Source organism: Crinia signifera, chromosome 4, assembly GCF_055691185.1.
Source record: "Crinia signifera chromosome 4, ASM5569118v1, whole genome shotgun sequence".
Taxonomy (NCBI): Eukaryota; Metazoa; Chordata; class Amphibia; order Anura; family Myobatrachidae; genus Crinia; species Crinia signifera.
The window spans coordinates 163,640,549-163,712,637 of NC_139220.1; positions in this window are offsets into that span (position 1 = coordinate 163,640,549).

Here is a 72,089-nt window from a genome sequence, read left to right on the forward strand (position 1 = left end):
CTTAGACAATTACTAACACTAATTGAATACTTGCAAGTTCATTGTTCCATTCCTTAGGTGTGAACATCTCCACCAAGCTTTATTCATCTTCCCCTTCTTACTCTCATCCTTCTCCTCTCCTCCTGATGTCTCTCCTCCTGATGTCCCTCTGCTGACTGACTTCTACCCATAAGCTTGCTCCTTTTATCCCATATTTTGCCCATTCAAACTGGCCTATTCCCATTGTGCCCAGTGTGTGAGATAATTATAGGGTTTGCCAGATTCCACAGTGTCATAAACCATGCCCTGCTCATTCTGCCCCAAGTTAGTGAGCATGTAGGGTATTTATGATCTCAAGATCATAAAACATAGTATTTCTTTAATCTTCAGAGGCTTCCCTTTGGTTGTGTTGATGTGTCAATGATCTGTTTTGCCTAGGGTATTGGCGTGGACAATTATAACCTGTTGGGAGTAGTTTGTTATCATGTTGTCATTGCCTCTGGCCTGCCCCATAACTGGACAGTACAGTAGGTCAGCTGGCTTCTACACTTCTTAAGGTATGCAGATCTTTGATTGTGATCTGTAACGTTGTATCTAAACATCCACCTGCACATACCAGGATCTGTTTACATATTATGTGGCCTAACAACCAGATGACCTGTTGACTTTATTCTACCAGGTTCTAATTATTTATTTGCTGTAAACCAGGCATACAGTAGACATATACCTACATAAAAATCCCTAACCTTGCAGTAAGACACAATTGTAGATCTATATACAGACATATTCAAACACTATCCTAAATCATATAAGCATTCACCTAATACATTTATATCTATTCCTCACTATACACTATATCTATCTACGTAGACTATTCACTATGGTTAAAGTCACCTTTCATCAATAATATGTTTAATGAAAACAATATCTCTTATGCAAACAATTACCTATCTGGCAACAGTCCCCCGCTTGTGACCATGAGAAGTTATTTTGATTGGTCACACAGTACACTAACGTAATTGTTTGTAATACCTTTTAAAACATTTCATCAATTCATTAACTTCAACCACAATTTTAACCATAAGTATAACCATGATCACCAATGTAATTGTACATTTAAAAGAAAACCTCTTGAGTATCTTTAGCTAACCTCACCTTATTTTACTTTATTCTAGTTTAATGGGACCATCACCGAGGTGTTTATTCAGCATTACTGAGGAAAACTACAGTATTTCACTACAGACATTTAGATACCATGCCATAAAGTAACTTAATCGTAGATCTGTTTGACTACTGTTGTCTTCAGCAATTTGCTGTCATCTTTGTGGACTGTCATCTGCGTGGTTTACTTGTCATTGGAGACGTCTTACATTTGCAGTATGGAGGCAGTAGAAGTAGAATTCTTCATTGAGGCACTGTTGTCTTCAGCGATTTTGCTGTAAGAGGACTGTCATCTGCGTGGTTTGCTTGTCATTGGAGACGCCTTACATTTGCAGTATGGAGGCAATAGAAGTAGAATTCTTCATTGAAGCTGCCATTTTGCTTGTCTTTTTGATGTTTGGTGCAGAGGGCTGTGTACTTTGAGTGCTGTGGTTTTGATTTGCTTCTTCACCACAGTTTGCGACACTCAGTTCCTGTGATGACCCTCAGTAATGGTTGTTATACAGTCTTATACTTGTGCGTCTTTTACGTTTATCCAATGTCGCAGTCATAACAAGTGTCCATGTCTTTATGCCATTGTTGTTGCTTTGCCCAAACAGGCTATGATGTTGAATACAGCAGGTATATAAAACAAAGTCTTTTTTTTTCTCTTTAATTCCTTCCTTGTTGATAATAGGCCTTAATTGTCTTTGGGCAGTGGTATACAAATGTCTGGGGTAGATAAGATCTACTCCTACATTATTTCCTCACTGAATAACTTACCATACAGGGTCAGGTCTCCGCCCTATCCTAACATGTTCCTATATGCTTTAATAATTATTTGATATAACTTAAAACTAAAATTAAACTAAAAACTAAAGTTAGTTAAACTAAAACCTTGCACCATCTAAACCCATCTAAAGGCTTTCGCTATTTAACCTTATATTGTGACAAACAATGCTATTAAAAATATTTGTTGTGTTTATGGCAACATCCTAACAATACAGTAAATGAATATCATTTTGCTTCAAACAGATATTAAATATCATTTAGGAATGGCTTTGTACATATCTAATTCATCCAGTATCATGTAATATGCAGACATGTGCATATACTGCAAATGCAAATGATCCCTTTTTTTTTTTTTTTCCTATAAGTGATTCTCTTAGACTTGATGTCTGTATTAAGAGAGTTAATTCATCCCAATTTATAATATTGGCCCAATTAGTTATAAGGGGTATACCATCCTTATTAGATATTTAATTTGTTTGAAGTTTCGAAGGAAGTATAAATATTAATTAAAACATTTAAAAAAAAAATTTAAAATATTTACAAGGTATATTGTGACAGTATATTATATACACCAGATATGTGAACTGATCTTGTGATGAAAGGTAAATGTTGGAATAAAATAGTTCTGCATAATTGCAGCGATGAGATGCACACTGCAACAGGTGTGTACACTGATTCTGAAAGACAAACAATAGTCGCTGTGGTGAAAGGGTTAATGGAATTTTTCCTCCTTTACTGGTGAAACTAGAAAATGTTTAGATCTGTCCTTTTTTCAGTCTTTAGGATTTCTATAGACTCTGTTGGTTTGCGATTACTGGCACCATTGGCTGTGCAGGAAGGCTGAGCTTGTAGTGACATGTATCTACGGGATTGCAGCGATGGGAGGGTTAATGGAAAGTTTTCCTTTTCACGTGAATTGAAACCTTCTTTGGATTCTCTCATCATTCAGGATTCAGGCCGCCGTTGTGAACTGAGGTTTAAACAAAAGAGAAATACAATTAATATCATGACTATTTCTACTGGATTAGCATTGCTTTCTTTGCATCATATGCTTTCTCCTGCATGCTGTCAGATGCAGACTTGCCATAACTAGGATTTTAAGGACTTAATAACTAGCAACGGTTGCTGGTCCATGGCAGTCTTTACTTTCTGTAGTCTTGTGTGTCATTGACAGCACAAACTCTGCTGCATATATGATGCTGGGCAAATTTAACTTGGAAAACTGGGCTGGTTTACCATGTGAGATCCTCTGAAAGCAAACAATGGCTACATTGGGTTTTACAAGTAAAAAAAGTGATACCACCGTCTGACTTGTGTTTGCACTCCCTGAAGCGGACTGAATCCAGCTTTTCTCCATCTGCAGTGCTTGCTGTTCAGTGTGACTCTTCAGCCTTGGAGAATTTTGCCAGCCCTGAAAAATATTCTTGTGGGGAGAGAAACTTGTTAATCCATGCCGGATACCTTTTGCAGGTTTCAGGAGGGTTTTCTGCTTGTCCGGGTCTATAACAAAATTGTTAGGTTTCCAGGGTACAAAAACATATTCATCCTGGTGACACTTTGTATCATTGCTGAACCTTGGTGTGGTGTTTTCAGATTGATCTGCATTTGGTCTCTCTGAGAGACTGCAAACATTTGCTCCACTACTAGTTGGTCTTAACTGCTGTGTGGAGGTTACAAAGGTGTGAGAGCTATGTATGTAAACATGCATGCTCAAATTAATTTCATAGATCTTCCCTTTAAACACATTTTTGGGTGGACACATGATTTTAGGGGTTGCATGTGTAACAACTTTGGTTACCATGGGAGTTTGCATCATGGAGAACTGCTCCACCCCTGTGTGTACTTCACTGCTGCTGTCTGGGCCTAAGGCTATTGACCGTTCTCCTTTAGTAACAAATTCTTCCATCATAATGGGAACTCTGAGAGTGTGCTCAGTAGAAGAACTCTCCACATAAGTTACACTGACGTTACACTGATCTTCCCACTGGCTAAAATCATTATAGAGATCATCTCCTTTTGCTATTCCCTTCTTTGTGTTAATGTGCCTTTTGATGATGGATACATCTTGCACAGTGTTGCCTCCTTCCTCTATCAGAGAGGCTTGTTTGTTTATGGTGTGTGTGACCATAACAGCCTCTGTAGGCTGCACATTGATACAATCCTGCAACATGTATTTTTCTGTAGACCCTGTGTACATAGTCTCACATACAGAAACACTATTTCTATGTGTAGTTTTGGGTGTTTCTATTATCTCCTCATGAGAGATCTTGCCAGTTTGATTACAAACTGCCAGGCTTTTTGCTTTTATTTCTACTTTTTCCTGTTTGGTTTTCTTCCCTTTAAGGGACTTTAACAATGATTGCATTTTTGCATTCATTTTCAGGCATGTGCTCTTGAGGCGTGATCCTGATTTCTCTTTACATTCCTGCTCAACTTCTAAAGTCGCTGCTCTGCGCATTTTCCTAAATACCACAGCAACTTTTTGCATTTTCAGCATTGCACTCATTTTACAATGCTGTATTTATTCATATACTTCTTATTTTAGTACCCGAGATATCCTCTCCCTAAGAGTGACCGGTTTCTTAAGGTTCCTCTAATATCTGGTACATACATTCATTTATTTGGAAATACTATTTCCACTGTGCACATTTTCTCTTTATTCTAGGCCTTTAAATTCTTCGTAACCTATTCCACTGTGATCTTGTAATTTGCCGGCAGGCTGATAGCCCTTGTGCCGCTACCAATAAATATTGTATTCAGTTGCAGTACGTACTGAACAACTCCAGGTCACCATTATTGTGAAACATGGAATATCAGCTCTATTTTACTAACACTCTATTCTAGGTAACAAATTACAGGATACAAAAACACAATGATAATAAGTTTTCATAGATATGTGATATATCCCCACTGTGATTCTGCAGATTTGGTAGCCAGCTTACAGCATCTGCTACTCCTTATAAATATTATAATCATAAAATCAGATACAGCAAAAACAAGTCCCATCTGGGGTGCCAAATGTGGACTGGGAATCTTATATTATATTAATACCTGGGGTGCCAATTATTGAAAAGGGGACTCTTCAATAATAATAAATTATGTATACTCTATAATACACGTTTATCCTATATATCTGCAAATATATTGCGTCAGACTTACAACCTAGGCTGCTGATACATACATGCAATTCTCATATATAGGAATTATGAAATTATGATTCCAAAGTGAGTTCAAACTTGGTTTTGCCGCTCTGATTAAAGATATTTTATTTACAGGAAAACACAAATCATACAGAATAAGTTGTGCACAGTAGTGATATATATGCTAATTATAATTATATTTATACTTCCTTATAAAACATTGAACATAAAACAAATTAACAAACTTAGACAATTACTAACACTAATTGAATACTTGCAAGTTCATTGTTCCATTCCTTAGGTGTGAACATCTCCACCAAGCTTTATTCATCTTCCCCTTCTTACTCTCATCCTTCTCCTCTCCTCCTGATGTCTCTCCTCCTGATGTCCCTCTGCTGACTGACTTCTACCCATAAGCTTGCTCCTTTTATCCCATATTTTGCCCATTCAAACTGGCCTATTCCCATTGTGCCCAGTGTGTGAGATAATTATAGGGTTTGCCAGATTCCACAGTGTCATAAACCATGCCCTGCTCATTCTGCCCCAAGTTAGTGAGCATGTAGGGTATTTATGATCTCAAGATCATAAAACATAGTATTTCTTTAATCTTCAGAGGCTTCCCTTTGGTTGTGTTGATGTGTCAATGATCTGTTTTGCCTAGGGTATTGGCGTGGACAATTATAACCTGTTGGGAGTAGTTTGTTATCATGTTGTCATTGCCTCTGGCCTGCCCCATAACTGGACAGTACAGTAGGTCAGCTGGCTTCTACACTTCTTAAGGTATGCAGATCTTTGATTGTGATCTGTAACGTTGTATCTAAACATCCACCTGCACATACCAGGATCTGTTTACATATTATGTGGCCTAACAACCAGATGACCTGTTGACTTTATTCTACCAGGTTCTAATTATTTATTTGCTGTAAACCAGGCATACAGTAGACATATACCTACATAAAAATCCCTAACCTTGCAGTAAGACACAATTGTAGATCTATATACAGACATATTCAAACACTATCCTAAATCATATAAGCATTCACCTAATACATTTATATCTATTCCTCACTATACACTATATCTATCTACGTAGACTATTCACTATGGTTAAAGTCACCTTTCATCAATAATATGTTTAATGAAAACAATATCTCTTATGCAAACAATTACCTATCTGGCAACAGTATACAGGCCAGTGGTTCAATCGCCGGCAAACATGACAGGGGAGAGAGAACATCCCTGTCTCAGCCCCTGGAGAGCGAAAAGGCCTAGGATGTCCAACCATTCACATACACTCATGCACTTGGACTTATATATAGCAATTGGATCCATTTAATATATTTGGGACCGAATCCAAAAACCTTCAGCACCTCGGAGAGGTAAAGCCACTAGACTGCATCAAATGCTTTAATTGCATCAAGTGAAATTATCACAGGGTAAATGTTTTTTTCAATAGGTAATTGGAGTTGCTCGAACAGCCTTCGGCATAAAACCAGACTGATCTGAGTGTATTAAGATTGTTATATGCCTATTAAATCTTACGGCCAATATTTTGGCCTCTGAGGACAACAGGGAAATAGGCCTATATGAGTCTAGTTCTAAAGGGTCGTTTCCTTGTTTTAAGAGAACAACTATGTCATCGACTGGGGTATGGTGTTTTCATAAAAGCAAGAGTTTAAAGTTCAAAACAGCATAGGAGCAAGAGTTTTGATGTATTTTTTGTACACTTCAGATGGAATACCTTTAATCCCTGGAACTTTTCCATTGGGCATATCTTTTAAAGCCCATATAGCCTCCTCAATACACAATGGGGAGTCAAGATTCTGACTATCCTTCATACTTAATAATGGAAGTTCTATATTGTTATAAAATTCCTTAATTTATTGTGTGCTGTGATTTAGACTAGTGGCATAGATATCACTAGGCAACAATGGAAAAATACTAATTTATTAAGATGTGAACTTTTTGTTGGGACAACAGTCAGAGTTCACCAAGGAATTGGTGCCTGGCAGATCTATGAATGTCTTAATTTATTTATTTATTAACAGTTTCTTATATACTGTAGCACACACAGATTCCGCAGCACTTTACAGAGTATAGTTGAACATTCACGTCAGTCCCTGACCCAGTGGAGCTTACAATCTATATCAACCCTCTGGTGAACAGAGACAGGATAATCCACCCTCTGGTGAACAGAGACAGGATAATCCTCCCACCACTGCACATCAAGCTTGGCTTGATAAAACAATTCACCAAAGCTCTGGACAGGGATGGTGGATGCTTCACTTTCTTGTGCCAGGCTTTTCCCAGATTGACAATTGAGAAATTGAAAGCTGGGATCTTTGATGTTCCTCAAATCCATCATCTCATCCGAGATCCACAGATCAAAAACTGTATGAAAAAGTGGAACTGGAAGAGTGAAAGGCTTTTGTTCTGGTGGTGAAGAACTTTCTGGGCAACAAGAAGGCCATGAACAACATAGAACTTGTTACCACTATGCTGACTGCTTTCAGAAACCTTGGATGCAACATGAGTATAAAAATGCATTATTTATTCTTACAAATAGATCGTTTCCTGAGAATCTGGGATCAATGAGTGATGAATAGGGTGATAGATTACATCAAGAGATGAAAAAGATGGAGACCAGGTATCAGGGATGCTGGGATGCAGTCATGATGGCAGATACTGTTGGACTTTGATAAGAGACATCCCTGCTGCTGAGAATTCTAGGCATCCAAGGAAATGTAAAGTCAAGCCCTGAATTTTGAACAATGATGGCTTAACATGCAATTGACATGTACTTAGTAACTAATTATCATTCTCTGCTATACAATGTACACTGTTTTATTTAAAATTGAATTAATACATTTTGTTTTGATAGAAAACTATATTTTCCTCTGAAAAAACGAATTTGGAAAATACATTTTAACAAAAACCACAGGTCATGTCACAAAAATTCAATACATTTAGTTCAAAGATCGCAGTTTCTTTAAACCAACGTAGCACAAAAAGTCTGGAATTGAGAAAGCCGCCCTGAAAGCAGAGAAATGCATTTTCCAAGGAGTCTGTCCAATGGATACCCAGCCGCCCGTATCTACAATACGGCAAGTGACTCCGTGGGTGATCAACACACTGGCACGATCGCAGCTGTGGCAGAGCATCCGACAGAGCCACCAGTCCAGTGTATGGAAGTACATTTATTTATATATGCAAAGTCTATCTAATTTATTCATTTCGCACGCAACCAATAATTGAATGTCCAGATTTATAATCAATGAATATTATTTATAAGTGTAAACTGATGAAACTGTATCATGGATTACAAAATATAACAATACAGGTATTTATACATGATAACGATTATTATTCCAGCATCCTTAAATAAAGCTAACCTCAGTGTTATATAATGTGTATGTGACTTACAGTGCTGGGAGGGGGCGTGGCTATGAAGAAGCAGCCATTTTGTGATACCAAGTCTTTGTGTCCGCCATTTTGTGTACTGCCGCATGGCACACAAAGGAACCTTATTGTCGGCCATTTTGGCCAGAACACATGTAAATCTGCAGCATGGCATTCCTCCATCTTAGCACGCAAAGGAAACCTTAGCAAAAGACTATTAACTTCCGCCTGGCAATCACACATACACTGACTGTACGTTCATTATTTCTATTCACATCATTTACTCCAATTTTAACCTTTAACCTGCATCATGCGATACTCACCGTCCTGACTATTAACTTGCACATCCATCAAACACATTAAACCTGTTGCACACGCAATTAAATATAATTTAATCTGTCTATGCACTTCTGCACAGAACACCCAAATAGTACCACACAATCCAAGGACCAATCACATCACAATCACATCATAAGCTATTACACACACACCATCCGAGCATCACGCTATCCACATTTGTTATATATATGTAGGCTCCATCAGATAGTCTATCTAGACACTCTCACTGGACACCACACAAAGCACTCGCACTCTGTTCTTGCATAGCCTTACACATACATTCAAACACCAAGAATCCAGACAATAGTGAACTACCCTCACAGCACATGTTTCTCAAAGTCACATCCGAATATCTAGATAATCTAGCCGGACAACACACTCCAAAAGCTTTCAGCCCCACACCCACACATGGACACACAGTGGACTCCCAGCAGGCCTGGAGCCTGCAGCACATGTCTACACATTCTGCTTACATAGTCTTAGCATTCCACCATGCTCAAATCAGTATAATCACTACAGCTTATCCTTACACAAACCAATCTATATAATCTACCGACTGCTGCCTACTATATAGCTATTGTGAACCACAATACAATCCATGAACTACAGGCTAGCTAAATCATTCACACAGATCACCTTCAACTACAGACAGAAGCTTTCTTTGTCCAAACCATCGGTAAACATACTCAGGGCCTATGCATTTAACACCTGAAGACAAACTAAGAATGGAAGTTAACTACTCTTAAACTCTCTAGCATAATCCATATTACATAACCGGGGTCCTAGTACACAATACAATCTGTCCTACAAGTTTATACGTTACTCAAAGCCATGTGTCCAATCTTATCCAATCTTTCTCCAGGACTGTTGCACTGCATCTTGACTGGCTCAGGTTCCAAAAACAACTAACTAAAAACTGTATATTTACTTCCCAAGAAAACTTTCTAGGGGGAGGGGAGAATCTATTCAGCCAGTTGGTTTCACTTGATAGACACGCCCCTTTGTTTGCTGTATCTTGTGACTGGCTTAGTTAGCTGGTGAATGGGAAATGTAAATGGCTTCATTTCTAATGCTGGTTTAGCTGCTTTTCCAGTGACTAACTTATAATTTGTTATAACATGTGAGTGTGACATGATATGGAATTCTAATAACTGTCATCTGACAGTTATTATAATTTCGCACCTCTAGAGTCCAAACATGACATTTATGGGATAAAAGATTATTTATCCCTGACTATATTAATTTAGTGGGCATGATTATAATTATGATTATGGAAATTATATGCTGGGAGAAATTAGGTATTGACAAGTGGGAGAAGTGGTAATTAGCCGACAGGACAACTGAAGCCGGGCATCACAGACACTCAAGCCGGGAAGCCGCATGTGTGGGAAGTGAGACAAGCGCCTCATACTGCAGCAGCCTCCTTACCTCTGGAGCCCTGCAAGCTCCTATCTGCAGGGGCTCCTTTCCTTCCCCTATGAAGCAGTCACCATTGTGCTGGATTGGCAACCCACAGCTGAAATTCCCAGAGGTAATATACCACTTTTACAGACACTATTTGCAGCAGCCCGCTGGGCAGATTTTTTTGACTGTTGGGTGCTAGACGTTTAATATACAACAAAGTTGAACTCTTACATCAGCATTGAGAAGAGTTTCAAAAGATCATCCTCACAGCCCATTTCTAACAATTGCTAATGGACTATTAAACATACTGACTTTTTAAGAGCAATTAAGCCTACATGCATAATAAGTGAGTTCTATTTCTAATTTTATATTCAATGTATTGTCTTGTTTGGTTGTGTATCCAATAAATGTTATTGATTATTATAGTGTACCTCTTGAGCGTCCCATGCTACTTCCTTCTTAGCACAAAAACCTAACCTGATGAATAAAAACGGATGTCATTTTTTGGATTCATTATATTGTTCTGAATCTAGTCCAAAATCTTAAACAATTTTGAAAAATTATTTTTTTGTAACCCAGTTAAAGTCTTCCCTAAAAACTTCAACTATTTCTGGGGTAATATTTACTATTTTCCCATTTTCATCCTGAATTTTACTAATAATATTAAGCAGAGGCGTAACTAATTAAATTAAAAATTACCTTACCCCTCCGCATGCTGCCGCCGCAGGCCCCGCATTCAGTCCGGCACCGCAGATAGCCTCCGGGCTCCGTCTCCTGCAGTAATGAAAAATGACATGACAAAATGGCTGCCCCCGTACAGCAGACAGTTTTTTTAGGGATGTTAGAGGAGGCGGCGGCCTCCTCTAGCATCCTTAGAAACTGTCTGCTATTAGGGGGCAGCCATTTTGTCGTGTCATTTTTCATTACTGCAGGAGATAGAGCCCGGAGGCTATCTGCGGTGCCGGACTGAATGCGGTGGCGACGGCATGCGGAGGGGTAAGGGGGGTCTGACCAGAGTGCCCGGGCACCGGGGGCGCCCCGCTGGCGCTTGCTCCCCCAAGCAGCCGCTGTGGCTGCCTTACGGTAGCTACGCCTCTGATATTAAGGGGTTTCTCTGCTTGCACTAGGTATGCCAGAAATCTACCTGATTTATCTGAGCTCTGAGGTCTCCCATGTGAGCCATACTGCATTACTTTTGCATTCTCCTCATTCAAATGGTCCAGCCATTCCTTTTGAACAGCCAGCCATTCTTGTCTCAGATCATAAGTATTATTAGTTAAACATTTTATTTCCAGTTCCCCACACTTTTTCTCCAACTCCAAGATTTTACTTCTATTACAAATTTTAATCTCACTAATGAACTTTTTTGAAGAACCACGCATGTAGGCTTTAAAGGCGTTACATGTGATAACAGCATTAGTGGACCCCTTATTTATTTCACAAAATTCCTCCCACTGTGATAATAATGTACCATCATTCCTACTATGTTGTAGCCAGAATGCATTACATTTCCAATATGATTGACCCCTTACAGATGTATTCGAGAATGCCATTATTATCGGGGAGTGGTCAGAGATCCCTCTAGTTTAATATTTGACTTTTACTACCCAAGGTAAAAAATTCTTAGAGACTAGCATAAGGTCTATTCTCGAAAAAGCCTGGTACGATGGGGAGAAACAAGAGTACTGTTTCGCATCATGGTTCCGCTCCCTCCAAGAGTTTTCCCAGCCTATATAATGTACGAAGTTTGGGAATCCCTTATTACTTCGGACAGCTCCTGAATATGTGCTCCTACATCTATCTTTCTGAGGGTCCAGAATATTATTAAAGTCTCCTGTACAGATGACATAGGAGTTGTTGGTGGAGGAGGCCAAAAATTTGTCAGCTTTGATCAGTACTTCAAACGAGAATGGGGAAGGAATATAAACCACTCCAAAAAATATTTTCATAGAATTATTTATACAATCAAAATATTTGAAATGCCACTCTTGGTCTATATTAACCTTTTTACAAACAAATATAATGATTTTCTTACCAAAATTGTTACCCCTCTAGATGAGGATGTAAAGTGGGCATGGTAGGCACTTACCATCTTTGGCTTCTTGAGGTACAATAATTTCCCACCAACTAAGTGGGTTTCTAACAAACATGCAATATCAATATTATAATGTTTTAATTGTTTTATGACAAGGAAATGTTGGATTTTGTCATTTATACCCCTGTTGTCCCATGACAATATTTTAGTCATTGCACATATCTAGGGTTTTTCTTTTTTCTCTGTCCATTTTCCTCTCCCCATGGTGCCTACCATGCACTCCACACATCCCTGTTGCCAACAGCCCTCTCCAGCTGGAACCTCCAAATGCCACACTACCACAACATCTATACAAACAATACAAAATTCAAACATTAAATACACATCTCCAAACCCCCTCCCTAACACCCACAACTCTGCCTGTATACCAACCCGGTGTGGCATATCTAAATCCCATCCCATTCAACCCTATCCAAATCCCATGGGGCTTTTACTTTCTGAGACCACCATAGTATCGTGTCGCTAGCCACAAGCTGAGTCCACTTATCTATCTATGCTGCCATCTCATTTGAAGACTGAAAAAAGACTGTTTTACCCTCTTCAATAATTCTTAATTTAGCTGGGTATTTAATATGGAGTACTTTACTCCTTTTTCATGTAATCTTTTTTTTTAACCTATACAAATTTTGCTCTTTCTTTTTGAACCTTGATAGCAAAGTCTGGAAAGCAAAATATTGCGCCATTATCCTCCACGGGCCCCTTTAAGTGTGTGGGGGTATTATGTCCCAGTATTTAATAGCTTAACAATTAAACTCCAGTGGTGAAGCTTGAGGTTTGAAAGGGACTCTGTGGGCTCTTTCAATGGCAAATAGACACAAATACAAATCTCACATTGCTCCTGCATTGTCTCCCTTCGACATCAAATAATTTGTATTTCATATCCCCCATTTGCTCCATATCCCCATATCCCCCATTTGCTCCATATCCCCCATTCGCTACTAAGGTAAAGTTATTATCTTCCAGCTTCAAGACCAGGCTCTCAAACTCCTTGTTTTTTTCTTTAACAACTTTAATATCTTGTTTTATGAGGTTGATATCAGACTGTATGTCAGTAATTTCTTTCCGTTAGGAGTTAATTACTGCCGTTTATGGCTTGTAATACTTGTTGTAGTGTTAATTCAGGGGCAGCTCAAGGATTACTGCCCTTATTAGGAGATGTCTGGTCGTCATAGCGGGGGTCTGTTTGCCATTGCCTGCCTGTGATGAAGAATATTTCTCCAACCTTGCTGCTTCATTTGCATTCCCTGTTTTTCCCATGTCTGTAAGTGTTTATAATTGCAAATGTCCTGCACAAAAAAGTTTAGACAGGAAATGTGAATACATTTATGTGATACATGAACCAGGAGGTGATCAGGGAGCGGAGGCGGTCAGATGGATGGACTGCATGGAGTCAGGTTCCTGTGCATTAGTATTTAGGTACAGATGAAGCCCCTCTTATTCACTGCCAGTGTTCGCCAGAATGACCCCTTGCATCTCACATGCACACGCGTCCCAGTCAGTCGGAGGCTGGGTGGTGGAACCCTGTCCGTGTCTGCCTCAGGGAGACGGACAGGGTTAGGGGGTTCAGGAGGTGGCCGCAACCAACAGGGATTGGCAGCGAGGCAGCAGGGACTGATGGGGAGCTCTGATGGAACTGGGCGCACGAGCGTCTCGTGCGCGCGTTCCCCCTTCTGACGCCTGATGGGGCCTGGTGGCTGGCAGGGGCTTGCAATTCTATCGCCAGCCCCCGCAAGCATGGGAGGGGCTCCATATGTAAGTCACTGATGTATTGTCATTGTTCTTGTCTTGTCTTGAGTAAGAGCTGAAACATTGACTACTTTGCGTCTGACTTACTACATGATCTATCATTTGGAAATCCATATGAGTGCCACTACCTACTTCACTATATTATCCCATTAAGTGTTGCTTCCCAGTACTTTGGAATATCTCTCTCTCTCCCTTTCTCTCTCTCTCTCTCTCTCTCTCTCTCTATATATATATATATATATATATATATATATATATATATATGGTACTTCTTTACTTTCACGGCACCACTAGAAATCGCGGGCATCGCGGCCATTAAATGCACTAAAAATCGGGTGCGACGCGACCGACGCGATGCCCGCGATTTCCCCATAGGGAACAATGTTAAATTTCTCAATTGACCCGATTTTACTGTTCAATGCCTCAATTGACACGATTTTTCCATAGGAAACTATGTTAAATGGCCCACAGAGGCCAAATAGGCACCCTCAAGAGTGAAATGGCCCCCACAATTGGCGTGGAGCTGAGAATAGAATAGTGTGGCGAGCGCAGCGAGCCACCGAGCCCGAAGCGTGGCGAGCGGACGCGGATACCTTCACAGGTAAACGCGTCCCTTCGCGGGCTTCACAGGTATCCTCGTCCGCTCGCCACGCTTCGGGCTCGGTGGCTCGCTGCGCTCGCCACACTATTCTATTCTCAACTCCATGCCGACGTGGATAGTGGGGGTATGAAAAGGTCGAAGGACGCGTACCGCCGCCCCTCGCGGGCTCGCTGCGCTCGCCACGCTTTGGGTTGACGTTGATCGTGGGGTGGCGTTAACAATTGTGGGGGCCATTTCACACTTCAGGGTGCCTATTTGGCCTCTGTGGGCCATTTAACATTGTTTCCTATGGAAAAATCGTGTCAATTGAGGCATTGAACAGTAAAATCGGGTCAATTGAGAAATTTACCATTGTTCCCTATGTGAAATCGCGGGCATCGCGTCGGTCGCGTCGCACCCGATTTTTTAGTGCATTCAATGCCCGCGATGACCGCGATATCCTATCTGTCCTATCTAGTGGCGCCGTGAAAGTAAAGAAGTACCATATATATATATATATATATATATATATATATATCACATAATGTCCAAAGAATGGTGGCACTCCAGGGGCCATTATTCTTTGGACATTGTGATTTTACTACTTTTCTTTGGCACCGGGGCTTGTTGTCACAGAGGACTAGTGAGTGCCGTCTGAGTTGGATGGTTTTATATACAGTATACAATATGGTTAGCTGGACCAATGGTTGCAAGTAATGGTCCAACAATTTAGCAAGGGGTTGGAGAATAGAACCCCTTGCAGAGATAATAGGACGTCCAGGGGGAATGACGAGGGACTTGTGTATCTTCGGTAGCGTATAGATTATAGGGCATACCGGATGTTCTACAGTCAAATACTCCTTAGTCTCCTCGTCAATCCAACCCTGCATAAGTCCCATTTGTATCATCTCATCTACCTTAACCTTAATTGCCCCCATAGGACAACTTAAGGTAGGTACTCCCATCAGCCAATTGCCTTTTGATCTCTTTGTCATATTCTGTGAAATCTTGTAACACTATAGAGCGAAAACGAGGGAAAAATCCCCATAAAAATGGAAAAAGAAAAAGAAGAAAAAAAGCCGGGGCACAGATTACAAATCTAACAAGTAGAGATGTAAAGTCCACACAAAAAATGGTTGTTTTTAATTTAAGCACATATATCCTAAACCCAGACGAATTAAGTGTCCTTGAAAAAGGACTCAAATTTGCCCCATCTAATCAACCTGACGATTTTGAGGTTTTTATAGATTTACAAAAACTAATAAGAAAACTCACCCTGAAAAGTTTTTTCGAGGAGCGCTCGGAAAACACGGACCCTGTGGACGAGAATCCTCAGATACCAATATTCAAAAAGAAATCCACCTTCTACCCTGCTCACAAGAAGGGGTGTTTTGTGGAGCCTTCGAACGTTTAGTGAGGGAAGACCTAGAAAAATTTACCCTGAAACCTGTCAGAAATCCAAATGTCTCCAGAAGAGAGAGGGAAGCAATAAAAAGTCTACAGGACAACAAACTGATAACTATAAAGCCCGCTGATAAAGGGGGCAGTATAGTGATCCTCGATACCTCCACTTATCAGGAAGAAATAATGCGGCAGTTGTCAGACACCCAGACATACAAGAAAATGAGGGGAAATCCGACAGATAAAATTAAGATCAAGTTGGAAACCTTTCTGGAGATATACAAGAACAAAGGAGTCATTACGCAAGAGGTGAAAGAATATATCAGCATACCCGCTCCCTCTATTCTGGTAATATATGTATTGCCGAAGATACATAAAAACAAGGACAAACCGCCAGGCCGCCCGATTGTGGTGGGAACTAGTTCGGTGTTATTAAATCTATCTCATTATCTAGACTCCCTGCTACAACCTATGGTGATAAAGGCTCCATCTTACCTGAAGGACACGATTTCCGTTTTGCAAAAAATATAAGATCTAACCTGGGAAGAGGGGGACATTCTGGTTACGGACGATGTCACCTCTTTGTATACCATTATCAAACATGAATTTGGACTAATGGCAGTGGAATACTTTCTTGATCCAGAGGGTACTCCAACCGACCAGAAGAGATTTATCTTGGAAGGTATTGCTCTAATTCTGATGAACAACTACTTCTGGTACGAGGGCTCATACTATCTTCAACTCACTGGCATGGCCATGGGCACCAGGCTGGCACCTAGCTACGCCAATCTTTTCATGGCGTGGTGGGAGGCCACTTCAGTTTGGAGTGGCCACCCGTATGGTGCCAGCCTGGTGTCCTGGTCGAGGTATATCGATGACGTCCTCTTTATCTGGAGGGGTGAGAAGACAGCGATGGAACTTTTTAGCAAACACCTTAATGATAACTCCCTCTCCATCAAATTAACATTTGAAAGCAGTTTGGAGGAGGTACATTTCATGGACCTCAGAATATATGTGGAGGATGGTGCCGTAAAAACTAAGAGCTACACTAAAAGCACAGACTGTAACTCCTATATTCCATTCAACAGCAATCACCATGCTAACTGGAAACAAGGAGTCCCTAAGAGCCAATTCTTTAGGATATGCAGAAACTGTACTGATGTGGATACCTACAAAAAACAGGCGGACACAATGAAAGTACAATTCATATCAAAAGGATATGATCCCGCATCAGTAGAGAGGGCTGCAGAAGAAGGAGAAAATCTGGACAGGGTGGAAGCTATAAAGAAAACCAGGCCAAAGAAAAAAGAGGAATACAGAGGAGTCCCCTTTATAACTAAATATAATTCCCAATATAAACAAATTGAAAAGATTCTGGGCAGGAACTGGAAAATTCTTAATAGTGACCCACTCCTAAAGAAACATATAGGTCCCACCCCAAAATTTATCTACAAAAAAGCTGACAACATTAAGAACATGGTGGTGAGGAGTGCGATCAATACTCCCAAGATTGGAAACCTCATAAAAACTAAAGGGTTCCACAGGTGTGGGAATTGCAGCATATATAGGATCTGTAAATCTAAAGATACCAAACTGACCACATATAAGTCAAACCAAACGGGCAAGGTTTTTGATGTGAGAGACTTTATCACATGTGACACCAAATACTGCATATATCTGCTGAACTGTTCCTGTGAAAAACAGTATGTGGGCAAAACCACCCGAGCCCTCAAAATCCGCTTAGCGGAACATGTTAGAAATATCAGGAAGGGAGTAGAGACCCATAATGTGTCACTCCATTTCAAAAATGTACATGGGAGTGACCCTAGCCACATAACATCTTTTTGTGGCATCAGAGTGGTCCATGCAAATTGGAGAAAGAATGACAGGGATCTCAGATTGTCCCAAACAGAGATGAAACTGATTTATGAGCTGAGAACATTAACACCCAGGGGCTTGAACATAGATTTCGAGCTGAAGTGTTTTCTGTAAATATGATGAAGGGACTATTGTGTCAGAGTAAAGTGATTAACGCCTGCTATTCTTGAAAGTCCCCACTAGATGTCGCTATTTGCATGTATATCCTGAACTGCTAATGTAATGGTTCTGCAATAGAAGAAATTTCTAACCTATTCTTTTTTATTTTATGTTTGTATGTCTTATGCGGTGATAACTATGAGACCATTTAGTGGAATATAAAGCACAATCTTTCTGACGATTCCTATGTCACTATGGACTTTCTGTGTGGGTCAAGCAAGCGTGAATATGACAGCCGATTTGCGGCTCACAGACCGGAAGCATGTCATACCGGAAATAACGATGGCACGCATGGAACGCAAGATGCGCTCCAAATGACAGGAAGCCGGAAGTAAGATCAAGCCTTCCGGACACGGCGTTCAGAGGTGGTAATTAAGGAACATATGAAATGGAATACTTCTCAAATGGCAGATGACGCTTTTATGATGTTTTATATGATCGTTTTTATGTTGGATATATGTATGTATATGTCTCTCTGTGTTGTGTATTAGTAAGATGGGATTTTAGAATGAAAGTCAGCGGGGATCCTACAGTGTATATAGTATGATTTTCAGCTTTGATGCCAGGTTTTAGATAACTCCCGGGATATGTCAGGGATAAATACCCCACCGAGTGGACTTAGAATTCACACTACACCCTGAGGAAGAACTTTAATAGTTCGAAACGCGCTGGTGTTTAAGGACGTTTTTTACTTGGGACTGAACCCCTATCCACTGGTGTGTTACCATCTATGCTTGACCTGGACCCTAACTTTCTCATTCCGGGTGGGAAAGGAAAGTCCGGTGCTGTGGGAGGGTGGATGTCCCGTTTTAAATGGAATAAAGTCTTTTTTGGATTATTCATATGGTCCTGGCTTGTTGGATGATGAAATAAAAAGAAACCTTTGGATGAAAATAGTGCACTGCCCCTCGGTGAGTTCTTGTATTTTTATCACATATGTTGATAGCTGGAAAAGACACTGTTACGGGAACTTCTCCTAGCTTGACTAGGTGAGTCAATCTGGGATTCAGTTTCCGTGGAATTTTAGACACAGACTTGTATTAATGAGAAAATTGTGTTGTCTTATCTTTACCCTACACGTTTGGAGAGCACCATTCTCCCCCCATTTAGATTAAGGGGATCAAGAAAATTTCCGGAGGTAGCGCTGAGGAGCTCCATATCTTGGTGTCTTTTGGTGTAATACTTTGGGTTTGGTATCCCAATCTTTATGGTCACTCCCAGCAGCAACCTCTTTGTGAGCGCAAGTAACTCTAGTCAATTTTTGTATTAACTATAGAGCCACCTTTATCAGCATTACGTATGACCACTGAAGTGTCATCTTGTAACCCCTTCAGTGCAACTCTCTCGGCCGGGGATAAGTTTTCAAAGACCTTATTATTTTTGGCTTGATCTTTACATTGTTGGTCCACCACTCTCAAAAACGTTTTCAAACTGGCATTACTACTTATTGGGTCATAGGTGCTAGGTTCTCTAAACACTTTTTTAACATTAGGAATCATTGGAGACCTTTGCGATACTTTGTTATCAAAATGCTCTCGGAGTCTGAGCTTCCTACCCATTTTGAAATGGTCAATGGACCACTGGAAAGAATTGAATTCATTAGTGGGGATGAAGTTCAGACCCTTCGAGAGAAGTGAGTTCTCAGGACCTGTGAGAACCCTAGAGGTTAAAGATCAGTTCCTGTACCCCCTGTACCCTCTTTGTTGCCCTCTGCCTTGATTCCCCCCCCACACCCGCCGGTGTGATCTTTGCCTGCTTCCGATTTAAGAGATCTCTGCGGGCAGGTCTGTTGCCTTGATCTAAAAAAGCTGAAGAGGTTGATAGTTGGTATGATGTACCCCTCGGGGGTGGCAGGCTATCACCAGTGTCAGTTTCGGAGGATGAATTAGACAATTGAGACTCAGGCTCCCTATAGCGAGCCTGTCTAGATCTGTACCCTCCTCTGTGGTTAAAGTGTTGTGATGAACCTTCACCTGTTAACCATTTATATACCGTATGCATCTGGTAATCACTTTCTACAGTCTCCAATTTTTTCCTTTTGAAAGCTATCAAATCTGTTTTATATTTATCAATTTGGGATTGGATCCATCCTACCCAATCCCCAGATTTGTCAGCCTTCAAAATTTTCAATGCTTCTTTTTCATACTCAGCAATCTCTACTTTAATTTTCTTAAGTTCTGAGCCGACTTCCTCTACCACTAATGCAATTAGGTCAAGGGAAAATTTATTTAATACTCCACACCATCGGACACAAAAAGATGGACTACGTCAACCGATGGTGGGAGTATTATGAAGTCTAAACCCTTTCTGAATAAGTTTTTTGCGATAGTACTCCGAGAGGAACTGCCCATGTAGGGTCAAATCAATCTCCCTTCTTTTCAACCTGTGTAATTTATAAAAATGGTCAGCTGAAGTAGCTGATGGCAATTGAGCAAAATCCAATTCAGTAAAAAGAATCTTGTCTATCTCGTCATCAGTTAAACTGATTTGTATATTTTCCGCATCACTCAGGGCGATCTCATCAAGCCCCAAAGAACCTGTAGCCATTTGATTACACACCACACAATATATCTAACAGATAATTAGATTATAGCCAGGACTCCAAAAATCAGACACTAATTGAAACAAAAACCTTTTAGCTAAAATGGATTAAAAAGATAATGTAATCAACAGGTGAAAAAAGTCCACTTCTGCAGGTGTAACTCTCTCCCATATACAGGTTTCAAGTTGGAGATAATTGTAAGACAATTTTAAAGTCCAAAATGAATTAACCAAGTTTCACTGTCTCCAATTGGTGCACAGTTCAGGAAACAGGGCTATTTGGTTGCACTTTTCCATAAATATCTTGTGGTGTAGAACAGACCAACTGCTGGGATGCCACACTCAGGCCGCAATCCAGGCTGTACCCCTGGATTGCGGCCTGAGTGTGGCACCCCAGCAGTTGGTCTGTGAAGGTTGTGTGTGCCGGTTCTACACCACAATATATATATATATGTGCTAGTCTGGTACCTTGTGATTGCCTCTGTGTTTCTGTATGTGTTAAAGAGAAAGAGATGTATTTTCACTTGGTGCCAGCAGCTATATATACACAAACACACACATATACACATATAGAGAGACAGATAGATATAAGTGATTGATAGTTTCACAAGCTTTTTGTACCCTGTTATTTATTTTCCTTGTTCTTGATATTGAGATTTTTCGATTAGAATTGTGTACAGTGTATTCGTAAAATATTGCTTTTGCCCAGACATCATTGTCTGTACTCATAACAGTTTTCACATTTTCATTTGATATAGAACATCTGTTACCTGTCATCTGCTCTTTCCTTCTAGATGTCGTTTCATCTTTCAGAAAACTCTGCTGCTGCATTTTTAACAACCTTTGTACTTATTATTGTCCTCTATGATCTTTCACCATGAAAGCATTTTTAGATGGACTTGTTTCTCGTCTATTATCATTGTATTGCCTTTTTAGTTTGTGTGTGGTGTTTCATTTTTTTTTTTCATTTGATACTGAATATGTGGCATGACAAATGGGAATACAGAAATACAGGTTGAGTATCCTTTATCCAAAATGCTCGGGACCAGGAGAATATTGGATAACGGATTATTCTGTATTTCGGACTATTTTAATATTTCAATGATGTATCTTGAGGTATCTTGCAATTATGTTGTACATATACATCAAACACTTGAAATAAACACAAATATATTTTGTCTGTGCATAAAACAAGGTTTCAAAACATGAAACAAAGTTTGTGTACAATCTCAGGTACTGAATTTAAATGCCAAGCAATGCACATATATAATGGCAGTTACATATCATGTCCTGAGTAGTGCTGTTACAGATGTGCCCAGTAAGTTTTTATAAAAAAAAAAAACCTTTTTGTTCACTTCCCTGGAATGTATGGTTTTTGGAATAATTCGGATAACGGATATTCGGATACGGGATACTCAACCTGTACTATGAACAGGAAGTATTTTTTTTGCAAAATCTTTACATTAGGTTATTAGAAAAGTTTCCATTTCTATAAATAAATTACATATTTTAAAAGGTAATGTTACACACGTGAGTGTGTGTGTGTGTGTATATATATATGTGTGTGTGTGTATAATATGTGTGTGTATATGTATATGTACAGTATATATGTGTGTGTGTGTAATATATAGATATACATTTCTTTATATACAGATGGAGCGGGTCTCGCTCTTGCATGGGATGGCGACGCCACCCGCCATCTGTATCTGCGAAAGGGGACGCGCTTGCACGAGATGTGCGCGCATCCCCTTTCGCATGGTTCCCCCGGGTCCCCGCTGGCTTGTCAGCGGTCACCTGGGGTCCCCACCACCTCCCCGCACCCCCCTAACCCTGTCCGTCTCCCTGAAGCGGAGACAGACAGGGTTCCCATAGCCACGCCGCACGGAGACTGAGACAGTCAGATGGACGCCGGGCTGCTTGCAGATTGCCGGCGGTGATGTTCTGGTGATTCGCTAGCAAGAGGAGCCCGGCCCTATCTGTATATATATATATATATATATATATATATATAATATAATATATACATATATATATATATATATATATATATATATATATATATATATATATATATATATATATATATATAAAAGGAGAGATAGAGTGCGCTATACTTTTAAACCTCCACCACCAAATTCAAGTCAATGCAATAATTACAGGCTGTATGATATTGGACAAATTTAATAAAAAAATTAAAATACAATAAAAAATGTTTTTCATTCATTTGTCATGATTGGAGTACAGCAGAAGGAAAACAAACATCCAACGTGTTTTTGTCATAATGACTTTCTCAGGGGTTGTGGGGAAATGAGAAGGTTTATATTAGCTATAAGAAAGGAGATATATATATATATATATATATATATATATATATATCCTACTGCCGAATAAGGTTTAAGAATTGTACATACCATACCAAAACGTTGTGAAAGAGTGAGATTGGGTTATTTCAATCCACTACAGGTATACCAGCTTCAGATTAGAACAGGCTGGAGTGTCTTTTAATCATCCTTCATTTACGACCAATCTGTGGATATTTGGTCATTATGGAGAGCATGGAGGAGAGCATGAACAGATAGGGAAATCGAATGGTTTCGAGTAGTGTGGGTATTCATGCATACTAATTTAAATAAAAAACTACAGATAAACATAGTCAATTCTGGAAGGAGACTACAACAACTTTATCTCCCACAAGTAGAACCTATAGAATAACACTGTGGTTACCGAAGTGTATTTCTAATTCAATACATACAAAAATTGGTGGGCATAGGATAGATATACTGTACAAACACCAAATCAAATATATCTATTTACAAAGTGTTAATGAGCATTATTATGGAGAAAACTTCAGAACTTCAGAAATTGACCTACCTCTCAGAGAGTGTATCTAGCATGGATCCTTCTCAGGCTGCATATGTCACCTAAGTTAGCCAAGCCTGAATATATATATATATATATATATATAGTGGAATATGTGTGATGTCACTTCCTATGGGCGGAACAAAGGATAAGTGCCCCAATTAAGCTTTAAAGTGTCAAGGGTCTACTGACCGCTAGTGGACCAAGATAGTATGTACCGCATAGACAGTGTGAAATATTTTAATACATAATGGAGAACAGTAATACATGATAATCTCCTATTAGGTCCCGGCGTGCGTTCCACTATGCTTTCCATTACCCGTCATATCCGGTTCCGGAATTAACGATGTTAGAGGAAGCAGGATTTTCTTTAGATGCAAGTATGGTGTCCACCTTTATATGATTGTGTACGACTTCTATATATGTGGGAGATATATAGTACAATTACGAGAATATTTAATATAGTTCTGAAGTGGAAGAAATATAGTACAAGCACGGAGATCGGATGTTCCTGGAAGTAGTGTGCGTTTCAATGGGCGGAAGTCCACATGTGTCTAAGCTCTATGTATGGAGCTAATCCGGAAATAGCTTGCGTTTCACTAGGTTATGTATGGGATCATACGTTTTTTAGTGGATGTTATATGATCTAATTCTATTGGCCTGGGTTATGTAAAAAATATAGGAGCTTTTCTCTAATGGACCTATGAATACTTATGAAATAATATGTGGATTTCAACAATTATAGAGACGGTTCAACCAACAAATAGGTAATAAAGGGCTGGTATGGAAAAATACACACAACAATAAATATATTGTATAATAAACAAACATATTTGATTTCTCTTGGCTACTAATACTCAGTAATTTATTTAAATTAATATTTAATTAATTAATCCGTAGTCTTTTGTATATGTGACATCCCAATAATAAATAAGCTTAGTCAGAGTGGTATTATTTGGTTCTCAGTAACCAGCACTGGTTTATTTCCTATTCTCCTCCCATTGGGAGATATGTGATATAACCTCTGAATACCCAGAGTGCTTTCCTCGACTGCCCGTTCAGCTGTCCAACAGTCTGGGTCTGCAATGTGCCTTGTAATGGTAAGATGTTACTCGTGGGTCTCCCTCTGTTCAGTCAATATTTTGTTTGGTTTCCATTTGTTTGGTTTAATTTATGAATTACAAAGTATTAATGGCCAAGTTAAATAAAATATATTTGTATTTTATAAATATATTGTTGTGAGTATTTCTCCATACCACCTTTTTATAACAAATTAGCCCAGAATTTGTTAGTAATTTGTGTTTGAAGTTGGCAATCCTTGCAAATTCCTGAGGTAAGTACAGGGGTTGGGTTTAAGGCTAGGCTCCTTGTGGATGGTTACGGCAGTGGGAAGAATAGGGCTAGGTTGCAGGAGTGGGAAGTTTGGGTTAGGCGAGGAGAAAGATAGAGAAATAGAGAGACCACATTGCATGTCTTGATGGAGGAAGTCATGGAAGTCAGCATATATCATGGTCTACCTTAAATAGTCACATCATCAGAGTTAGTTATTGGCAGGCACCTTTGTGTACATCATGCTGAAATATATCTGCATCACTTCTGGGTACCCATAATAATGCCTGCAGACATTTCTATGCACCCAAGGACAGTGGATCAAATGAAATAAGGCAAAATGTAGTGTCCATGCAATGAACTTGTGGCATCCTACCAGTGGTCATGTAACAGGTTCAACAAATCAAAACAACTATAATGCACCAATATCATAATACCAATATAATGCCTACATTTTGGGTAGTCATTTTATTTTCTAAATTACTTATTGATTTGTTTAGGTGTGTAATATCATTATGGATTATTTTGTGGACATGATCGAATAATTCATCTTGAACACTGTCAAATTAATATATTATATTTAGTCTTTAAACTTTATAGATGTCACAGTATTTATGAATTTACATAAAATGCTGTTTTGCATACATCTGATCACAACATGATTTAACATGCTAACAGAGACCATTGTTCTAACTTGAAAGAAAGCTTACTCATTATGAATGCCATAACCCACTTCCAGGGTTATATGCTGGACAGAATGTCATCAAATGTATAATTTACACAAGTACATGTAACTTTGATAATACATCACACTAAGTTTTTGCCAGATAATAGCTGCATCCCTATTAATAGGGGATAACTCTTTTAAATATGGGGTGTCCTTGAATTTATATGGGAGAAGCCAAACTGAGGGATATTTCAGCAAACCAGATCTACCATGACTTTCCTGGTCATAGGGAAATATTGGGTTATCAAGTTTCAAAGAGGGTATGCTCCTCTTTAAAATAAGGATGAATCCAAATCCATTACAAGGTGGGAAGGCAAAGGTGTTGTTTTTTTTCTTTTTACAAAACCAATGCTGATAGCACCAGGAAACTTGGCTTTCCAGTTGTCCACAAGTCCTCATCCATCAACTGGTGGGGAAGTAACGCATCATCTGTGGAGCCAGGAAACCTCTCCATGAAAAATATGTAAATTAGAATTTTAATTTATTCTATTTAAAACTGTCACATATACTGTAGGCTTATACATATTACGTTGGAAGGTTTGGGTAGCTAGCGCTCACCTCTCTGGTGTATACTTTATGTACTGGCAGCGGGTTACACGTGAGGAGACCTGCCTCACAGAGAAATTGCATACAAAAAGGGGGTTTATGTAACCTGCGCTCTTTTCAGGAAGTGTGATACATTGTGGTGTGTGTTGCACTTATTGATGGATTGAATTGGTAGATTGATAGATTGGATTGTCAGATTGTATGAGTAATGGAAATTTACTTTATTCAAGGGATGGCAAAAAACAGGGGTCAGGTTGCAGGGGTGGTGCAACAAGAGTGGCAAATGCTGGGCTACCTCACAGAGAAATTGCATATAAAAAGGGGTTTATGTAACTTGCTCTCTTTTCAGGAAGTGTGATACAAACGTGGTGTGTGTTGCACTTATTGATGGATTGGATTGGTAGATTGATAGATTAATAGATTGGATTGTCAGATTGTATGAGTAATATTTTTTTTTTACTTTATTCAAGGGATTTGTGTTTACTCAGGAGGGAAAGGAAATTTCCAAGTCTCCTAAGTGCCCCGGCGCTGTTAGAGTTAATTTAGATTAAAATTGACTCATATAGAAAAATATATAATAATAATTGAAAAAATTGTACTGAGTGACTGCTGCAGGGGAGAGAGGTCTGCCTGACCTCTGGTGAAGAGAAACAAAGTTTTCCTTCAGACAATACTGTTTTGGGGTTACCCACTGCGCTGTCAGTCAGGACAGTATAATTTAAATTGGTCTAAGATATAAGGCACACCAAGCAAAATGAAGAGGACACGCTGTATTTAAAACAATTGGATTTTATATAGACAAAAGTAAAAATAAGTTTCAGGTGGGTATAAAAACACAAATTGGAGTATAATACATATAAAGACAAATGCTCATATATTTGAAAAGGAGCCTTGATATCAAGGTCAGTATTAAGACAATAGAATTGGTATAGACAAAAATAATAATAAGTATCAGGTGGGTATATAAACACAAATTGGAGGATAATACATGAAAGACAATGCTTATATATTTGTATAAAACCTAAGTGGTAGAGCCAGTACGAAAACTGTGGGGTAGATTGCAGACTTGGATAAACGTCCCATGTATGGGTATGCTGGCGTCCCAGCGAGAATATTTTGTAAGGGGTTCCCTCAGGGCGAAGTCTGTTAGTATACACACGGTTTGGAAAAGGTGATGCAGTATTGGAACAAGAGCCGGACCTGGGTTAGCGAGTAAGCTGACACACAGAAATTTTCACACAGGTAATGGCTTTATAGCAGATTGATGAACCAACTTGTTAGTAGGCACAGAGACACAGTTAGTAAGCCAAATGATAGCCCATAATGCGATGGCGGTATAATAACACTCACAGATTTATGGCGATGGACTGGCAGCACTTCTGTAGGTGGAAGCGGCGACCTGGTTTACTTGGTCAGTGTGTCTGGAGGTTAGCGGTCACGCTGTGATGGACGCTGGCATCCACGTGGTAAGGGTGGAGAGGTGAAGGTAATTTCACATGCTGTATGCCGGGGAGTAGATGGTCTCCCGGCTGGAAGCAACCATCGGCGTCCACGCTGAGTGATGGAGACAGTGTAACCAGATGTTAGGCGGCTTCAGTCTCTTGGGGAAGAGGGCGGAAGTGAGTGTCCAAGTCTGCACACAGTTCTGGCGGAAGGGGCGGGCAACGCGTTTCGTCTCCTAGGCACTGGGGACTTTTTCAAGCAGTGGTCAGCCCTTATTGGTGCTTCATATTTATGGAGCAAGGTTAATTGCATAATTGGGCAATAATTCATTTCATGTTACTATTGCTTAAATTAACATGGTTATACAGGTCTAAATACAATAAAAACATTTTGCATAAAATACATTACAGCGCGTCCTCTGAGATCCTGTTTTTATATCAAATACATCAATTACGGTGGAAATACTTTATAATCATTCCTTAATAGAATTCTAGTGGGAATGTAGCAATTGTAATAGCTACTTGTTTGTACAGAGACATTTATTTTGTAGGCAACAATAAGCAATATAGAGAAAGAGTTTGTGTTTTTGATGCAGACTGCAATGGAGCAGTCAGTCTGCATCTATTCTGACAATAATTATTTATTTCGGAGTTAGATTATTTTATTAATTAGACAGAATTATATCTATATTTATTTAATTGCGTGATGTTTAAATTTTTATAAATTTTTGAATTTTTTGAATTTTTTTATCTGTGTTGAGAAAATGGGACCAAGGAAACGGAAGTAACACCAATCAATAAAGTTGGCATATAAAGCCTAATGATCATAAAAATAAAAATATATAAGTATAAAAATTATATATATTTGATTAATAATAATCAGAGTGATGAATAGAAACAATTTTTTATACAGAAACCAATATAAATATATATATATAATTGAAGATATATAGAATAGATATATAGATAATTAATAAAATAGGTAATAAAGTGAGTTCAAAAAATAAAATGTAATATAGTATATTAGATACTAGCAAAATAATGATAAATGAATAGGTTTATAACTTCTATGCAGGAATGTCCGTGAGGAGCAGAGGGAGAAGAAACCGCTGGCCCTATAAGGGTTGTTTATTGTTCCTCTGGTCTCCACGGAGGACCCGCATAGTGAAGCAGTATGTGCTGCTTAGGTGGCAACATATATTTTTGTGTAAGACAAGCGAACAGGGACCTATAATCGATACAGTTATGTTAGTAATTCAGAAAGGAAAATGGGCCAAACTGAAGCATAGTGGTGGAACCCAAATTATACCGCAGCTGGAACAAATCGATCCTGAAAGATCAGAAATTTAATCGAGACAAGAAAAGTCAAGAGCCTCATTTAGACCTATGGGGCTAAGTGTGTCCAGTTTAAAGATCCATGAGGATTCAGCCAGACATAATCTTTTGAACCTATCACCCCCTCTTTTTGTAAATGCAATGTGTTCGATACCAGAAAAGATGGTAATATCTTTGGGATTACCATCATGTGCTACAGAAAAATGGCGTGATACACTGTGAAATTGAAATCTCTTGAGAATATTGTTTCTGTGTTCTCTAAAGCGACTTTTTAGACTACGGGTAGTGCGACCGATGTATTGGAAATTACACGAACACTGTAGCATATAAATACAATAATTGGTCTCACAGTTCATGAACTGTTTACTGGGGTGCACACTAGAATTGTGTGAAGATATAATTGTATGGTTTTTGTTCTTCATGAATTTACAGGTGAGGCAAATTGATTTGCTGCACCTGAAGTTTCCATTGGGTCTGGAGGGTAGCCATGAGTTTGAAGGTGTAGTTGGAATAGAGGATTCTTGTCGTAGCATACTGGGTGCTATTAGGTCTCTGAGATTCTGATTTATTTTGAAGACTATTTTGGGCTTACTAAGGCATTTATATAATATTTTATCATATTTTAGAATTTCAAAGTTATTTTGGATGACTTTTCTAATAGCATTTGACTTAATATTAAATTTGGAAGTGAATAGCGGAGCTTCTCTAGACGTTTCAGGGATAGTTTGTGCAGGGATCTTCTTATTTTTACTTGTGTTATTGGTGGACAGGAGGTCGGTTCTAGGGGTTAGTTTGGATTCTTTAAGGGCTTTCTCGAGTAGCTTGTCTGGATATCCTCTATTTTTGAAATGACTAATCATAATCTCAGATTGTTTTTCAAAATCTTGGTCAATCGTACAGTTACGTCTTAGTCTAAGAATTTGGTTCTTTGGAATATTTTGGATCCAGGGTTTATGATGACTACTTTTAAAATGTAAGTAGTTCCCTGTTCCCACTGGTTTCATATAGTTAGTGGAAATGAGTTTGTTATGAGATACAGAGAATGTGATATCCAAGAAATTAACAGAAATGGGGCTGAAAGTGTGAGTGAAAATTAAATTAAAGGTGTTTGATTTCAGGAAATTAACGAATTCAGTGGCTTTAGTGGGTCCCCTATTCCAGATGATAAAGAGGTCGTCTATGAAACGGCCATAGAGGACCAGATTCTCTCTATATGGGCCGCCCCAAATAAGTTGTTCTTCTAGGCGACCCATATAGAGGTTTGCAAAGCTAGGTGCAAATCTGGTCCCCATGGCCGTCCCTAACTGCTGTAAATAAAATTGATCTTCAAATGTAAAATAATTATGTTTAAGAATAAACAAAATTGAATTAAGAATGAATTGTTTTTTGTCCTGAGAAAAAGTAACATCTGTGTCAAGGAAATAGTTGACGGCCTCAATACCACCGGAATGGGGGATATTGGTATAGAGGGCCTGGACATCCAAAGTGAGGAATGCCCAGCCCTCAGACCAATCTAAATTCATGGTTTTATTGAGAATGTGGGAGGTGTCTCTGATATGTGAAGGGAGTGCAGTGACAAATTTCTGTAAGAAAAAATCAACAAAATGTGATAAATTGGAAGTGAGGGACCCAACACCTGAAATAATGGGGCGACCGGGAGGTGATTGTAAACATTTGTGAATTTTAGGTAGGTGGTAAAATATCGGAGTGACTGGATGTGAAGGAAAAAGAAATAACGATTCATCCTTGGATATCACATTCTTCAAAAGAGCTTCATCCAATATACATTTAAATTCAGATTGAAAAGCCTTAGTCGGATCAGATGATAATTTTGAGTAGTAATTTACATCATTTAGTTGCCTTAAAGCTTCGGAAATATAATCTTGTCTATCTAAAAGAACTACCCCCCCCCCCTGTCTGCTTGTCTAATGACCACAGAGTGATAATTTTTAAGTTGTTTAATTGCAGATCGTTCAGTTTTGGTAAGATTATCTAAAAATGGCGATCTTTTATAGCTTTTAGCAGAATGGGTACAGATTTTCTTAAAATCTTCTAAAGTTTTATTGTAAAACAGTGTGATGGCTGGGCTTTTTTGTTCAATCGGAAAAAAAGATTTCTTTTTAAATATCGGTTTAGTTCTAGTTTCAGAATAGGAATTAATATCAAATAATTCGATTTCCTCTGTGTTGTTCTCATTCCACAGAGATTCCAGGGTAAGTAAACTTTCTCTATCACTATTGTCTAGTATGATCGGTAGCGGATCTGGGCCATTTGGATCTCCATTTTTAGTTTTGTTAAGTTCTTTTATAGCAAAATATCTTTTTCTGCACAGAATTCTTAGAAATTTATTTAGGTCCAAAAAAAGGTCGAAAATATTGGGCTCTTTGGAGGGGGCAAAATTTAATCCCTTACAGAGTAGTCTGGTTTGATCAGCAGAAATCTCATGTTTGGTAAGATTAAATATACCAGTTGTCTCTATTTTATCCTTGCTTTTCTGGATTCTCTTTCTTCCTCCCCTATTTCCTCTCTGTCTCTTTGTCTTTTTGGGGTTTGAGTGGATAGGCACTGGTAGGGGTTGTGATCGTACCAGGCTTTTGATTGAGGTAACCTGGACGCGGTGGACAAGCCGATACTAATGGCCATTACTATGCTAATAACCTCAAATGCAATATAGCAAGATATTAAAAGGTCTAGCATATATATTTAGTGTGCACCTGCAAACTCTTCCTCCTGCTTGCTGCACTACAAGTCTCAGCAGGTAGCACCTCATATGTCCAGGGTGTGCAGTTTAGGGCCCCTCCCCCTATGTACTTTTGATTGAAAAACCTGGTCATTGGTGTTTGTACTAGTGGGATGAAATTCCATACGGGGAGGGGGAGGGGGGGTCCTAGGTCCATTTCGTGTTGAGTAATCTTGTTGAGAGGGATGATGACCAGATTGTTCTCGCCGATAAGAATAATTTCTAGATCTATTGGGTCTAGTGGGTTGTTAGTGATCTTTATTTGGTCTGTAATAGGACTGGTTTGAGTTATGTTTGGAAGATTGATAGAACTGTTTTCTTGGTCTATAATTGCCCTATGTTGTTCTAATATCATGATTACTAGGGTCTCTAGATTTATATCCATTAGGGGCGTTTTGCTTATGGTACGTTCTAACTCTATTTAGGTGGTAATCAGTTTGGTCTCTTTCCCATTTTCTTTTTTTGTTTTGGAGCAATTCTCTTTCGAATTTTTCCACTCTAATGTTTATCTGTTCGTCTCTTTCCTTGAAGGCTGGGTTGTCCTTAAAGGAAAGGAGTTCATCTTTGATTTTATAAATTTTAGTAATGGTTTTAGAAACCTGTTCTTCTCTATATTGCACTAGTAGTTTCATTAGGGCAAGTGAACACCCATCAAGTGCTTCATTCCATTTAACCATCAATTCTGGTTTCTCGATAACTGAAAGATGTTTGAAGACCCTAAAGCCTCTGGGTATAATTTTGGCATCAATATATTTCTGTAGGGATATACTATCCCACCAGTTTCTCATCTCCTCTTTAAGGAGATCTTCCAGGTTGTAAAATAGTTTATTCATATTGGGATTGGCACTTGAGGGAGTGTCCACCTGTATATTGGTTTGATTGAAAGAGGATAAATATTGTTCCCGTCTTGATTTACGGTCATAGTAACTCTTAAATTCACTCATTTTGCTTGGTGTGCAAGAAAAAACGTGTAAGTTTCAAGTTCTATCACTAGCTGCCTGGGGTAGCGGCAAGGCAAAAAAATTTTGGGTTTTGTGTTTACTCAGGAGGGAAAGGAAATTTCCAAGTCTCCTAAGTGCCCCGGCGCTGTTAGAGTTCATTTAGATTAAAATTGACTCATATAGAAAAATATATAATAATAATTGAAAAAATTGTACTGAGTGACTGCTGCAGGGGAGAGAGGTCTGCCTGACCTCTGGGATAAGGGATAACAAAAAGCGGGGGTCAGGTTGCGGGGGTGGTGCAACAGGAGTGGCAATGCTGGGCTATGCCGGGTGGGGTAGGATTGGCAAGTGGGGTTTAATGGGGTTAAAGTCAGCAGTAATGAAAGGGTACAGTCTTGGTCGGATTGTGCAGGTTCAAGTGGCGTGGTAGGCTGGCGTCCTGTCCCATCCACTGTACACTCTTACCTGACTCCCAGGTCCCTCGCTGTCCTTCTGCTGGGCACTGTGCGCTCGGCTCACCTATTACATATTACAGCTTTGACTTTGTACAGCACATCAAATGAACATGTTATAATGATCACAGGCAAGAAGAATGTGTAATGAAGTCCATCTTCAATATTCAGTATGTCCTTGCGTCACAGTTCTTTTATGGTTTTAAATTTGTGCTTTGTCTTAAAATAATAATAATTATTATTATTATCATTATTATTATTATTATTATTATTATTATTATTATTTTTATGAACCACATCAATAATGTACTGTTTACTCAGGAGCATATTTTTAATGTTATACCTACAAATTGAATTTATATTCTTAGATTCATCTAAAATAACCCACAGGTATACTAAACTATTGCATTCCCCTTGGCTGGATTTCATAATAGCACAAAACTGTTTTGTGTTTTAAAGATTCATTGTTGCATTATAAGTTAAGGTTCAAGTAGAGAAGATGCAGAGTTTATTGAGTATAATATGACACAATGTTTCAGGATCATAAAGCCTCTTAATGGAATACTACATGCACACTAGATGAAAGAAGAGTACATAAGGTGTAATTTGTAGAAAAATGGCATGTGCATTAAATATTCATGTACAGCCTTATTCTCATATGAGTGGTTTTGCAGAACGAATTCACTTGCATATTTCTACTGTTTTCATCATACATAAAACAATTTAAAACTGTATTATGAATATGTTGGATTATGAATATTTAGACAAACACTCAGGAGTCAAACCTAAGGGAACTCAGCTCCACCTAAAATGTTTACGACCTAAAAGTGCAATCAAATGTTTTTCTTCATCAAATACATGTAACAATGAAGCTTATCAGAGAATATGACTATATAACTAAATGATGATCATAGACTAAATTTAGTGTAAGTAAGGCACAGGATTCTAAATATAAAAAAAACATGATAACACAGAACTAATCAAGTACATTTTGAAAATGAGTCCCAAATCAGCATCAGCAAGAATACATTTGAGTTAAACAAGCAGATGCTACAATCAATGTAGATATTTTAGATAATTTAGTAATACTAAAAATCAAATCTCAGACACTGAGACAGTTCTTTGTGCTCTGTGGAAGCATGTGCCTACTGTACTTCATATGAAATTTGGTTTTAAGAAATACCGTACACAGATTTGTATCAATTGTGGGGGTATATTCAATGGATGTCGGTTCAATTTAGAAATTCTTTTGACGGAATGGATCCGGCATCCATTTTTCAATGCAGATGGCAAATCTAGATGTTAGATTTGGCCACTGATTGATGCTCACCCGGCCGGCACGGGGACCAGGTGAACGTAGTGGCGGGATGCAGCAGGATCGCCCAGGAGGCAGAGGAAGCCGGGACATGGCCAGGTGAGCTGCTCTCACCTAACCCTGCGGCAAGACAGATGGGCGCAGCAGGTGGCTACGGGAGGCGAGGGAGGGTACGGGAGGTGGCAAGAGGGCACGGGAGGCAGCGAACAGGAGAATGGTGCCATGCAAGCTGCTGCTGCTCACCCGGCGCCATCCTCCCTGCCTCAATCTGACATCTTTTCATGTCAGACTTAGATTGCCAGAAACAAGCTGTTGGATAGCTGTGTTTCTGTCAAAAGCTGTTGGGTTTGTGGCTACTCCGCCAATCCATCTGGTTTTTGGCAGGTCGGACCTGCCAGAAAAAAAACAGCTAGCACTGAATAGGTCGGAACCCGTTGTTGAAAACTGCCGTCTTTTCGGCAAGACGGCAGTTTCAATTGAATATACCCCACAGAAAGAATTATTTTTTGTCCATTGTAAACAAACCTTCCTGGACACAGGCATAGGGGGGATGTACTGTATTTAACCTTTAATAGAACTAAAGTGGAGAGAAATAAAGTACCAACCAATAACCTTCTGTCATTTTTTACACAGCCTGTAGTACAGCAGTTAGATGTAGAATGGAAAGCTCACTATAACTCTTGTTGCTTTAAAGGTTTTGCTGCACTAGTCATATATAAATCTATGTACTAAGCCTTGGAAAGAGATAAAGTGCCAATGAACCAACTCCTAACTTTCATAATTAAACCCATACTGTAATAGACAAACAGTTAGGAGCTGTTTGTCTATTACTTATCTCTGTCCACTAAATCCTTATCCAATGCTTAGAACATAGATCCTCTGTTAGTTTTTCTATACTTGTTGGGTTTTTGCTAAGTAGGAATAGGTCAGAATCCCTGTTCTGATACTGGGATACCTGTTCGCAGGTCACCGTTGTTACACATTCTTAGATTTGATATATAAAAATCAAGCTCCACAGGCAATAACTACAACTTTTACAAAAAATTGCAATATTGTTTTGCATCAATGGATCAGCAGATGTTCCCGCTGGGCAATACTTTCTACAAAGCTTAAGGTAAGATCATACAATGCATTATTACAATATTATTACACCATCAGAATTCAACAAAAGTATCTTATCTGTCCTGATGGAGGTGGCCGATATGGGGCCGGGCGCTTTCAGCCGCCCGCCCCAAGCAGGCATGGACACACCTGCATTCAGAGATGTCCACTCATTGTTTCCATGGGCGTGCCCATCCTTTTTAGTGGGCATGCCCATAAAATGCTGGGTGGACCCAAGCGACCGCCTCCTGCCTGCCCATCAATGAGCCAAAGGCGTTCCCTCCTGGGGTTTGCACATGCACATATTTGCACATGCGTAAACTCCCGCCATCAGCCATAGCTGTATGTTATGGTTTAAGTAAAAGTTGCATGGAATTTTCAAAGTATTTGAGAGAAGACACTTACAGTACTCAGTGAAGTGTTGTGTAACTTTCTAAAAATCCTTCTGATTAATACTTTTCATTGAGCAGAGATCTTTATTTGATCTCCTAAAGCTCCTCCCATTAGAGGGTTACTGCAAGAATTAGTCTAAATAGTGTTTGGTTTACTTTTCCTTCTTGAGGATTGATATAACCAGTCTAAGCAAGGTTTTTATTTTATTTTTTAGATAGTAAACTTGGCATGATTATAAGCAGGGCTGCTGAGAGGTATGTCGGGCCCCGCTAAAATGTTGGGGGTCTGGCCTTAAATGTGGGGTGTGGCCACCTCCCACGATTAGGCCATGCCCCCAACATGTTAAGAGGGGGTGAAAGAACATCTAAAGTTGAGGGGGGTATTATTGCCCCACCCCCCCTCAGCAGCAGCAGACCTACAGCATGTGCTGTGCTGACACAGCACGTGCTGACAAAACCAGTTTGATTTTGCAATGTAAATGATTGCCGCTTTAAAAAAAAACTGGAGATTTCTTACCAAATATCTCACTCTCTCATCCTAAATTTCACCCACATTATGCTCTGAAATCACAGACCACAAAAAAATCGTAAAATGTTGTCTGAAGACAACATGAATATCTGCAATCGAATCATACACTGCATTTATAAACATTGTTGTGCATTTAGGAGACCTACATTTTTAACAGTACAAAAGACATCCTTACCCTGTCATGAATAGGCCTGTTTTGTGTTAACTCTAGTTCATTTAACCTCAAATTCACACACTCTTTTCACTCTACAAAAATGTATCAGTCTAGAAGCCAAAAATGACAAGATTCATACATCAAACTATAAAAAAAACTGTGAATACAAATTCGTATCTACACTACCATAGTGCTCACCATCCTTCTTGGAAGAGGAATATCCCAAAAGGCCAAATGCTTCGTCTTAGACGAAATTGCTCTGAAATAAAATATTTTGAATCTCAAGCGATAGAACTGGCCAAATCCTTTACAAATAGAGGATATCCTGACTATTTAGTCAATAGTGCAATAGATGAAGTTAAGAAATACGATAGAGACACACTGCTAATTCACAAAAAGAAAAATAAGACAACTCAAAAACCAGATAACAACATTTCCTTTATCTCAACATTTAATTCTCAATATAAAGAAATAAAAAGCATTGTCCAGAAAAATTATGATATACTTAAACAAGATCACACCCTAAGAGAAATACTACCGACTAAACCCTCATTTATTTTCAAAAAGAATAGAACTTTAAAGACCTTATTAGCTCCTAGTGAACTGAAAAAGATAAGATATACCCCCAAAGAAGCAGCAATAACATCAGGGGTTTCGAATATGTGGTTACCAAACAAAATGCAGGGCTGCTACAAATGTGGACGGAACTCATGCCTCACTTGCGGACACATTCAAAATAAAACAAAAACAATTGTAATTGATGGGGAAAAGAACCCCTATGTTATAAATAATTTTATAAACTGCAATAGTGACTATGTTGTCTACTTACTAACCTGCACCTGTGGGCTCAAATACGTGGGTAGAACTACCAGACCCATGAGAGTAAGGTTTCTCGAACACCACAGAAATATTATAAATAAGAACATATTACACAGTGTGTCCCGCCATTTTCTTGAACACCATAAAAGCGACCCTAAAGACTTAAGTCTTCTAGGTATAGAGCAAATTGATACCACCAAAAGGGGCGGTAATAGATTTAGGATGCTATGCAATCAAGAAATTTATTGGATCTTTAAGTTCAATTCCCTTTATCCAAAAGGCCTAAATGATTCACTTGAGCTAAATGTCGTACTATAAAGAATACCTATCCCCCCCTTCCCCCCTCATATTCCCTGTTTTTCTTTCCTTCCCCCCCCCCCTCCCGCCCCCTACAAATGCCTCCTTCCGATGATTTGTATATATAAATGCAAATGTGAACATCTAAACATAATGTATAATGTATATTACATAAAAAATAGAAATAAAAGGATTTTTTAATTCTGACCAGTCTAGTGAAAATATTTGCCTGACACTCTCTATGCTGTATGGAGTGCTGTACAATTGTAAAAAAGTACATTAAATTGGTTATTTGAATTAACTATCTGAATGTACCCTATCTTACCTTTATTCAATCACTTTCCCTAATGAGAAGATTATATCAAGTACATATATTCTGTGTTATATCACTATCTCTCCAAAAAGAACTGGTGTAAATATGAATCAATCATCCAAATAACTTTGTAATCTTTATATTCATTGTATTTTCTGTGTTTGGTATATATAATAAGAAAAATTTATATTAAGTCCGGTTTGCGTCCCATTATCCAGGAAATAAGAACTTCCCTTGCGCTTCACACGCAGGAAATGATAAAATTCAATCCATCCAATTGAGTAAACACCTCCAGAAACTGTTAGAGTACCGGACAACATGACAACGTATTGTGTCACGGTCCGGATGTGACGCACGCTCCGACAGCCGCCGGACGTAACGTAGCGTCCCAGGCAACCGGAAGTATATGCACCCATAGCAACTAGCTGCCGCGCGTAGCATCACGTCCCGGCCAGAAACAAATGTATGTATCTATGGCAACAAAGCCATAGACTGGAGTTTGCGCCCAGGCCGGATGTGACGTATATAACAACAAAAGCCGGGCGTAACGTCACTTCCGGTCTGGCGCAACACACCGTAATGACCATATATTATATGTATAATCAACAAGGCCACTATATAGAGGACTAACCACCTCTTTGGATATCTTACCTAAAGGGGAACCATAAGATGTTACCTTAAAAAAGGCTAATAACGATCGTAAGCCTTGAACCGGAAGTAATTGGTTCACTGAATACAGGGCACTGACCCGGAAGTGTTTGACACAATTCACTTTACAAATTTCTTTTTTACCTTTTATTCAAATCGAAATGTTTAATATATCTGTTATACACCACTATTAATAATGTAACTGTCTCCGAGTAAGTCCTTCTTGATGTTTTTTATATTATTGTGATATTGAACCAATGTGTTATGCAAATGAACCCATGGGAAGTCAGGTATAAAAATGGCACCCAGAGACCCAAATAGACACCTTGAAAAAGCAGTCAGAGAACTGCGAAACTCGTTGGTGACACCACTGTTTGGACCCCTATTGCCCCAAGGACTCCTACCTTTGCATCAAGGACCGTCCTACCTGCCTAAAAAACATCTGATCGGACACCCATCACTTTGGAAGTCTCAAGCCAAGATTCCTTGTTTGGACACCTGACCACTCGCAGCAGTGGGACTCCTGATTAGGCTAATTCCACCCTGCCATCGGTTGTAGTCCTATAACAAAACTTCAGGATACCATCAAGTGGCATACAAAGACTCCTCCATACTTCATTTGATCAGAGCAGGTTCCATTACCTTACAATATTGGTGACTATAACAATGGGTCCATTCAAGTTCTTTTCCATATTATTTGGTTCATTCTTAATGTGGTTTTAAACTGTTGTTTTTATTGTGTGAAATAAATTTTGTCACATTGTACATTTCAGCGCTGCTTTACTTTCTATTTACCTGTTTTTTTTTTCCATTTGGGAGCTGACTACTCCCTCAAGCAGCTGCTGGTCTGACAAAGCAACTCTTGGCAAGCGCTCCATACCAACCTAGGTTGGTTCCTTTTCTCTGTTTTGTGTTGTTGCATTTATGTGTATTGAGTCTCATCTTAAGGTGTACCGTACATAACAAACACATTATTTCTGAGAGGCATACATTAGATGTGTATATGTATGCAAATATTAAAGTAGCATTACCCTATTCATGTACAATATAATAATGTTAAGTGTCAAATAAAGAAAGTGTCAAATATTCATAAAATAGAGTGGCTGTTATTGACATAGCTATAGTACTGCAGACAGTCAAACTCTATCAATTATGGAGGACTGTACATCATCCCTTCAGGTTCATCTCAGGCATCCATACTGCATTTTAGCTGTTCACATATTGACCTTTGCAGTTGACTGGAGTCATTGTTTTAGTTTTGAGGCTAAATTGTATCATGCCATGTACTGTAATGTCCATCACATTTAAGAATTCATTAGTGATCCAAGGCATTAGTGGCAAATATATTCACTAAAGCAGGAGTGTTTCTTATTAAATATATAAATCTGCAAAATACACAGGGGCTTCCAAAAAAGTGCTGCATAGTATATTAAGCCCATAATCTGAGTGCACTGTTGACACAAAAAAAATAATATTTGGACCCAGTCACCAGACCAACCTGTTTCCATTTTCTCCTGACCTACTTCTTGTGTGCTACTTGATGTGTCCCACATTTGCCAAGAAGATCTAGGGCAAAATGTAGTAGGTTGTGAGAATCAGAAAGTGACATATTTTGGGAGATGTTTCCCATTTTTTTTAAAGCGGCAATCAATTAAATCTCTCAATCTTTCTTCTTCTCACTCCCTATTACATTTAGCACATGATCTCTCTGATCTACTGTATAAACCCTGGTAAGACCTTGGATTTTCCTTACATTCAATTTTCGTTCAAATTTTTACTTTATGATTTGATGTAAGTCAGCAGCACAATATGCCTATACATATAATAATTTGGTCCATTACAAGGGCTTGTTTTTATCATACAGATTGGTTTTAATACACATTAATAAATGTTAAATTCTCAACTATACTGTAGTCAGGTTATTTTCTATTTCTTTGGCAGAATCAAATCCGTATTCAAAATAATCTACTGAAGGAATGTGTAAGTAGAATTGCTGTACTGATCATCATTAATTCAGATCTCTGAGGACATTTGTCAGAGCAGATAATGATAAAGGCACTACAATGTGTGAGGCACTACAATAAAACTCCTCTCTTTCAAATGAGGGCCGTCCTCTTACAATAGGAACCAGCATGGCCATTGCACATATGAATACATAAATAGTATAACTAGAAACCTATAAAAGTACATTTCATTTTAACATTAAATAAGTGTTTTATATCCACTTGCTGCAGCATGTACCATCCAAACTACATATGACTACGATGTGCGATGAAGCTCATGGCAAACTACACTTATAATTCTACTGTAATGGTATGATTTAGGCAATAGTTGTTATGTACTCCTCACTCCAACTACATTTTCTTCATGTTTTCCATTTAATGTGCATGCCTCTGCATGGCCTAGTCAATTTTCCGGGTAACTCCTTGCTTTGTTTTTTTTCTCCATGAAAAATAACTTTTTCCTAAGAGGTGGTGAAAATTGGGCTTCATGCTAGATTATATGTGCATATAAATCAGTAGTTTCAAGAACCCACAATTCAACCTTTTTTTTGTAACGGAACACCCTTATATGAGGGAAGGCCTCATCAATACATATTCTGATATGGTATATAGTTACCTGCTGGAACTTGAGGTGCACAATATTTATGTTTTCCAAACAGACTGGAGTTCCCATCCATACTAGCTAAGGCATTTATAGTAGTTGTAATATTCCAGCTTGTTTCTCTAGTGTTGATGATTTTTGGAAATGCATTTTAACAATTAGTTACACTGTAATTGTTCATTCTTCTTTAAAAATTATAAAATGATCCTTACATTAATATTAAGGTTTCATGCACCTTGCAAATCCATCTTTTACTCTACAGTGCCTTTTTTAATTCAGGTAATAAATTATAAAATAAGGCTATATCATAATGCAATTTGTTGACCTAAATATGTAACACAATTTCTGTGTTATTAAATGTCACATTAAACCTAAATAAATATTGTACAGTATACATTACAATATCAGTACAGTCACTTCCATTTCCAATGACCCAATGACTAAGCACATCAATATTACAAATAATCTATCATCTGTCATCACCCTTTTCACTTATGATGTCCAAAGGCAGCCAAGTGAAAAGACCACCTATTCCAACTTCCTGAACAGGATTACACTATAATTACCTATATAACTTAATCCTTCAAACAAGCCTTTCCATTGATGAATTACACTACAAAATTAGCAATAAGCCTTTAGAACCGCAACCATTAATTTAACCTATAAAAGCCAACATTTCAAAAAAGCCAGGTACATCATGCTTACCAGTACTTAGATGCCACTGTGACTTCAGCTTGGATAACAATGGCATATCAATTATTAGTGTAACTCTGCAATGTAAATGGGACCCAAATCTGTTCACACAAGTAAACAATAAATATAGAAACACAGACAGTATTCAATATTATTGTTGTGCACAGAGTAGCTGAGCAAGAGGTTCGGCACAACATACACTGTTAACAAGACCACAAATGTACAGTATTCTTTCTAATATTAGGGCTAAATCAGAAACATACTGTAGTCATCAATACTGTAATGTCAGGACAGGCAGAACAGGATCAAGTCAACAAATAAGCCTGCAGTAATGGTAATCATACACTTGTCCAATTTGAGCCAAAATTCACACGATTCCAATGGATCGTGCCATTCCTAGCTGGCCTCTGCAGGAGTGGAGACACCTCCAATATAGAGGTCCCCCAGACCTTGCTGAAGCCTTGGGCTGGTGCTCTGCACCAGGCTGATTGTGTAAAAAAGAAGGTATTTGGTTCTGTAGCAGAACTACAAGGCCAAGCAAGCCTACCCCACATGCTGGGAATTGGAGAACCACAATGCAGGGCATTATTGGGCATGCTAGGACTTTTAGTCCCACTACAGAACCAATACCAAAATAAATGAGACCCACACAAATATCATATAACTTTATTACAGCCTTCACACATCCATAATTATCTATCTTGATCATGTAGGTTTGGTCCACTTCTCCATGTAGAATCCAAAAGTGTAGCTGTGATAAAATATACTTACCATCCATCCAGTGTAGATTGCGTCTTCTTTCTCTGTAGGCATTCAAGGGTTAAAAAAACTCCCAGTAAAAAATGGACTGATAGAAGTCCATGTAACATACATAGTAACATACTGTAGTAATTTAGGTTGAAAAAAGACATCAGTTCACTGAATTCAACCTATTTACTGTAACTAGACTAAGGGGAGTATTCAGTGATTTCTTTCTCCATGTGCAGAGAATCCTTTAGTTTAGGATTCGCTGCACATTCGCAAGGTTCAGGAGGGCTGCAGCATTTGCTGCCAGCCCTCCCTGTCACCCTATTCAATGCAGCAGGGGCTCGGTGCCCCTGCTGGCAAATTTTAACCCCTGCCGGGGGACAGAGGCAGGCTACCTGCCCCAGAATTTATGGGGGAGGGCTCCCGGGGCACAGGCAGCAGAGGCTGCCCCCCGGGAATGCTGGCACGGGGGCAAGGGTAGGGAGCCGCTCCTCTGCTCCCGCATGTAACAAGCCGGGACCAGAGTGCAGTGAATATATGAATATTACTGAGCGGCTCCCGGCCCTCTGCTGGCGAATGTGTAAAAAAAAATTTTTTTAAATAAAAATTTATTACAAATATATTCATGTGCTGCAAGCACATGAATAAAAATAGCATGCCCCTTCACAGAAAAAAATCCGATTTTTTGCCACCAAAAAAAACCGCTTTATTTTAAAAGATCACATTCCAGTTCACCTAAAAAAGATGACGAATGTAAAACGGAGAATCATGGCGAAAATCAATGGAGAAAGCAGTTCTCCATTTGAGCATTGAATACACTCTCTGCGAATCCCAGTGAAAACCCCATTGAAATACACCAGCAAGCATGAAATGGAGAACTGGCGGCATTTACTGTTCGCTTTCGGCTACAGTGAACATTGAATAGGGTGAATCATATTTTCAGTGAAAAAAATTCACCGCAAGGAGTGAAAACAACCCGGTGAATCGGGAGCATTGAATACTGGCCTAAGTCATAACTATATGATTCTCTTTATTGGCAAGAATTTATCAAGTTTTAATTTAAACTCATTTACTGTAGTCACTGTTACCACATTTTCTGGCAAACAGTTCCACACTTGACTGCTGTTATGGTGAAGAAACCTCTTATTAATTCCGTACATAATTTCTCTTCATTGAAAAATGAAAGAAAATAGCAGCGCTAAAAATAGTTATAAGGAAAATTGGATGATCTTTACAATATAATTAATTTAATTCAGGCATAAACTAAAAATGCAATACATTTGAAACGTTGATAAATGGATTACCGCCGCTGTGTGGTAATTTATGTGGATGAAAGTCGCCAGAGTGCCGCACCTATTGACTGTTTATATATATATTAGAGATGAGCGGGTCCGGATCCCCGAGATCCGACAGATCCGAATATCGGGGATCAGGGCCAGATCCGAGCCGGCTCGGGAATTCCCGCCTGAATTCCAGACCAATAACGAGGCCGAACGTCATCATCGCGCTGTCGGTTTCTCGCGGGAGCGGGATCTTATAAAAGACGCACGCGTGCCCCGCCATCTTCACTCCAATCTTGGAGAGGGAAGAGGGTGGTTGGGAAGCTCCGTGTGCTCTGTGCTGTGCTCTGTGCCATGTGCTCCGTGACCTGACCTGTGCCCTCACTGCCCTGTGCTGTGCTCCGTGCCATGTGCTCCGTGACCTGCCCTCACTGCCCTGTGTTGTAGACTTGAGAGTCAGTGACTGTTTATAGGCCTGAGCCCTGTAGTGTGATTTAACTAACTAGGTGCTGCAGTGCTCACACGCAGGGGCTGCAGTGTCCACTGTCCAGGGGCTGTCCTGTGGCCCGTGCCCTGTTGTGATTTATTTAGCCCCAAGCCCTGTGTTTTTTGTGATTTAACTAACTAACTCAGTGCTGCAGTGCTCACACGCAGGGGCTGCAGTGCTGCTGAGTAGTACACTGTGCACAGGGGCTGCAGTAATACAAGGGGCTGTGTCCAGTGTGACGGCCTATATCTTATCCATTGTCCAGTGTCACGAGTCACTCACAACATATATCCTGTGTCCTGTCCTGTGTGACGACTGATGACATATCCTGTGTCCAGTGTGACGACATATATCCAGTGTCCAGTGTGACGACATATATCCAGTGGCCAGTGTGACATCTAACCATTGTGTGACGGCATATATCCAGTGTCCAGCGTGACATATATCTATTGTCCAGTGTACAGGAGCTGTGTCCAGGGGCGGTGTCCAGAGGCTGTGTCCAGTGTGACGGCTGTGTCCATTGTCCAGGGGCTGTGTGCAGTGTGACGGCTGTGTCCAGTGTACAGAAGCTGTGTCCAGAGGCTGTGTCCATTGTCCAGGGGCTGTGTCCAGGGTGACAGGCTGTGTCCAGTGTCCAGGGGCTGTGTCCAGTGTCCAAGGGGCTGTGTCCAGTGTGACAGGCTGTGTCCAGTGTAAAGTAAGAAAAAGAAATAAAAGTAATAAATAAAATAAAAACACATTTTTGGAGGATGATGGAGGAGGAAATAGTGGGAGTGCTGAAGCTGCTACTACCAGTCATGACAAGGCCGATACCTCTTTGTATTTGCTGTTTGGAGCATTTCTCTTTTTTTGGGATAGTTTATTAAACTGCCACCCTGTCTGCCCCTGCAGTGCCTCTCTGCCAGGTTGGAAGTGTAAGGTCCACATGTATGTGATGCCGACTGCTGTCGCTTAGCTAAGTCATCCAGCTACCTCGGTATACCCTTTTGGCCCAACTACAGTAAATGAAAACAAGTTTGTAAGCTGTGAAGTGATCAAAATTGACTAGAAATGAGTGGAAACTAATGTTATTGAGGTCAATAATACTTTAGGGGCAAAAACAGGCCCAAATTATGTTATTTTAGCCATTTTTAGCATTTTTTCATAAAAATCCAGATCCAAAACCAAAACCAAAACCCACAAGGGTGGTTTTGCCAAAACCAATCCAGATCCAAAACACGAAGGGAGATCCAGATCCAAAACCAAAACTCGAAAAAGTGGCCGCCGCACATCTCTAATATATATATATATATATAAATATATATATATATATATATATATATATAGAGAGAGAGAGAGAGAGTCTGTGGGGTTGCGGCCTGGCACTCTCCAAAACTTCCACAGCTGCCCCAGTGCCCTCATGTGCAGTAGAACAATAGTAGAAATGAATGTCGGCATTCTGAGGTCTTTTCAAAAACTGTATTTTCAAAAGATGGTGGCTAACGTTTTGGAGCTCCTTTGTCAAAGCATATACTGTAGGTGAGACAACAATAGTGTGATAATCTTACCTTAAAAAAGGTGCCCTTCATCCTGTGTGCTGCTCCGGTCCATGACTGCCGAAGACATCGAGGCTTGGAAGCCGGAAATTGGACCTCCGTTGCTGCCGGAAGTGATGTGGGAGGAAGCTCTCTCTGGTGCTTGCTTGAAACGCCATGGTGATCCTCCTGCCCATACTGTGTGGTGTTGGATTCAGTATGAAATCCCGGCGGTCGGGATCCCGGCGTTCAAAATCCCGATGCCGGAATCCCGACCGCCAAAATCCCAACATGGGGGGGACATGGATCGCCCCCCCTTGCGGGCTCGCTGCGCTCGACAAGCAGCGGGCCCGGTGCCTCCCTACACTCGGCACGCTAATTTATTCTCCCTCCATGGGTGTTGTGGACACCCACAGAGGGAGAAAGTGTCGGGATTTTGGCGGTCGGGATTCCAGCGTCGGGATTCTGAATGCCGGAATCCCAACCGCCGGGATTTAAACTGCATCCCGTGGTGTTGTCTCACCTATATGCTTTGACAAAGGAGCATAAGCTCTGAAACGTTAGCCACCATCTTTTGAAAATAGTTTTTGAAAAGACCTCAGAGTGCCACCATTCATTTCTACTATTATATACAGTATATATATATATATATATATATATATATATATATATATATATATCCTTGTATTCTAGCACTCTAATTCAACTTCTGGCAGTGCACTCTAAATAAACTCCATATACTTCCAATGACAGAGGCACACACAGTCCATATTCAATGCATGAAGAAGTGTATTGGGCAATAAATCATCTCTTATCTCTTATCGAGCACTTTCCGGGGATAGCACCCACGTCCTCAGGATAACAGCCCCAAAACAGCGATATATGGTTTTTGTATATACCACATCTTGCTCTCTAGGGTCCTCTGAAGCTCTCTCTGCGAAGCGTACGCAGACCACACACATCGTGTGTGTGCTCCCAGCCTCTCCCTCACTCATGAAATGTTGGAATTTTGAACCTGTTTAGCTTAAACCTAATGAGCGGTCTCAGTCATGGTAACATACCCGTCTCAGCCTGAAGACGCTGTGTCTCACCGTGGCACACGGCGTCCAGCTTACAGCACCTCCAGGCAGATGGAATAGTGAGAGTGCAGCAGTGTACCTTAACCGCTGTCACTCATAGCAGATAAGCTGCGGTGGCTTGTGTGTATTGCTGTTTTCCCTGCCAAATACTGAGCAGTCCAGGCTCACGGCATCACACGGAAATAAAACAGCATTCATCTCACTCCCGCCGCCAATTATATATGTTATCCATACCCATATCTGCTAATTAAATTATTTCTGGATCAGAGATGCCGACATACTGTGTCAACACTGCCATATACCTATAGGGTTAAGACAGCAGTTCTAAAAACACACACTTATTAGCTAACTACCATACTGAAGGGAGACATACCCTGGGGCCCCACGGTGTGAGGATTCCATATCCTTTTTATATGTCATTGTTTTGTTTCATGTGTATATGTGTTTTATATTTCGCAGTTTTTAAAAAATTATTGAATAAAAGTTACATTTTAGAAACTCTCTAGGTGTACCACACAGAGACATTCTTTTCTTTCTTATGTGCCAGTAACCCTGTGTCCTGTGGTAGCACACCCCTTATCAGACATATATCAAGCTAAATCAGATCTATTTAGGAGGGGTCCACCATAACATTTGCCTCAGATATTTTCTGTGCGACTAGTCACCCCCCAAAAAATTATCCTTGTTAGGACTCATCCTAACTCACTCAGGTCAGGTCACTCGAACAGGAGGTGGAGGACTCGGGCTGGCCTGGAGCAGAACTTGAACTTCAAGTCTTGAAGGCTCACTCACTGTGCAGTGCGCAACATTAAATGGCACCGGCCAAGAAGATTCCCTCAACCCCCCTCATAGAGTGACAGGCTCAGCTCAGCCGGGTCCCTCCTCCATCCATGGGTGGCCAAACACCAGAGCAGGAGGGGGAGCCACCAGCAGTGAGTGACACTGTCACTGTGACTCATCCAGACAGCCTGCGCAAAAGCAGCCAGGTCTCTCCTCCGTCGGCTGGGGTGACCAATCCCCACAGCAGGAAGGGGAGGTACCCATGACCCACTCTTACACTGCCAGCCACGGCCGCCTAGCCTCCCTGCGCTGGAATGCCAGTCCCCGCCCCACCGCCCCCACCCCCTGTGCTGTGTACCACTCACACTCGCAGCCTGGCTGTCAGTCAATATCACTGACAGCCAGGGACCTCGGCGCCGTCCTCACCTCTGCACTGCCACTGGTGCCACTGCCTGTGCACAGCGCATTGAAAAGGTGTCACCCCTGATACCGGTGACACCCAGTGCGGCCCGCCCGCAACCCCCACCGGCCTTGTGACGACACTGCCCTGTGCCACATTAAGTTAGCATTAGGCCCCACCCCGCTTTGAAAGTGGGCGGAGTCATAAATCAAAGGGGCCCACCGGGGAATCCCCCGGTTCCTCACCAGGCCAGTCCGAGCCTGCCAGCAGGACTATCATTCATTTGGTCCTCAAGGTTGATGCCTGCAGAGGCCAGCCAGTAGGGCAAGTGAGTGGAAGTGCCATTGACCAAGGGCTGTACAGTGAGAGCATGGCCTATTGTGGCTGCAGGCAGGTCTACTAGGTGCTAGGAGTACTGGAACATTTATGTATGTTTACTTATTTACTGAATGCACCTGTGTTTCCCTGCTAAAGCCTGGTATGCTGTTCTTCATTGTTGGCTGCCAGTAAAAATACACAGTGTATTCACAAGAAGCTGCCTACTGAGTCTTTATTTCAATTTTTAAAGTACCTGTTTTGCAGTGTTCATGCAAGGAAAATGCTGCCCTATTGTTATGCTTATTATTATGCTTTCACTAGGTAACCCTAAAAGTACAGTAGTCTGTTATCCTATTCTATTGCAGATAATATTTTTGTCATATAATATGTATTTCTTTATATTTAAATGTATTGCAGAAAAAGGACACACTGAGTAAATGAGCAATAGTTCCCTTGTATAAAAAAGAATGGAACTGAATCATTGATTGATTAAAATGCTTGAACATTTTCAATGAAATTACAAATAGTACCGATGTAGAAGAATATTCAATATCTGAGACATTATAATGTTTCCCTTTAATTAAATTGTTTATTTAATACAAAAAATGCTCAAATTTTTATCAACCCTTCATAAAATTCATACAAATTCCTAAAGTATAAATTTTATGAAGACGGTGTAATGGTTAGCATTACTGCCTCACAGCACTGAGGTCATGGGTTCGATTCCCACCATGAACCTAACTGTGCGGAGTTTGTTTATTCTCATCGTGTTTGCGTGGGTTTCCTCCGGGTACTCCGGTTTCCTCCCACAATACAAAAATATACAGGTAGGTCAATTGGCTTCCAAAAATTAACCCTAGAATGTCTGTGTGTGTGTGTGTATACATGTGGTAGGGAATATAGATTGTAAGCTCCACTGGGGAAGGGACTGATGTGAATGTTCAACTATTCTCTGTAAAGCGATGAAGAATATGCGTGTGCTATATGAGAAACTGTTAATAAATAAATACACTTTTAAACATAGTTCATTCATCTTTATTTAGCTGCAAGATCATTGGAAATGTTGGCAGTGATGAGGCAACATCCTGCTTGCTACAGTAGTTCAATTCTTCTTTTCCTCACTGGCTTTGTTTACTGCATATACTGTAATATTCAATGTCTCTTATCACTACATTCGGCGTAGATTATTATTTCAAAATGAAATCTATTAAGCAAGTGCCAACACTGGATATCTGTGTAATGATAACATCAGAGCAGAAACATTTGCCAATATATCATGCTCCCTCAAAAATGTCTGGATGTCATTGTAGAAAAGAGGGGGCAGAGTTGACATCATACCTCTTACTATGGGGGGGATTCTAATTTCTTCGGTCCCCCGTGCATTCGCAGATGCATTTCTGTGCATGTGCAGATGCAGGGTGCATGGGCCAGCAGGGGGGCACAGCCCATGGGAACGCTCAGCAGGCGATTCCATGACTATGCTCCCATGCAAATTGCCCAGTGACGTAGGTGTTGGGGGTGGGCAGCTGGTGTCAGTCGATATCAGCTGCATACCCACTTCCCACACAGGGTGCTCACAGATCAGAGACACCATAGAGGTGACTTTGATCTGCGAGCGCAGGAGAAATCATTCGATGGTCCCCGACCATCGAATGATTTCTCCCCAGCACCCAGGGCAGATAATTATCCATTTATAATTATCCATTCGAGGCCATGTGGGAGATTGCGGGTGTGAGGGGGGGTGGCCGGCACTACGGGAGGCAGGTGGCATTTAGTCCACACGCTGCAAATTTCACAGCATTGCTTGTGGACCAGAATAAGGTCCTATGTTTGAACCCAGTTCATGCTCCAAACAACAGCATAAACATGACAAGGCTACTTGATGTGTTGTGATTATGGTGTACTAAGAGTAAAAATATGAATAGTGAATAGTGACTTTAGTTACACCCCATCAATTGATCAATAGAGAAACTATTATAACTTGTGTCCTGTTATTATACAACTAGTAAGCCCGCTCGAAGCAAAAGCTTCAAAGGCTAGTCTGCTACCTTGGCAGTGTTTCTAAAACTCACTGACACTAGACATATATTTATATAAAAGGTGATGTATGTGTACAGTGTGTGACGAAATTTCCAGTGGTAGGAAATATAGGCACAGATCTATTTGATACGGCCATTTCCAAATGCATGCCTGACAGATTTGTTTTTCTGAAAAATCAAATCTGTATCGTTGAAAATGGCCGCTGGTTTGTTGAATCCATGGCTGTTTTCAATCAAATACATGTGGATTTCAATAATCCTTCTGACAGTCAGAACATTGAATACTAAAGGTCAAATTGATATCGGAATGTCCATGGTTCTGACTGTCGGGAACCTTACGTCAGAATCAAACATTGAATATCCCACAGAATGTCTGACCTAGCTAAAAGCAGACATAGTGTAACAAAAGGACAATTGAGCAGTCGCATGTTTTATTATTATTTAAACACAGCACAATTTATTTCAATTAGTCACATTTTGGAAGGCCTCCTTATCTATTTATAACTGGGGCAGCTACCGGTTTATGCACAAACATGTCAGACATTATATTCTGGCCAAAACTAACAAGCAAAATTGCATATCTCACACAGGAATTTACGGTTGTCATTAATACATTATGGACCTTATTAAGGTCCGTTCACATGGGCGCGCGTGTTCGCACGTGGCCGATGTTTGCCCCTTGTGTTGCTCAGAGCAACCTTACATATGCATGCACCTTCCACATCTTTCGATGGTCGGCGACCAGTGGCATGTGGATGGATGTTCATGTAAAACATCCATTCGCAACCAGCACGAATGTACAGTACACATCTTGCGAATGGTGGGCCAGTGTACCACCATTTGCTAGGCGGGCTCTGGTTCACTCACAATGATGCAAATTCACATCTGAGCGAATTAACCAGAATAATCCCCTATATGGGTGTGTGCAGTATATGGGTCATTTTAATTATATGATATTCTGATTAAAAGTTTTTGTTTTTAAATAATTGACTGTTAAAATATTGTGTAGAAGTTAATGCAGAGACATAACGAAGCATTCTAAAACAATTAGCATATGCAGAGCCTTCAATAAATAGGTAGTAAAAACCTGTTTTGAAATGTTGACTGTTAGAAATATTTTGGCCTTGGAATCCACCGAGTTTTTTCTTTCCATCCTCTAGACTAGAAAATCAAAGGGCTATAGGAGTCTACAAGAATGTTTTTTTTTCTGCTATTATTTCTTTGGTGTGGGGGATTTTTGGTATATAAATAACAGTTGCAGCAATAAAAATGCTGTTAAACTAATATAGAGATATGGATGTACAGCGCTAGGTTTATACTGAAGGAATGTACACTACCACAAAAGATATTTTATAAATGTAATAAAACATATTATAATGAAATATACAATTTAATGAGAATTCTCATGATACAATGAATACATGCTGAATATTAAAAACAATGATGTAGACAAAGGGTATAAAAATATATAAATATATAAGCTCCACAGAAATATTGCACCAGTATATAATAGTTACCAGTTGAATTGGAGGATTTTGGGGGTACGGGGCTCCCTGCTAATGTTGCTGCACGGATTGTCCAATCCGGATAATTTCCCAGTAGATCCAGGTTATTTACAGCAAATTCATATGACGGCAGTCCTTTTGGTATGTGCATACCTTGCATGACACTGCTTGTAGCTGCTGAACAGGGGAAAGGGGGTCCTGGAGGTAAACAAATGACTAGTCTGGAATAAAGTGCAGAGTATGGTGCAGTCTGATGTGCAAAGGAGCAAGTAGGGGTGCAGTGGAGATGGTGCTCAACGCGTTTCAACGCTAACTCGCGTCTTCATCAGGAGCTGGAGTGTTAAACTAATATGAACATTTCTATTTAGACTTTAAAAATGAATATAAGAACTACCCAGATACAATCTATCAACTCATATATTGTAATATTGAACTTTTTGGGAAAAAAGTTTAATGGCAAATGTAGGTAAGTTAAAACACATTTTTTTCTTACTTTCCCACCATTCATTTACCTGACTCTCACCAATATTTTAAAAATGTCTTAAAATTTTAAGTTAAGTCCTTAGAGTTGGTGACATCAGTCATCGAGTACACATTCAAATGCACTCACTAACCTTGGTTTATTTAAACCTGTTAATTGCTATATCTTGTCAATTAATTTCAAATCAATATGACACATTTTTTTCCTTGATATGTGGATACAGTTTGGTTGTAATTAATTAGTTCAGATATGCTATAGGCATTAATTAATCAAATTAAATGAATTAAGAAATCTTCCTCAGGCCTTTTGCCCAGAGGTATGTAACATTTCACTTAGCGCTGAAATTATTTTTGTCCAAACATTTATTCTTCTTATGGGTTTTATTTTATAATTATCATCTTTTAACTTTCAAGTCATTATTGCAATGGTTTTTTTTAAGATACAGGTAAAAACAGATAATGAAAGGTGGACACATAAGCATGTCAGCAGGAGGCATAAAATGCTAAACTGCTAAAAAAAAACTTGAAATTAATAAACTTAAGAAACAGTGGGTATTAAGCTTTAACAAGATATAAATGCAATGGTTATAAGGAGAGATAAATGCCCAGCCAATCACCTGCTAACTGCCATGTTACAGGCCGTGTTTGAAAAAAGTCAGTAACGAGCTGATTGGCTGGACGTTTATCTCTCCTTATCATCCTTGCATTTATCTCTTGTTAAGGCTTAATACATCTGCCACAGTGTGATCCCACCCACTGAAATAAATGCAAGCTCCAGTGTTCATATCCTGGGCATATGGGACCCCAACCACTAGAAGGTTATGCAGATTTATTTTAGGCTGGTCACACTATAGCAGAGACATACAGTAGTGTAATACAGCCTCAGGATTTTCAACCCAGAGCGCAATAAACTAGGGGAATCTGGGTAACAATAAATGCAGATTTTTTATTTTTACATTTTGAAATCATCATTTTTGTATGTGAAACTATTTTGGTTACATGAATCATGGAAGTCATAAAATGCATTCATTATTTCCAAAAAAAAAAAGACTTTAAATAACTTTCAACATGCCTCTTTGATTAATTATTGCTCACATAAATCCATGTTGAGTCCCGTCTTCTATCAAGCTTTCAATCCAATGAGAGGAACAAATAAAACATATTGATGCCGGTGACTTTCTCCTTGCAAAACAATGACATGAAGGACAGGTAAAAATTAACTCAATTACATCAATGTGTCCACTGCTGTAGTAAACCAGTTTATATATACCGTAATAGTGTTGCACACTATAAGATACTCATAATAAGGGCCATGTTATATTTTATACCCGATCAATATAGACACATGTAAGTAGGATATGCAAATGATGGTGTTTTTAAAGAAAGCCAATAGTGCAATTAATTTGTTACAACATGCAAAATATGTAATATCACAAAACAGTGCAAACATACTTATCTGAGATGCATTTTTTGGACCTAGAGTCTCAAAAGAGCATCAAATACATTTTTGTTGCACATACTGTATAAAATGTTCCTCCCGAGAGATTTCATTGTTTGGAATGAAATACAAGGGGATTGGGTTCTTTATTCTGAGACGTTGCTGTGTCAGGTGCCAATTGAGCTGTCTCTTTACATTTCTTAAAATCTTTATCAGTTGGAAGACTTAAATCTAGGTTTAAGCATGGTTGCCTAATGTAGTGATCCATTTGCAAGATTCTGCAAATCATTTGGTTCTGGTAAAGCAAATAAAAACTTGATCTACAAGTCCAATATACTGTGTAAAGTGGAATCTTCCTTTAGCTGCCTTTCTAGTAGTTTATTTAAGGGAATCATCTGAGTCAGATTGCCCATGTCTAAACTCTGGCATTATGTGTTAGATAATCTTGCTGCTAAAAGGTGTACTCGCACACAGTAGGCTGTCACATTCATTATTCGTTCATTTTATCAGTACTACTAGTCCACATATCTGTAATTAAGTGGTTAGTGGTACAATTGCACTTTCAAGGCCAGGCATGTGTGTGTGTGTGTCTGTTTGCGGAACCACAGTCATCAAACTGCTCATGCACATCAATTACCAGCCCACTGGTGCATTCCAGACTACTGGTGTTGTTTGGTATAATGTTCCTGTGTCCTATTCTCATAAATACATGTTGCACAGCATTGTTTACAAATTTTACTGGACATGGGCGCCACCATGACACCTGCGATCAGCTGAACACTGGCCACCTATCCAGCAACCAACATGACAGAAGTAGAACCAGTTAAGCTTACTTCTGGGTTCTACCCTAATTGCTAATGCAGCCAGCAGCCAATCAATGGGGGATATAAGCAGGCCTCCTACAATTATCCAGCACTTTGAGACAATTGACTTCATCATGTGTATGTTCCAGAGAAGTATCTCCAAGGCTCCAGCCTCTTCTAGTGTTACCAGCTATCTGGACTCTGCTACTGCTTTTGCTCCTGGTTATTTACTGTACCTGTTGCCAGATGTACCTGACTCCAGCTATACCATCTCCAGCTTCCATCTTCGTCTCTGTGCCCAATCCAGGATACCTCAGCGCAGACCAGCCTGTAAGTTCTCAGACTGACCATAGGTACCTGTTGCGGTACCCAGTCCAGTATCTGCACTTCAAACCAAATAGCCCAAAGCCACACTTTCTCCTTCTGGTCTCCTTTGGTCTCATATTAGATTCCCCTATGAATGATATTGTTTTATCAAACTGTATATGTGTAAATTGTTTGTTATGGTATTTTTTATGCCCAATATTGTTGATCACAATAATGTAGCTTATAAGCACTATAAATATATATAGACTTTTTTTTGTTGCATTTCAAAACAGTTATAACTTTTCTTAATCCTTATATGAAAGTCACATGACTAAATGATATTACAATAAGATATTGTCATTCCACAATGACATACAAATGATAAGATAGATATAGGGCAAAATGTAATAGGGTGTGATTTGTAGACATGCAATATTTGGACAAAAATGGGCGAGCGCACAATTTAAAAAAAATGCAGATTTAATCATGTGCAAATTGTCATAAAATGTGCAGGTTTTGACCGTCCCCGTCCCCCCGTCCCGTCCCAAGCATAAACAACCTTGGTCTCATTGACCTGGTCCTGGTTCCGCAAATATGGGGTAAAAAAATCATAGGGATCCCCTGTATTCAAGAAACCAGCATCAGGCTTGTGGACCGGTCCTGGCTTCAAGAATACGGGGGACAAAAAATCTGAGTCCCCTGTATTTTGGAATCATCACTAGGTTTTAATATCCAGGAGTGTAATGCCACAGCAAGGGGAAAATTTTTACGGAAAGTCCCCTAGCCATCGCATGAGCACCATGGCTGATCAGCCCTAGATGGGGTACCTGGGGTTGTCCCCGCAGTCCCAGGGTGGTGGACACCAGGCTGAAGCATGTAAAAAATAGATCAAATCACATTGCTTTTTACAGGAGAACTACAAGACCAAACATGGAGGGTATTAATGTGCCCACTGGGTCTCGTAGTGCACCTGTAAAAAGAAGGTGGAAATAAAGAGACACACACCCAGAGCTGTAAAAATTTAATAAGCACCATTTTTTTATGGAATGCCCTTCTATGCACAATAAGACTCTCCACTAGCCTCCAAACTTTCAAGTGTTCCCTGAAAACTCACCTCTTCAGGCAAGCCTATCATGTTTAAGTACCACAAGCATAACCCTCTGAGGCACTTATGTATTTTATAGCTTCCCTTCTGGACTTGTAACTTGGTGGGGCTGCTATGCTATTACTGGTGCCTGTCCTTGTGTTTCCCTCCTATGTCCCTAAAGATTGTAAGCTCGCAGCAGGGCCCTCCTACCTCTAAGTCTGTCTGTTGTTACCCAGTTTGTTTTATCACTGTTTACTATTGTAAAGCGCAACGGAATCTGCTGCGCTATATAAGAAACTGTAAATAAATAAATAAAATAAATACATTTTTACACGTTGTCCATTTTCTGCCACTGCTCACTCGCCACAGACAGTTGAGTGAGCAGCCTGTAGACGGAGATCCTGGTCCCCCGCGGCGTCCCCGGCTGTGGCATAGCACCGCTGGCTGTTGTAGCCTGGTGCTGTTTCAAGCTTTATGTTTTTGTCCCCCGTATTTTTGGAACCAGGGCCACCCATGTCTAAAAAAATCGTTACCTAAAAATCGCACTAAATCAGATACGAATTCTGACTTTGTCACAAAAAGACCACACCCTACTACATTTGCGACTTTTGGCCAAAAATTTGCAAATGGGACATGTGCGATATGGTGCAATTTTTTTAGACACCCCAAAAAAATCACACCCTATTTTATCTTGCCCATAGTTTCTAATTTCAAAGATTATCCTTTTAATGTTTTATTTATTTTCATACATATTACTATGAGTTTACTGTACTTTAAAGTGGTACTTTCACAAATTTTACAAATATTTTATATAGATAATAGAAATAGAGAAACAGAAATAGAACAAATGGAAATTTTATTGATTAACTCTATATATATATATACATATATACACATACATAAATATATACTGTACATCTTCTAGATATAGCTATATATTTTAGACACATGAAGACACATACAATTATTTTCTGTTGACTTAATAGTTGCACATCATGTTGTATTTAATTAAAACTCATGTTGCAAATTCTATTTATTGAAACTATGTTTATTGGGAAGGGGATGAAAGTTACAGTAATTGTTATTTAGCACAAAATGTGTTCTATCTGTGGCATAAAGCAATAAAAACACAAGGTCTCTAGCCATTAATCTAGAAAACTACTGGAGCCTGAAACAGTATCAACACTTCCATCATTTTGTTGTGACATGCAATCTTTAACTTTAAGCATTTCACCATCGATTAATTTAGAGATAAGAATCACATTTAACTTTTTGACCTATGCTTTACCCTTCATAAAACAATGAAACATTTCAAAACTGATTTTCTTCTTAAATAACATACATTCATTTATGTGTAACAGATGTTTCTTATTCCACGTGATTACACTAAAAGCCAAAAAAATAATGATAAGGTAAATATTAGAGATCATTATGATCTTCTAGAAACTTTTTTAAATGTTCTGAAAAAATATGCAACCATGTCATATGTCTTATTGCATGTGTTATCATTATTTTTGTGTAGTGATAATAAGGAAATAAATCTAACTAAATCCACTAATGTTACTAGTAGGGAGAAAGAAGTGCAGAGTGTCACCTTCTGGGGCCAGGTGTTGTAATGTGATTATCACAGGAGGAGCCGGCAGTGCAGGCAGAGTCTGGAACATTTCCAGGAATTCTGGAAACACCCCATGAGTGATAAAAATAAGGTTGTGCCACAGCAAGCCACAAGTTTATATGGTGCACTGGGTAACGGCAACTCCAACGATGCTGCAGCTAAAGAAAGTTTATCCAAATGGTAACATTGAAAGTTTAAGCACATTATATAATTTCTTATAGGCCCTTTGACACCTTGTTTTGGCTAAAAACCAGATTGAATGCAAGAGCAATGATATTGTACACATCATACAATTTGTTGGGAAGATAAGCTAAAAATCCAAATTAGCATTTGTCAAGCTAAAGCCTTTCTATGGAGCTCTCTCTACATATCAAGTATAAAGTGGTGTATCTACAGTTCAATGGTGCAAGAAGTTCAATACACATAGACCCCATACTATTGAATTGCTTCTATCTATGTATTTAGTCTGTGTAGCACCCTCAGGTCTTGAGATAGATAGATAGATAGATAGATAGATAGATAGATAGATAGATAGCGCTTGTATCAGAGACACCATGACGATGGCCTGCAAATGTATTTAACCAAGATCATTACATTTTCTTGTTACTGATACCGATTGGTGTTCTGGTGAAATCCTCCCTGCTGTTATCAATTTTAGAGAAGAGTTTGGGGTACTAGGCCCCCCCCCCTAGTGCTCTGGATACTTTGGGGTTAGTTAGCACTTTTTTTACACTTTGAAATATTTCTTCCACTAATACTACTCCTTTGAGCATTTTAATTAACACCTTTTAACTTGTATTTCACCTTTTAATTTAGGGGTCGCCAAACTGATCCTTGATATCTACGAACACTTTATGTTTTCCAAGCTAATTTTTAATTATTAGAATTTGTTGGTTAGGAATAAAGTACTGCGTTTGAATTTATGACAGCAGTGACTACACCTGTGCACCAGCTAGGTGGTCAGGAAAACGTTAACTATTGGTAGATCTTGACGACTGGTTTGGCCAGCCCTGTTTTTACTGTATACACAGCTTTTGCATGTTTCTTATTAACACTAAATCCTTAGCTTGTTACTAGTATGCAGACCTGGGGTAGCTAGCCTTCACCAAGATTTTGGGGTTTTGTGCCCCAAACTTTGTAAAGAGACTTCCAATATCAGAGATGCCATGAAGTTTGCTTGGAGGCTTACCATATTTTTGCAAATATATGTAACTGAGATCTCTAAATATTCTATTACCAAGTCTTCTTGCTGATACCCATTGTGGTACTGGTGAAATCTCTCACTAAAAGCATTTGCTTTATGATTTTTTTTAAATCGTAACATGTTTAACATACAGTACATAAATAAATACTGTACATACATAAGCACACGGGTTAATTTCTTTATCAGAAGCCAATTAATCTACAGTACCAGTATACTTTTGGGTTGTGGTAGATAATATGAATAACTGAATGCAAGTTGGATGATTTAGAATATTATACAATGGTAAATGTCGCTTTAACACTTAATTCTAAAATTCTGAATACAAGTTTTGTTTTGGCTTGCCTTGTGTTAATATATTTGGAAACAAACACAAGCTGTTGACAACCTAGACACATGTGATATGGCTGGCCAGCAGAAAAACAAAAATGTTTTAACTTATCATCCAAACTTTATTAAATAACAAATTATTTATTTTAATTGTCAGGGGAAGAGACACTTTGTTAGGAAATGTACCTAGAAATCCACCAAGAAACCTAGGCCCTTATTCTGAATGCCTCGCTCCCCTGCATGTTTGTGCAGGGGAGCGAGGCAGTGCATCTGCGTATGTGCAGGTGCTTGATGCAAGCGGGCACAGTGAACTGCTATTTTTCCGTCATGTTCACAACTGGCAGTGCAGTTGGTTGCGTGGGGTGGTGGCAATGGGGTGAGCCCATGGGAACGCCCAGAATTTCATGGGCATTCCCATGCAAATGGCCCAGTGATGCGGGTGCCAGGCAGGGACGGATTATAATGGGGGCACAAGGGTCAGTGCCCCTGGGCCCCCATCTAGCTAGGGGCCCCCTGTGGTTGGCATGTATTTTTCAAAAAAAAAATTAAAAAAATATTTTTTTTAGCTAAAGGTTTTGTGCATGGGAGTGGGGTAGTGCTGCAGCTTCACCTATCTGCCAATGTGACAGTGATTAATGGTGCTGAGCATCGGGAGCCAAGTGTGCAGTGCATTACTGGGAGTTGACTAAGTCCCATGACACTTTGCACCAGAGGGCAGAGGCTGAGACGTTTGTGCTGAGCTCTGATTGGTGGAGCTCATTACATGCTTCTTAGGCCCATGGATAACAGCAGCAGCCTAGTCATGGGAGGGTTTTTAATCAGAGGCAGCACTGGGACTGTGAGGTCTCCTACAGAGTAAGGTGCAGAGGGACAAACACAGGCTTTTCATGTGGTATGTATGTATGTATGTATGTATGTATGTATATATCCCCTGAAGTTACCCATTGGGCAAGTTTATACTGCCTTTACTCTGTGTTTTGACAGTGTAAAATTCCCCCATGCAGTTACGGCCAGTAATGACAAGTGCAACGGGGCCCCCCTGTCTAAAGTGCCCCGGGCCCCCCGAAGGCTTAATCTGGCACTGGTGCCAGGGGTGGGAAGCTGAAGTCAGCAGATGTCAACTGCCTGGCTGCTCCCTGCACAGGTCGCTCACAGAGGTAAGACACCAGAAAGGTGTCTTACCTCTGCAAGTGCTGGAGAAATCATTCAATGGTTGGGGACCATTAAATGATTTCTCCCCAGCACCCAAGGCTGCAAATGGATGTTTTTTTTTTTTAATAATCTTTTTATTAAAGAAGTTTTATAATTCAACAAACAAGCAACATTTACATTGAATATTGATCTTAGGTACTTGGACTTAACAACTTTAGTCCTTGTTTATAATGCCATTGTCTGTACTATTACTAGTATTTATAGTTATGCCAGTCTGGACATGTATTAAGCTCTCAGAAGTAATAAAGCCAGTGTTTTAATAATGCTAAATTTTTCTTTCCATTTCAGGTAATTTTCCGCTTTGACTTGCAGCATAGTATATGTCTTGACACATATCCAGAGAAGATGGCATTACATTCATTTCGAGTCTCAAGTAGCCGGTTTCATTTCTCCTCATGACAAAAGACAAAGACAAGACAAGACAAAAGACTAGACACATTAGGGGCACGATTATGTTATGATCAAGGCTTTTCTAATATTACTTCTTGAAATACTATGAAGAGGGGGAGGATGGGGGGGGGTGTGGATAGTTTGGATATGAGTGGGTTTGGGTGGGGATGTTTCCTCGTTTTTTTTTGTTTTTTTTTATCCTGTCTATTGGAATATTGACAGTTCAATAAATAATAACTTTCTTCAAAACATCTTGTCAGGTTGGCATGTCTGATATTAATTTCTACCTTATAAGGGTGTGTTATTCAAATTAAGCATTACTTCTCATGCCCAATCTTCAAGATCATCTCCTTGAGGGGATATGATCCATGCCCATCCTTTAGGAAACCAATATATAATAATATTCAGGGGGATTGTCTGGATCACACCTCTTCAAGAGAAACGATTGTACACGTAGAGGTCTAAATTAACATTTAACAAATAGTCGACGCAAGTATGAATTCACACATTTTCAAATATCGATACAATATGTTTCTTGACACTATCATCCAGAATTTCTATATAAGGCTTCCATTTAGTAAAAAATTTTGATGAACCTCTTTGGAGATCTATTTTTGCGTATTTTCTATCAAAATACAGTATTTGCATAAGTTTTTGATGCAGTTGTGCCAGCCGAGGTGATGTCTTCTTTATCCAATGAAGTAGAATGCATTTCTTTGCCACAGCTAGGATAACTATAAGTAGAGCTTCATTGGTTTTGTCTATTCTGTCCATTGGCCAGCCTTTAAAGGACAATCCCATAAGTGCTAACGGTTCCATGGTGAATTTTTGGTGGAATATAGTAGACAGCAAATCCAGGATTTTCCACCAGAACTTTCTGATTTTAAAACATGTCCACATACAATGTGCAAAGTCAGCTTTAGCATATCCACATTTGATGCAGTTCCCCTTCTCCTCTTGCACCATGTATTTACGCCTATCAGGTGTAATGTATGCCCTATGGAGAGTGCGTATATATACCTCCTGTAGATAGGCAGAATTAAGAACTTTTAAAGACTTTGTTTGCATCTTTGTAATATCATCTAATTGTAGAACAGAGGGGATATCTGAAGACCATTTATTTACTAATACATTCCATTGTACATTATTTTCAGTATACTTATCCACCATGATTTTATATAGATATTTTATCTTATAGGGTTTATTTGTCAAATATTTTAATAGTAAGTCAACAGTGGTTACTTGGGTTAGTAAAGGGACTGTATTTAACATTAATCTTTGGGTTTTTATATTATGAAGATAGTGGCGCATCTGGTAATAAGAGAAAATATGCGTCTGTGGTAGATTATATTTTTGTGCAATACATGTAAAAGTACAAATGTCGCCCCCTGGGTCGAATACTTTGCTGGATAGGTTAAGTCCTTTATCACGCCATTCCCTAAAGACTGAGCTTAGCATAGAGGGGGTGAAGGAGGGGTTTCCCCATAGGGAGATATATTGTGATATAAAGGGGTTTCTGGAGAGTTTTTTGTTAGTAGCTAGCCAAACTGCATATGTATCTTTGAACAGTATGTTCATTCTTATTTTCAATGGGATTAATTTATTTACCGTTTGGATTAGTGCCCCTGGTGCAAATGGATAGAAGATAGCTCGTTCCAACTCTAAGTCTGTATATGTGGATTTGTTTAATATCCAGTCTGAAATATAGCGAAAGAATATAGCCATCGAGTATGCATTTAGATCAGGGAAGCCGAATCCACCTTTATCCGAAAGAGATTTCAATTTTATTTTGGCTATTCTGGGTCTTTTCCCTTGCCAAATAAATCTGGAAAACGTAGATTCCAGTTTCATAATGTCGGTAGAGGTTAATTTTAACGGCAACATCTGCATGGCATAGAAGATTTTCGGAAACATTATTGATTTTATTATCGCTATCCTTCCCAATAAAGAGACAGGTAAGTCTTTCCATGTGGTCAATTTTGTTCCAATAGTGTCTATAATATGCGAGTAATTTAAATAGTATAATTTGTTAAGGTCAGCACTGATCTGGATACCCAGATATTTAAAATTTGACTTGGTAAAACTGAATGGGATATGTAAGTTTCCCAAGGACGAGGCCTCTGCTCCTCCCAGCATCATCACTTCAGACTTAGACAAGTTGACTTTGTATCCAGAGACCTCCCAAAACGACTCAACCATATTTAACAAAGCTGGAATTGAATGGGATGGTTTTGATATAAAAATTAAAGTATCGTCTGCAAACATTGCAACTTTCAATTCCTCTGACTGTATTTTTATTCCGTGAATCAGTGGTGACATTCTTATTGCTATCGCTAAGGGTTCTATCGCCACTGCAAAAAGCAGTGGCGATAGGGGACACCCCTGCCTGGTCCCTCTGCCTAATTGGAAGTAGTCAGAGAGCAATCCGTTACAAGCGATGGCTGATCTTGAATTTAAATTAATTGCCTTAATTATCAATATAAATTTGGGGGGGAAACCAAAATGTTCTAAGGTTTTATTCAAATGATTCCATAATACTAAATCGAAAGCCTTTTCAGCGTCGACTGTCAAAACCAGGTGGGGGCGGTCATTTTCTTTATTACTATTACTTGAGTGTTGAATAGCCGCCAATACTCTGCGTACGTTAGTGTTTGAGTGCCGTCCTGATATGAACCCCGTCTGGTCTTCATGTATAATGTTAGGGATTATCGGCTTCAATCTCTCTGCTAAAATCTTCGTGAATATTTTATAATCCGCATTTAGCAGAGAGATTGGTCGATAAGAGCCCGCTAATTTCAAATCTCTACCAGGTTTGGGTAAAACTTTTATTATTGCATCTGAAAAATATGTTGGTAGTTTCCCTTCATTTATAATTTGGTTAAAACAATCTGTAAGGGTTTGCGCTATAAAAGGTTCCATGATTTTATAAAATTCATTTGAGTACCCATCTGGGCCTGGGGCTTTGGCTAGTTTTAAGTTCTTGATTACTCTTGTGACCTCCTCTACTTTTATCAGGGCTGATAGGTCTAATTTATCCTGTTCTGATATTTGGGGGAATGGTAAAGAATTCCAGTAGCTCTGTCTAGTTCTCAATGAACCAGGGTCTACTGGGTTAGGATTTATGGTCGAGTCGCTTACGGGAGTCTCCAAAGGGGTGTATAATTGTCTATAGAAGTCTTTTAGCACTTCTGCTATCTGATTGTCAGAGGTAGTTATAGAACCATCGTTCCTCATTAAAGGATGTATTACTGTTTTTTGTCGGGATCCTTTAAGCAGATTAGTGAGTAATGAACCTATTTTATTTCCAAACTTAAAGAATTTAGCTTGTACATTAAATAGATATTTATCTCCCTGTAGTCCTAAATATTCTTCAAATTGAGTCTTACTACTCTGGTATGTGTTTTTATTTTGCATGTCTGGGTTATTTTTATATTTTTGGAAGGCTTCTGTTAGGGTGTTTTGTAGTTCTAAGTATTTGGATTTGTGTTGTTTCCTCATCCCTGCTACGTATGCAATCAGATCTCCTCTAATGACTGCTTTAGCAGTTTGCCATAAAATATTTGGATTTTTATTTAACTCCTCTTTAGGGATGTTTTCCTCTATCACTCTATGCCATGCAGATGATAACCTATCCTTCATTCCTTTTGTCTGAGACAAGTGTGAAGGAAACCTTCATACAGGTTTAATATATATAGGTTTAATTGAATGCTGTTTTGGTAGATCTACTTCCATTGTTACCAAGCCATGGTCTGAAAGTATTGGCGGGTTTATGATGGAGGATTTGATATAAGGGAACAAAGGTTCTGCTACAAAGATGTAGTCTATTCTTGACCATGTCCCATGTGTTAGGGATAAGCATGAAAATTCTTTATCAATTGGATGTAACGATCGCCAGACATCTATCAAATTTAGCGTTTTCATGAAGTAAGTAATACCTATTTTAGGGGGAGTAATATTGCGTTTTGGGGGAGGTGACCTATCCAGCAAAATGGAAGCTAATAAATTGAAATCACCACAGATAATTAAAGTTGTGGGGTCAAGCATATGTAGAATAGTTAAGAGCTTTACAAAAAATTCTTTCTTGTATTGCGTTGGGGCATATATGTTGCATATATTTAGAATTTTTCCTTCAAAGCTAATTTTATTAATTATATATCGGCCCTCGGGATCAGCAGTGGTCGTCTCCACTTGTATACCCAGACTACGCTTAGCCATCGTTACTACTCCTCTTGCTTTAGAGCTAAATTGTGCTGAGCCTAGAATCATCCAATCTAACATTTGCAATTTTTTAACTTCCTCAGCTAGAAGGTGAGATTCCTGTATACATATCACATTGACTTTCTGCCTATTCAAATAAGTCAGCATCTTACGTCTTTTTGCAGGTGTGTGAATACCTCTAATATTTAAAGTACCAATAACCAACGACATCAAGAGGTATCAAAGTTATAACCCAGAAACATTCCCTTTGGCATAATGAGGGGAGAGGGAGTGGGAGGGACACACATGAGGGAGACATATAACAGAGACAATACAATATATACATAGATATTGGACACATATCCTAACCTAAGAGAACATAGAAACAACATTACTACAGCCCTAAACAATGCTATTTGTCATAGCTTGGACTTCCCTTACAAACCTAGGAAAGTGCGCTAACATGCACCTCCTGGTTTTTAATTGCTAGAAAAAATATTAATTTGGCTAAGATCAGGCAGTAATATATGTAACAAATACGGCTGGTCGACATCACCAGCCAGCTCTATATGACTATCGTCTTATCATATTTATAATATTTATGAACACCTGTCATTAACTAAACTATCAGGAAATATAACTTTTACAGAATATTACTTTTAGTGCTTTGTAAAACATTTCCCCTTTTTACTCAAGTAAAACATTTCACCCAATAAAGCAGGAACTTAGATAGAATCCTCCATAAAAATTAAACCTTATTGAATTTGAGAGTAAGATTCATCCTGGTTTTTTCCCGGAAAAGTCAGGGAAGTCTTCTTGCCTTTTAATCATTTTTTGGTTTAGCAGGAAAGTTTTGGCGTTAGAGGCATCAAGGAAATCTTGTGGACCTGATTCTGTGATTATCCTCAGTCTGGCAGGGAAAAGCATGAAGAATCTGATGTCTGCCTTTATCATCGCAGAGCAAACAGGTGTGAAAAGTCTTCTGGCTTTGGCTACATCGCTAGAAAAGTCTTGGAAGAATCTGATGGTATTGCCTTCCCATTTAATTGGGTTGACTTTTCTGGAGGCTGCCCACACTTGTTGTTTGTGTAGATAATTGAGAATTTTTAGGATAACCACCCTTGGTTTAGTTGGTGATTGAGATGATATATTGCCCATTCTGTGTATCATTTCCACTACTATCTCTTTAGCTATTGAGTCAAGCTTGGTAGGAGCAGTAATGGTAGGAGTGTAGAGCGGAAAAATTGTTCTAACAATGGGGCTTTGACTGTTTCAGGTACCCATGCAATCCTCAAATTCTTCCTCTTCATTCTATTTTCTATATTTTCCAGCCTGGTTTCTAGCTGGGTATTTGTTTGTGTGAGCGTTTTTACTGACTTCTGGAGTGAACTGATGTCGTCCATGTTTACACCTATTTGTTCCTCTGCCTCTGTGAGTCTCTCAGTAATGCGGTCTATCTGGGCAGTGATATCTATTACTGCCTTTTGTAGTAATGGTGCCACGGATGCCTGTATTATGGCGATCAGTTCTCCCTGATTAAGGGCTGATGTGAGTGCAGTGTTTGGGGGGTCTGGGGTACCTGGTTTTTTGATCGAAGTGTCCTTAATAGGCTTCTTTGAAGCTGGGGTCCCCTGGGCGTTGTCTGCATCAGCCTCCATATTTCCGTCTGCGCGCCGTTTGTCCTGGCGTTGAGGGAGTGCAGCGGTGGGCTGTTTAGCTGACTGTTGGAGGTCCGGGGAGCGGTCCATGTTGTCCTCCGTTCTCCTCGGGGACCGAGATCTGGATCTGGGGTTAGTCGACAGGGTTCTTGTTAAGTTGAGCTGGGTTGGCGACGGAGCTGTGAGGAGACGCTGCTCACTCCTCCATGCCGCACCCGGAAGTCCCATGCGGCGACCATTGAATGATTTCTCCCCAGCACCCAAGGCTGCAAATGTGTGTTTATGCTAAACACGAGGGGGGAGGGCGGCCATTCGGGTGATGGCAGTGTTTGGTGGACTCCAATTTTCAGCTTTGCAGGTCAACTGGAATAAGAGCCCTAGTGGGTTCACTACATTAATATGTTGTGAACCTAAGGAAACAACTACTGATTTTATAATTGGACAATTTTGCAATACCTATTGCCAAAACTAAATACTGAATGACTCCTTTAATAGTATCTTAAGATAAGTATGTATTAAACTTGGAATCAAAATGTTATAATGAAATAGTAAAATGCTGCAGATACATGGTCGTGATCAAAAGATTCTTGCTAATTGTAAGTATCTTGATACTGCAGGAATACAAGAGAATACTGAGTGTTGCACTATAGACTCAGGTGCATGGGATGTGGTCAATATGCCGGCGGTCAGAATCCTGGCGGTCGAAATACCAACACCGGAATCCCGACCGCCGCAATGCCGGCACTTTGTCCCTCTATGGGTGTCCACGACACCCATAGAGGGAGAATAAAATAGTGTGCCGAGCATAGAGAGGCACCGGGCATGCTGCGTGGTGAGTGCAGCGAGCCCGCAAAGGGGCGGGGGCAATCCACGACCCCCCTTGTCAGCCTTGTGGCGGTCGGGATTTTAGCATCTGTATTTTGACCGCCAGCATATCATATTGGACCCAGGTGCATATATATCTCAATTATGCCACAGCACACAATGATGGTTTTATAAACTGTTCATATTCAATTTGTTCATATTCAATTTGTTGCCACCTGAAAGGACTTTCAAACACACTGAACCTCACGGCTGAGGAGAAGCTGCTGTCCCAGCCTCACCCATTACCAGGGACGCCACTGTGATGGGCTGCCACAGAGAGGACACCACTGCCGACATCCAGGTTATTTTGTTTCTGTGCATGGAAAATGATGGCTTTTTTATTTTTACACTGCAATATAGATCTCACTGAAGTATAACCCCACCCAAATCTAATTCTCTCTGAACAAGTTACATCTGCCCCCCCTGCAGTGCACATGGTTTTGCATATGAGAAGGAATTTACCTTTGCAAGTGAACCAGAATAAGGGCCTATATCTCCGTGTTAAGAGTAAGAGTACTTTTCCATTATTCACAATTTTCATGGTGGAAAAGGTGATTTTAGATGGTAGGATAAATAATTGCATCAACTGTTGGCAGCTGAAGGTGGTGCAGGTACTGTGAAGAATGCTGCACATATATGCTGTAGAACAGGAGTGGCCAAACCTGTCCTCAAGATCTACCAACGGTGCATGTTTTTTAGGCAACCTGTGGATCTATAGTAGGAATGAATGCAGCATTTTTTTAAACGTGACAGCTAGTAATGACTACAGCTGTGTACCAGCTAGGTAACCTAGAAAACGTGGACCGTTGGAAGATCTCGAGGACTGGTTTGGCTACCCCTGCTGTAGACAAAGTAAAACATGATTGGACTTGATTTGATTAAGGTTTAAGATTTATATATAGAAAAAAACTTTGAGAAAGATAGTTGCTGGAAAAGAGACATTGAGAAGTTAGACCTTATGGATTATTTTTGATATTGTAGTCATAATCAAGAATTTGTGAAGCTGCACTTAGGGTTGTATATATATATATTTTTTATTGACATATGTGTTAGACAAATATGATGTATAAACTTGTATCACCTGTTAGACCAGGGGTCTTCAACCTTTACGACAGTGTAGGCCACATTAAAAAATTCAACAAAGCCCGAGGGCCACTAATCTCTACTGTGGTATTTAGAACAGCCTTTCATAGATAGACATCACAGCCCCCGCATACATAGTTGGCACAGCTGCCCATACACATAAACCCTGCCCCCAATATCTAGTCAGCACCAGGGCTATTTCTAGACAATTAGGGTCCCAGTGCAAAAATAAAAAAAATGCAGCTCCCCATACATAATATTATAATGAAGAAATTGTGCGCGCCGTGGGCGCGCGCTCCCGAAAGGGGTGTGGCCTAATTCTAGGGGGCGTGGTCTAATTATAAGCATGTGAACTAGCAGGAAAACCATTACCTGACATTTCACTTTTGCAACCTGCATGACCAGACATTGGTTACCGCAGGAATGGTTGTTTTCCTTCCACGCTTAAGTTGGCTGGCTAAAGGCCACAAAGTGACATATAAACATGAAGGCCCACACAGTAAACTAGTACTCCTCACAAATCAAGCCCAAGCAATGACAGGCTACTTAAATCAATATACCCTGTTTATCTGTAATGCCCATTACGCATTGTGCCACACACCGTAATGCCCATTACACATTATGCCACACACCATGATGTCCATTGCACCTTGCACTATAATGCTCCCAATACTCCTGCTTATACATATGATGCCACCAGTAGTGTCCCTCATAAAATGCCCCCAGTAGTGTACCTCATAAAATGCCACCAGTAGTGTCCCTTATAAAATGCCATCAGTAGTGTCCCTCATAAAAATGCCACCAGTAGTGTCCCTCATAAAATGCTACCAGTAGTGTCCTTCATAGAACAGCCCTTCATAGATAGACAGCACAGCTTCCCCCCAAACATAGGCATCTCCGCACAGCCACCCCCCCCCATTTATAATCAGCACAGCACTGCCAGCCCCCCTCCCCATAGTCAGCACTGTGCATTCAGATGCTCCCCTCCCCCAATATTCAGCACAACATTGCAGCCAGCTTACCCCCCCCCCCGAAAGTCAGCACAGCATTGCAGCCAGCTCACCCCCCCAGTCAGCACCGCATTGCAGCCAGCTCACCCCCCCAGTCAGCACTGCATTGCAGGCAGGCAGCTCACCTCCCCCCTCCCCTTAATAAACCTGCCTTAATCTCCGTGTCCCCTTCAGAGGGCTGCTCCTGCTGGCAGCGGCGGCTGTCTTCAATAAGAAGGAGGTAGGTAGGGACGGGTGTGCAGCGTCAGAGGTCTGGAGCCGGTTGTCACGCAGCGGCTGTCTTCTCTGAAAGGGCACGGGCGGGATGTGTGCACAGCTTCAGGAAATCCACAATGTGCATGTCCCGTCCGCCCCAGTCACTGCACGTCCTCCTCCACCGCGTTCCCCATGTAAAGGGATGAGCGCGGAAAGTTTTGGCTTTTTTAAACGGCACTTACAGGTTTGTTTTTTTTAAAACGGCATTTACAGGCGGGCCAATCAAAACAACTCAGCGGGCCACGGGTTGAAGACCCCTGTGTTAGACAGTTATTTTTTACTTTGCTTGCTTGCTATTATATGCATAATAAATAATAAAATCAGAAAACAGATGTACCCAGAGGAAATCCATGTAAACATGGAGGAACATAAAAACTCCACATATATAGGTAACCTAACACAGACTGTACCCATGTATTCAAGGCACCTCTTACGTGTTATATTTGTTGATACTGTAAATGCAGTTTATATACTAGTTGACTATGGGGATTATTCAGACCTGATCGTTTGGCTGTGAATTAGCAGGTTGGCCGATTATCGATGGGCTGCGCATGCATACAAATATTAGCGTGCATGCGTGAGGCCATCCAGGGATTTTTTTTGTTTTGTTTTTTATCACAAGCCATTTGCAAGTTCACTGACTGGAAGCCAGCATTTGGCAATGGTAATTGGTTGTTTTATGCGAGTACTAGTAAAAATGCAAGCATGCCCAGGTATTTTAAGGGAGGGTGCATGACATCAGCTCTGGCCTCGATCAACCTGTTGTCTATCACACTGGTCGATTAGGTCTTGGGTTATTCACAGACTGCACACACTGGGAAAATCAGTTGATGGTGAGTTGCCATATTTATGCAAGCCTTTGCAATCTTACACAGGACAGGATTAAGCACCCTTACCCCAGCTCCTGTCACTCCATGGGCCTGAAAAATGTGGGCTAGCCACATAGACTTCCTTTTAGGCAATGCTGGCTCATATACTGTGACAGGAGCCAGCAATCTGGTGTAATGTGCCGATTTCAACCTTCATGCCCCTACAGATGTGTACTGCTACTGCCTTGTAGCATTTGCTTCTGTGATGAGCATGCATCATTGAAAGGCTATATTATATGTGGCTGTAATCCATTTGCAGTCATGGCTTTCCCATAGAAGTGAATGAATGTCAGAAGCCGGCAGTCTCACTGCATATGCCCCACAGCAAGTGTGGTACTCTGATTCTCTTATATAAATTAAATCTTCCTTACCGGCACAGTCGAAAGTGAGTTCTTCCCAGAGAGGTAACTATAGAGTAGACAACCCTTGCATGTATGACTAAAAATGGTATGAAAGCAATTCAGTTATATTTCTCTTTCAGGAAATGGATGACAGAGGAACGACTGTAGCAAGTAGTATTGTGCAAAATGACATCTTATTTCACCAGTTTGGGGTTTCAAAGACAACATCACTGATTCTGGTGCTTCGGAGTGATCATTCACTACAGATTATACTAAATAGTATTACTGATCCACTGTTAGTTAACAACCACGGACACTGTTATGTCTGGTTTTTGCGTCACTCTCACGTGACACTGGGTGATATCCTACAAACCAGTAACAACTAAACCACACATCCATGTACCAGTATCATCGGAGTCGTAATGTTAAGATCAATCACACATGCAAAATAGTTATTGCAACTTTTTCTTAATACTTCAATAAAGTAAGTAATGGGTAGCCGCATATAACTTTTGTAAATCACCTGTTACAGTAAGTATACTATATAACTTGTGTTGACCTGTTCACAGGGTTTAATTGAGTCTCTTTTAGCTACGTAAAAGCTCATGTTTGGCAAGTAACCTTGAATGTCTATTATCCGGCTTGGAAGAGGCTGGAGTCCACAACAAAAAGAGGTAAAGTAAGTTCCAACAAGGTTTTGGGTTTAGAGGATAAATGATACTGCGTAAAGTCTATGTGCTTTAGCAATGTCCATTAGGTGGTAAAGCACTTCAAATCATCCAAAACTTCAATGTGTAAACTCTGGCCCTGGTTTAAAAGTCATAAGTAAAGTATTGATAAAGGGCCAGATGGGAAGGAGTCCTTTTATAGAAACTTGGAAGTTTAATTTCACAATGACGGGTGGTAGTCTGAACCAGTGGTACTAACTGTAAGTCTACATGCCCCACACGAATACTGTAACTCATGTGT